Source organism: Felis catus, chromosome X, assembly GCF_018350175.1.
Source record: "Felis catus isolate Fca126 chromosome X, F.catus_Fca126_mat1.0, whole genome shotgun sequence".
NCBI lineage: Eukaryota > Metazoa > Chordata > Mammalia > Carnivora > Felidae > Felis > Felis catus.
In genome coordinates, this window is record NC_058386.1 from 91,661,999 (window position 1) to 91,734,087 (window position 72,089).

The 72,089-nt window shown below is 40.8% G+C and overlaps 1 protein-coding gene across 1 annotated transcript; it reads left to right on the plus strand.

Moving 5' to 3' along the window:
* Positions 1-16,556: 16,556 nt before the first annotated feature.
* RTL4 (retrotransposon Gag like 4) lies at positions 16,557-30,159 on the plus strand. Its single transcript, XM_023249209.2, has 2 exons — positions 16,557-16,711; positions 26,116-30,159. The coding sequence occupies exon 2, from the start codon at positions 26,372-26,374 to the stop codon at positions 27,257-27,259; it is 888 nt and encodes a 295-aa protein (XP_023104977.1). The 5' UTR covers positions 16,557-16,711; positions 26,116-26,371; the 3' UTR covers positions 27,260-30,159.
* The last annotated feature ends 41,930 nt before the right edge of the window (positions 30,160-72,089 follow it).

Below are 72,089 nucleotides of genomic sequence, written 5' to 3' on the forward strand. Positions count from 1 at the left end.
ATTTATTTGGGTCCTCTCTTTTTTTTTTTTTTTCTTGGTTAGGCTAGCTAAAGGTTTGTCGATTTTATTTTTTCAAGAAATCATTTTTTATTTTTTATTTTTTTTTTAATTTTTTTTTCAACGTTTAGTTTTTTGGGGACAGAGAGAGACAGAGCATGAACGGGGTAGGGGCAGAGAGAGAGGGATACACAGATCGGAAACAGGCTCCAGGCTCTGAGCCATCAGCCCAGAGCCCGACGCGGGGCTCGAACTCACGGACCGCGAGATCGTGACCTGGCTGAAGTCGGACGCTTAACCGACTGCGCCACCCAGGCGCCCCAAGAAATCATTTTTTAGTCGTATTAATCTTTTTCTATTGTTTTTTTCTGTTCCATTCATTTTTTCTCTAATCTTTATTTCATTCCTTCCACTCACTGGTTTTAGTTTCTTCCTTTTTTTCTAGTTCCTTAAGGTTTAAAGTTAGGTTGTTTATTTGAGATATTTTAATTTTCTTAACATATGCATTTATTGCTATAAAATTCCTTCTTAGAACTGCTTTTGCTGTATCCCATAAATTTGGATATATTTTGTTTCCATTTTTTGTTTGTTTCCAGGCATTTTTAAAATTTCCCTTTTGTTTTCTTTTATCCATTGGTGATACAAGAGTGTGTTCTTTAACTTCTATGTATTTGTAAATTTTCCTCCTGTTCTTAATTTCTAATTTTATATCACTGTGGTCAGAAAAGATAATTCATGTGATTTCAACCTTCCCTAATTTTCTAACACTTGTTATGTGGCCCCATGTGCTCTATCCTAGAAAAGGTACCCTGTGTGCTTGAAAAGATTGTGTATTCTGCTTCTGTTGAATGGAATGTTCTATATATGTTAAGTGTATTTTGTCTATCGTGTTGTTCAAATCCACTGTTTTCTTATTGATTTTGTCTGGATGACCTGCCCATTGTTGAGCAGAGCACTAAAGTCTCCAACTACTATTTTATTGCTGTTTATTTCTCCTTTTAGTTCTCTTAGTTTTTGCTCTCTTCTTTCTTGGTTAGCCTACCTAGAAGGTTATTGATTTTACTGATCTTGTCAAAGAAACAACTTTTCATTCTGTTGATTTTTTGTATTGATTTCCTGTTTTTAGTTTTATTGATTTCTGCTCTAATTCTTGCTATTTGTTTTCTTTTACTCACTTTGGATTTAATTTTCTCTTCTGTTTCTATTTGTCTAAACTAGAAGCTTAGATGATTGAGTTTAGATGTTTTTTGTGGATGTATGCATTCGATGCTGTAAGTTTTCCTCTAAGCGCTACTTTTTTTGTTTGCATTCCACAAATTTTGATAAATTGTGTTTTCATTTTCGCTCAGCTACTTTCAATTTTTAAATTCAATCTATGTGTTATTTAGAAATGTGTTGCTTAAGTTCGAAGTATTTGGAGGGGATTTTCTGACTATCTTTTAATTATTGATTTTTAGTTTAATTTCATTGTGGTCTGAAAGAAGACATTATTTGAGTTCTATTCTTTTAGATTTGTTAGTGTTTTATGGTCCAGAGTGTCGTCTGCCTTGGTGAATGTTTCATGTGCATTTGAGAATGTGTACTCAGCTGTTGTTGACTAAAGTAATCTATAGATGTCCATTATACCCAGTTAATTGATGGTGTGGTTGAGCTCACTTATGTCTTTTTGATTTTCCATCTGCTGGATCAGTCCATTTCTTATAGAGGAGTGATGAACCCTTCAAACTTTATGGTGGATTCATCTATTTCTCCTTACATTTCTATCAGTTTTTGACTCACATATTTGGATGCTCAGTTTTTAGGTGCACATATGTTAATGATTGTTATGTCTTCTTGGAGAATTGCCCTCTTTATTGTTAAATAATTATCCCTGATAATTTTCTGACCGAAATTAATATTGCTATTCCTGCATTCTTTTGATTAGGGTTAGCATGTATATCTTTCTCCGGCCATTTGCTTTTAATCTATATGAACCTTTATATTTAAATTGAGTTTCTTATAAACAACAGATAGTTGCATCTTGTTTGTTTTTTTATAAATTTTTTTAACATTTATTTATTTTTGAGAGACAGAGAGAGAGCGTGAGTGGGGGAGGGGCAGAGAGAGAGGGAGACACAGAATCTGAAGCAGGCTCCAGGCTCTGAGCTGTCAGCCCAGAGCCTGACGCGGGGCTCAAACTAACAAACCGTGAGATCATGACCTGAGCTGAAGGAGGATGCTTAACCAACTGAGCCACCCAGGCGCCCCACGTCTTGTTTTTTTTTTTTAACACACTATGACCATCTCTGTCTTTTGATTGGTACATTTAGATCATTGACCTTTAAGGTGACCATTTATATAATCCACCTCATGCCAGTCAGAGTGGCTAAAATGAACAAATCAGGAGACTATAGATGCTGGAGAGGATGTGGAGAAACGGGAACCTTCTTGCACTCTTGGTGGGAATGCAAACAGGTGCAGCCACTCTGGAAAACTGTGGAGGTTTCTCAAGAAATGAAAAATAGAGCGACCCTATGACCCAGCAATAGCACTGCTAGGAATTTACTCAAAGGATATAGGAGTGCTGATGCATAGGGGCACTTGTACCCCAATGTTTATAGCAGCACTTTCAACAATAGCCAAATTATGGAAAGAGCCCGAATGTCTATCAACTGATGAATGAATAAAGAAGATATGGTTTATATATACATTGGAATACTACTTGGCAATGAGAAAGAATGAAATCCTGCCATTTGCAACAACATGGATGGAACTGGAGGGTATTATGCTAAGTGAAATGTCAGGCAGAGAAAGACAGATACCATATGTTTTCACTCATACATGAATCTTGAGGAACTTAACAGAAGACCATGGGGGAGAGGAAGAGGAAAAAAAGTTACAAATAGAGAGGGAGGGAGGCAAACCATAACAGACTCTTGGATACAGAGAACAAATTGAGGGCTGATGGGGGGGAGGGGAAAGTGGGTGATGGGCATTGAGGAGGGCACTTGTTGGGATGAGCACTGGGTGTTGTATGGAAGCCAATGTGACAATAAATTATATTAAACTATATTAATTATATTAAACTATATTATTATATTAATCTACTGAGATTATTAGTTATCACATTTGTTATTGTTTTCTATTTGTTGTCCTTGTTCTTTGCTCTTATTTTCTTCCACACACTTTTTCTGCATTTCGTGGTTTTGAGCATTATATATGACTGCATTTTCTTTCCTTTCTTAGTATATCAATTTATCTAGAGTTTGCAATATACATTTACAATAAATCCAAGTCCACTTTCAAATAAGACTATACCACTTCATTGGTAGTGCAAGTACCTTATAATAACCAAATACTCCTAATTCCTTCCTCCCATCCCTTGTGTCATTGTTGTCATTCATTTATGTATATATATATATGCAAATGTATATGCAAATATATGTAAGCATGCAATGTTGAATACATTGTTGTTATTATTTTGAATAAGTTGTTATTTGTTAGAACAATGAAGGATCAGAAAAATTAAAAATTTCATTTTGCTCTCACATTCATTTTCTGATATTCTTTATGTAGATCTGAGTTTCTGACCTGTATCATTCTTTTTCTTCTCTTTAAATAACTTCTTTTAACATTTCTTGTAAGGCAGTTCTACTGGCAATAAATCCCCTCAGTTTTTCTTTGAGAAAGTCGTTATTTCTTCACTTTTGAAGAATAATTTCACAGGATACAAAATTCTAGGTTGATTTTTTTCTCTCAACACTTAAATATTTCACTGTATTTTCTTCTTGTCTGCATGGTTTCTGAGAAGGCAGATGTAATTCTTATCCTAGTTCCTCTATAGGTAAAGTGTTTTTTCCTCTGGCTTCTTTCAAAATTTCTTGTCTCTGACTTCTGATGTTTGAAAATGGTATGTCTAGGTGTAGAATTTTGGGGAAGGCATTGCATTCATCTTGGCTAGTGTTTGCTGAGCTTTCTGGATCTTTAGTTTGGTGTTTGACATTAATTTGGGGGAAATTCTAAGTCAGTACTGCTGCAAATACTGCTTCTTTTCCTTTTTCTCTTTCTTCTCCTGATACTCCCATTATGCATATGTTACATCTTTTGTAATTGTTGCACAGTTCTTGGACATTCTGTTCTTGGGTGTTTTTTTTTTCAGGTTTTTTTCTTTGCTTTTCAGTTTTGGAAGTTTGAAAGTTTCTATCACCATAATCTCAATCTCAATCTCAGGGATTCTCTTTCTGTAGCCCCATTTAGCCTACTAACGAGGCCATCAAAAACATACTTTATTTCTGTTACAGTGCTTTTGATCTCTAACATTTCTATTTGATTCTTAGAATTTCCATCTCTCTGCCTACACTATCCAGTTTTTTGTATGTTATCTACTTTTTTCAATTAAAGTCCTTAGCAGCTAAAGAATTTAAAATTTAAAATTTAAAATTTTTTTAATATTTATTTATTTTTGAGACAGAGAGACAGAGTGTGAGTGGGGGAGTAGCAGAGTGAGAGAGAGAGAGAGACACAGAATCAGAAGCAGGCTTCAGGCACTGAGCTGTCAGCACAGAGCCCCACGTGGGGCTGAAACCCACAAAGCACAAGATCATGACCTCAGCCAGACTGACGCTTAACTAACTGAGCCACCGGGTGCCCCTAAAAAATTTAAATGTAGAAATGAGAAGAATTAAAAATTCTTGTTCTGATAATTCTAAATTTCCTGCCATCTGACTTTAGGTATGATGCTTGTTCAATGTCTTCAAACTGTGTTTTTTTTTTTTTTTTTTTTTGCCTTTTAGTATGGTTTATAGTTTTTTGTTGAAAGTAGACGTGATGTACTCGGTAAAAGAAACTGCAGTAGATAGGATTTTAGTAATGTGGTGGTAAACTGTCAGGAGAAGGAAAGTGTTCTCTAGTCCTATGGTTTTGAAGGCCCTATGCCTCTGGACTGTGAAATTTACCACTGCTTTTCAGGTTTTTGTTTTGTTTTGTTTTTTGTTTGTTTGTTTGTTTGTTTTTCTTCTCTTAGGTGGGACAGAATGGCTGGAGGGACCTGGACTTGTGTATTTCCCTTCCTCTGTGTGGAAAACTAGAGGGGCTGACATTGGTTATTTCCCTGTTCCCAGGTAGGTTAGACTTTGATAAAACCCCCAGAGATTAGGTTCTGTAAAATAGTTCCTCCTGCGTGCAGAACTTGTTAAGAAGAATAGACTGCTCTGAAATATTTCATAATCTTTCTTTTTCCCTCCAGCTGGGAGCATAGTGGGATTTTCCTCCTTTATCCACTGTGAGAGTCAAATTGAACTCCTAGAGATAAATGTGGTCTCTCCTATGATTGGTTCCACTGGAAGTTTTACTTCTCAGTTGTATACACTGAACTCCCAGCAATTTGTCGGTTATAATCCAGGGTTGCTTTTTGTTGTTGTTGTTGTTGTTGTTGTTGTTGTTTTTACCCAGAACTGGCTCCCATGGAGGTTTTTGCTTTAGTAAATGGTGATTCTCTGCATCCTCCATGTATCTCTCCAACTTGGGATGGGGCAGTGATTTGCCCTGTGACCTCACTTCTTTGCCAGACCTAAAAAGAGGCTTTTTTTTCCCTTCAGTTTGTTCAGCTTTTTACTTGTAGTTAAAATATAGTGGGAACTTCTAAATCCCTTAAATGCCAGACCAGAAATTGGAAGTAAAGCTGGAAATTTTAGATACAAAATTATTGTTGTCTTTTGGGCCCTCCAGGTCTACCATATATCTCGTGTACCAGCTGAGTCCATAGGTAAATCCACACCAATACTCACCCCCCCCAACCTACACTACCAAGCATCCTATAATACTCATAATCCTATGTTTGAGTTCTTCTTCAGAACATACTCAGATTGAATACCAGCTGTGTATCCATTTGATTTTTTTTGTGTTTGGCACCTCTGTGTGATTGTTTATAATTTATGTACAACTTTAAGCAGTTACTATTCTGATCTCCTTGAGAGTTTTATGAAAAAGCATTACAGTCTTCGGGGAGATTTTTTTTCATTTTTGGAAAATATATTTTGTAAAGGAAACAATTTTGAAAGAAGTGATTGCTAACAAACTCTCCATGCACTCATGACACATCTCCAGTAATTGGCTTCCTTTGGATTCGAGCTCATTTTTGGTAGGAGAGATGGAGGTGGAAGGAAAGCAGAAGGTTTAGAAGGTGCCAGAGAGGAGGCTGAAGAAAACCCAATGTGAGGAGGAAGCTAGAAAGAATCCAAAATGAGCCAAACAATGTTGTCTTGAGAACTATTGACAAAGCATGAAGAAAGACTTTTAAAATTTCTTTTTTAAGCATTTATTTCTTTTTTTTCCTCCCAAGGTTTTATTTAAATTCCAGCTAGTTAACATACAGTGCAATATTAGTTTCAGGTATAGAATTTAGTGATTCATCACTTACATACAACACCCACTGCTCGCAAAAAGTGCCCTCCTTAATCCTTATCGCCTGTTTAACCTATTCCCCCACCCCCATTTATTTCTTAAGGATATGATAATCCATTAGATTATTAAATCCAAATACACACACTTTATTTCTCTCTTTTACCCCTTTAAGGAAGATAGTTATCAGATGGTCAGGTTTAACCTTTTCATGCTATTTCACCCAAATTTTGAAAATATTAGCTTGATTTCAAAAATGTATTTTCTTTGAATTATATAATAAATTTAATATCTGTGCAAAAAACATGTCATGGTTTGTATGTTATATTATTATAAATACGATACTAGAGTTTTTTTCTTCTAAATTAACTTGGCATCATTTCCTCTTTAGCAAAGCTGATTTGCTATGGATATTTCATGGGGAAAATGTGAAAGCGGGATGGAGAAGCCATAGATATTTGAAAAAAAACCTTAACCTCTGCCTCACAATGGAAAAAAAAATCTTCTCGATAATTGAAAGTGCCAACCCCTCGTCTCCTCATCTGTGAGCATGGGAGTTCAAGACTAAATCATATTATTTTAGGAAAAATCAATAGGTCTCATAAAATTACCAGTCTCCTCATGAACACAGAACAGTGTTTCTGAAAGAAAATATGATTTGTTGCTCTGTTCTATATGTATATTTATAGAGATTGATGAGAGATGTAGAATAACCAGAGAATTCCTTTGCAGTCCCTGATAAATCACTTTTCCTCCAATTGTGAAAGGAGGAATTTATTTCTCATTGTAGAACTTCCAGAGTAAATTTCCACTGGCTTCTCTAGCACCCCAGATGTAAGAAGTATAACCCAAGCTCTGTTGTTCAGTATAACTTTCAGTCTGTCCCTCTGGGCTAGACACAGAACAGGCCCCAAACACTAATTGTGCTGCATGGGTCATCTCCTCATCAATCAGAAAAAGGCAGCAGTCAATAGGAAGCCCTAATGACAGTCACAGGATATCCTATTAAATAAGAAACATTGGACTAGTGTTGAGGGTTTTGGGGCCCCATAGTAGATATTATACCCTTTGGATTCACCATCTATAAAACAGAAATGGTGTCTTTCACATATTAATTATAATATATGGAAATTATGAACAAATTCCACGGAAATCCCTCCAAACTTATGTTGGTCATTGGCTTCTGCCTGCTTTCCTAACTCAGCTATCCCAGATTTCTGTATCTTTTCTCTGGGAAAAGTGGAATGGCAGACAATGAATGGAGGGATGGAGAGGGAACAAATTAGGAACTTAAGAGTTTCCACCAATTAAAAAATTGATTCTTCCCTCAATGCCAGCATATTTGTTACTAGATCATCTCTACCAGGCAGTTCAGCACAATTAGTTTATAAAACTAGGCTTTTGTGTCAGATAGATTTAAGTTTGAATCTAGGCTCTTCCACTTACTTACTGTGGGGTCTTAGCCCAGCAATCTATTCTTTCAGGTTCAATTTATCAGTGAAATGAGGCTAAGAATGCCTTCGTTAGCTTATTTTCATGATTAAATGAAATTAATAATGTAACAGGAATGCCGCATTCATCCCCAAATAAGTACTCTGTGAGTGGTGGTGGTGGTGGTGGTGGAGTTATTGGTTGTCTTTCTTTGGAACTCATAGCCATCACGTGTTTTATTTCTTTTAACATTGTTGGGGGTGGGCCCAGTGCCCATTGTGTAAGCTGGTACAAAAGGCTATGAGTTTGCAGCAACGAAACGCCTGTTTTCATTATTTTTCAAAAATGATTTTTGTCTTTGTAAAGTTCCCACTCATCTTTATGAACACAAGTTGATTTGGAGTCATGACCCTGGATCTTATAGATTTCCCAGAGGTTTAATACATAGATTTATTTTAGGTCATGATTAGCTGGTTGTCATACTAACTACCCAGAACTTTGAGCAAAGGTTCCTTCCTGACGAATCTGCTGATAGAGCCAGAGAAGCCATTCAATTACATTGAACTGAGCTTGTGTTGCTCATCTTTCACTAAGTAGTAATACCTGTGACATGAAGTGTGGGTTCTGAACTCAGCAAAGTTCAGTTGCTTGGGAGATCATGGAAGCTATGAAGCTTTAATATAATGAACAGTGTGGGAGCCAATGTCCATATAGAATCCAGAATCAGGGAAGTAAACCCATCAGCTTTCTCCAGCTTTCCATAGCTCCATCTTCTTAGAGGCTTTATTGGTAGACCTCAACTCACACTGGTTCTTGAGCCAATACTGGTAGGGTCATGAGGGCTTTCAGCAGATTAACCCCTCATCTATACCACCAAATCAAGGGTAGACTTTTGGAGAACTGGAATGCAGTCTTGAGTTCAAAACACTATATCCGTAGTGAAGTTAGTGGCCAAGCATTCCTTTATCCTCTGCAATGATGGCCAAAGTTGACTGAGTTAAAACCATGGCTTCCCCACTATTGATATTTAGGCTTTCAGTCCTCTCTCTGGGGCCCTGGTTGGATATGGTAAGTTAAGAGTTCCATTTTTTTCTCCTAGAAACACTGAGAGTTGATCGCATTCCCTCTCTGTGTCTCAATTAGCTTCCTGGAATGACCCAGAAGAGGGAGACTTCAAATTTCAAGATGATGCTACCCACAGTATATTCTCTTTTGATTTTGAAAAATTATCTGCCAATACACTTATAAATGATATTTACATATGAGAATAATTAAAAGCCATCTGGGCAGCAGAGAAAAAAAAAGGATGGAAGGAAGAGGAACGCAAAGCGTCCTCTATACAACTGCCACTATCAATGACAAATACGCTTGAGGCCACTTACCCCAATGCCCTGCCTCCACTATAGGTCAACTCAAATCCACTTCATAGCTGGTGTTTTAGCCATCCCTGAGTATACTGATTCCATTGTTTTTGCTTACATACACAACTTCATCTTCAGTTTTAAATAAACATTTTCTTGATGCAATTTCATCCTATTTCTTTCTTGGTTTGTTTTTATGAAGAAGGGGATCCTGCAGCTTGGAGATCTGGGTTTACTGTGGTGTGGATCTTCAAAGTCTCCCTGCAGAGTGAATCCCTGAGGCCTGGTGGCAGGTCACAACCAGTTTCCTTTGTGGTGATATATCCTTACAGAAGATAGGGTGACTTGACAGTCTGACAGACACTTAAAGTGTGAAGATGAATAAAAGATACATCACTCCTGATGGGTATATATATATATATAAAAGCTGTCAGTCGATGTAAGCACTATTCTAAAAACATGCAGTACCATATCAGTGCTAGAGGGTGTTGGATATAAAAAAAGAGTTGGCAGATGGACAATTTTTGATAGGTCTATGTGGATGTGAAAACCAAGCTGAGAAGGAGTTTGTTAGTCTTCATCCATTGCCCTGCTTTGAAAATCATATTTGGAAGCATTAGCTTTCTTTCTCTTTGACTTCTCTCAAGCCCCACATTATTAGCCAGTAGGTAGACTGGATCATGATCTAGGGGTGCTATGTCTAATGTGAGTGATGACAGGCAGGAGATTCTAGCCAAAATATATTACTCACTGTTGTTACTTTGCTTGAAATTCTACCATTAGAACTTCTTGTTTGGAGAATGTACTACAACTCAGACACTGGGAAAGAAAAACCTTCAGCTAATTTGAGTGAGGATTGATTTTCAGACATTTATGATTTCAGGGCATTAAGGATTGTGGGTCAGCCAGAAGTCCAGGTAAAAAGGCAGAAAGCAGAGAGTCAGAAGTCACAAAATTTCAATATTGTCTACTTCACACTCTCATAGAAACATTTGAGGACATTCATCCAACCTTTGTCTGGTACATGAATCTGTTTCAGAACATCCCCTACAAGTAGTTTGTCCAACCACTTGAATACCTCCAGCGATAGAAAGCTTTTTTTTTTTTTTAATGAAATTGACTTCGTTGTTAGGCAGTTCTAAATTGTGGAAAGTTCTGTGCTGTAAGAATCCCAGATCTGCCTCAAGCTTCCATACTATTAATGTTTGTTCTTCACAGAATTACACTGCTTCCTTATTCCCACGAAGGCTCTTTGGAAAGGTAACAGTAGCTTTCTTGATGCCCTACCCCTAATGCAACTTCTCCCATTACAATATTTTTTAAAGGAAATAGGGATAGGGATAATAGTGAGCAGCCAACAGGAGAAAGAACAAATGGCTCATGGCCCTTCAGAATCTCCCATAAAAAACCACACAAATAAAATGTAAAACACTTGACAATGTCAAGTGTTGGCAAAAGTGCATTACTGAAATAGTCATACACTGCTGATGGGAATGTAAAATGGTATAACCACTTTAGGAAATAGTTTTCAGTATCTTGTAAAGAGTCTTACCACATGACTTACTCCTAGGTAACCCAATAAAAAGTGAAAATATATGTATGCACACAAACTTGTACACTAATGTTTACAGCAGCTTTATTTGTAATGTTCCCAATCTGGAAACAACCCAAATGTTCATCAGCAAAGTGAGACATGATGTAGTGCATTAATACAATAAAATATTTTTGGAAGTTACAGAGAGGGAGAGAGGCAAACCGTAAGACACTCTTGAATGCTGAGAACAAACTGAGGGTTGATGGGGGGTGGGGGAGAGGGGAAAGTGGGTGATGGGCACTGAGGAGGGCACCTGTTGGGATGAGCACTGGGTGTTGTATGGAAACCAATTTGACAATAAATTATATTTAATATAAAAAAGGAAATAAAAGGAAATGAAGTACTGATATATCCATGATCATGAATGAACCTCAAAACTATGCTAAGTGAAAGAAGCCAATCACAAAAGACCACTTATTGTATTATTACATTTATATGGAATACCCAGAAAAGACAAATCTATATATATTGAAACTATATATATTTCAAATGTTGTGGTGTTTACACAGATGTATGTATTTATCAAAACTCATTAGCTGTATATTTTAAATTGATGAATTTTATCATGCATGAGTTATACCCCCAATATCCCCCCAGCTTTTCTTTAAAGCCAATCAGAGGCTAGATTTCTGCAAAGTCATGTGACTTCTGGTCCCTTTACATCCCCAGTTATTCTTTGGTCAGTCCAAGTGTCAATGGCAGCAGCATCCTAGATACCGAGTTCATCAAGAACACAGAAACACAAGTGGAAAGAACTAAGACTTATTGGAAATACGACCTATTAGAAATATGAGAGAAGTAGACATGACTTTGCTGAAATCTGGGACTGAAGACAGAAGGGCTTTGCAAAGGAGGTATTTTGAGTGTATTATAAGAAGGGGCCGCACATATAATGAGAGTATGTTCTCACCTGTGATGAATGTGAAGAAGGGAATTGTTTATGTCACCTATAAACTATTTCCCTACCATATCTGTATTTAGAATGTCATCAGAGTTATCAGCCTTTCTTTTTTCTTAATTAATTTAATGTATTTAATTAAATACAAGTTAGTTAAAATACAGTGTAGTAGTGGTTTCAGAAGTAGAACTCAATGATTCATCACTTCCATAGGACACCCAGTGTCCATCCCAACTTTAATGCCCATCACCCATTTAGCCCATCCCCCCCCACCTCCCATCCAGCAACCTGCATATTTAAGAGTCTCTTATGGTTTGCCTCCCTCTCTGTTATCTTATTTCACTCAGCATAATAACCTCTCGTTCTATCCACTTTGTGGTAAATGGCAATATTTCTTTCTTTTTGATCACCAAGTAATATTTCATTGTGATATATATACATCTTCTTTATCCATTCATCCATTGATGGACATTTGGGTTCTTTCCATACTTTGGCTATTGTTGCTAATGCTGCTATCAACATTGGGCTGCATGTGCCCCTTCGAATCAGCATTTTTGTATCCTTTGGATAAATACCTAGTAGTGCAATTGCTAGGTCATAACGTAGTTCTATTTTTAATTTTTTGAGGAACCTCCTTACTGTTTTCCAGAGTGACTGCACCAGTTTGCATTCCCACCAACAGTGTAAGAAGGTTCCCTTTTCTCTGCATCGTTGCCAACATCTGTTGTTGCCTGAGTTGTTCATTTTAGCCATTCTGACAGGTGTGAGGTAGTGTCTCATTGTGGTTTGATCTGTCACTCGCTGATGATGAGTAATATTGAGCATCTTTTCATGTGTCTATTAGCCATCTGGATGTCTTCTTTGGAAAAGTGTCTATTCATGTCTTCTGCCCATTTCTTCACTGGATTATTTGTTTTTGGGTGTTGAGTTTGATAAGTTCTTTATAGATTTTGGATACTAACCCTTTATCCAATATGTCATTTGCAAATATCTTCTCCCATTCTGTTGGTTGCCTTTTAGTTTTGCTGATTGTTCCTTCACTGTGCAAGAGGTTTTTTTTTTTTATCTTTTTTTTCATGTTTATTAATTTTTGAGAAAGAGAGAGAGAAAGACAGAGCATGGGTAGGGGGAGGGGCAGAGAGAGAGGAAGACACAGAATCCAAGGCAGGCTCCAGGCTCTGAGTGGTCTGTACAGAGCCCAATGTGGGGCTCAAACCCACAAACTGTGAGATAATGACCTGAGCCAAAGTCAGATGCTTAACTGACTGAGCCATCCAGGCACCCCAGAATCTTTTTTATCTTGATGAGGTCCCAATAGTTCATTTTTGCCTTTATTTCCCTTGCCTCTGGAAGCATGTCAAATAAGAAGTTGCTGCGGCCGAGGTCAAAGAGGTTGCTGCCTGTGTTCTCCTCTAGGATTTTGATGATTTCCTGTCTCACATTTAGGTTTCATCCATTTTGAATTTATTTTTGTGTATGGTGTAAGAAAGTGGTCCAGGGTCATTTTTCTGCATGTCACTGTACCATACAGTACCATATTGTCTTGAAGATTATAGCTAAGTAATACAGTTTGAAGTCCAGAATTGTGATACCTCCAGCTTTGGCTTTGTTTTTCAACATTATTTGGCTATTTGGGATCTTTTCTGGTTCCATGCAAATTTTAGAATTGTTTGTTCTAGCTCTGTGAAGAATGTTGGTGTTATTTGGATAGGGATTTCATTGAATGTGTAGATTGCTTTCAAACAATATTTGTTCTCCCAATCTATGAGCATGGAATGTTTTTCCATTTCTTTGTGTCTTCTTCAATTTCTTTCATAAGCTTTCTATAGTTTTCAGTATACAGATGTTTTACCTCTTTTTTTTGAAAAATTTTAAATGTTTATTTATTATTTTGAGAGGCAGAGACAGAGCATGAGCAGGGGAAGGGCAGAGAGAGAGACACACACACACACACAGAGTCCAAAGCAGGCACCAGGCTCTGAGCTGTTAACACAGAGCCCAACACGGGGCTTGAACTCACGGACCACAGGATCATGACCTGAGCTGAAGTTGGGTGCGTAACCAACTGAGTCACCCAGGTGCCCCTGGGTCTTTTACCTCTTTGGTTAGATTTATTCCTAGGTATCTTATGGTTTTCGGTGCAGTTGTGAATGGCATCAATTCCTTGATTTCTCTTCCTCCCGCTTCATTATTGGTGTAGAGAAATGCAACTGATTTCTGTATGTGGATTTTATATCCTACAACTTTGCTGAATTCATATATCAGTTCTAGCAGTTTTTTGGTGGAATCTTTTGGGGTTTCCATATAGAGAATCCTGTCATCTGCGAAGAGTGAAAATATGACTTCTTCTTTGCCCATTTGGATGCCTTTTATTTTTTTGTTGTTGTCTGATTGCTGAGTCTAGGACTTCCAGTGCTGTGTTTAACAACAGTGGTGAGAGTGGGCATCCTTGTCGTGTTCCTGACCTTAGAGGGAAAGCTCTATTTTTCCCCATTGAGGATGATATTAGCTGTGGGTCTTTTATATATGGCCTTTATGCTGTTGAGGCATATTCCTTCTATCCCTACTTTCTTGAGGGATTTTATCGAGAAAGGATACTGTATTTTGTTAAATGCTTTTTCTGCACCTATTGAGAGGATCATATGGTTATCCTTTCCTTCACTAATGTGGTGTATTACATTGATTGATTTGTGACTATTGAACCAGCTCTGTAGCCCAGGAATAAATCCCACTTGATTATGGTAAATAATTCCTTTAATGTACTATTGAATTCAATTTTCTATTATCTTGTTGAGAACTTTTGCATCTAGGTTCATCCGGGATATTGGCCTGTAATTCTCCTTTTTACTGGGTCTTTGTCCGATCTTGGAACCAAGGTAATGCTAGCTTCATAAGAATGAGTTTGGAATCTTTCCTTCCATTTCTATTTTTTGGAACAGTTTGATAAGAATAGATATTAACTCTTCTTTAAATGTCTGGTGGAATTACCCTGGGAAGTCATCTGGCCCAAGACTCTTGTTTGTTGGGAGATTTTTGATAACTGATTCAATTTCCTTGCTGGTTATTGGATTGTTCAAAATTTCTGTTTCTTCCTGTTTCAGTTTTGGTAGAGTGTGAGTTTCTAGGAATTTTTCCATTTCTTCCAGATTGCCCAGTTTGTTGGCATGTAATTTTTCATAGTATTCTCTTAAAATTGTTTGTATTTCCATAGTGTTGGTTGTGATCTCTCTTCTTTTATTCACGATTTTGTCTATTTGAGTCCTTTCTCTTTTCTTTTTGATAAGTCTGGCTAGGAGGGTTATCAATTTTGTTTATTCTTTCAAAAAACCAGCTTTTAGTTTCATTGATCCGTTCTACTGTGTGTGTGTGTGTGTGTGTGTGTGTATTTTCTTTTCTTTTCTTTTCTTTTTTGGTTTCTATATCATTTATTTCTGCTCTTATCTTTATTATTTACCCTCTTTTGCTGGCTTTAGGCTTTATTTGCTGCTCCTTTTCTAGCTCCTTTGGGTGTAAAGTTAGGTTGTGTATTTGGGACCCTTATTGCTTCTTAATATAGGCCTGGATTGCAATGTACTTTCCTCCTAGAACTGCCTTTTCTGCCTCCAGAGAGTTTGGACTGTGGTGTTTCCATTTTCATTGGCTTTCATTCATTTTTTATTTCTTCTTTAATTTCCTGGTTAACCCATTCATTCTTTATTAAGATGTTCTTTAGTTTCCATGTATTTAAGGACTTTCCAAATTTTTTCTTGTGGTTGATTTCAAGTTTCATAGCATGGGGCTCTGAAAACATTCATGGTATGATCTTGATCTTTTTGTACCTATTTAGGGCTGATTTGTGATCCTGTATGTGATCTATTCTGGAGAATGTTCCATGTGCACTGAAGAAGAATGTATATTCTGCTGCTTTAGGGTGAAATGTTCTGAATGTATCTGTTAAGTCCATCTGGTCCAGTGTGTCATTCAAAGCCATTGTTTCCTTGTTGATTTTCTGCTCCGATGACCTGTCTATTGCTGTAAGTGGAATGTTGAAGTCCCCTACTATTATGGTATTATTATCAATGACTTTCTTTATGTTTGTTATTAATTGATTTATATATTTGGGTGTTCCCAAGTCAGCCCTTCTAACAATAGTTCTTCCTTTCACTTTTCTTTTTGCTCTAGACAAATTTCAGGCAGCTAAGGAGACACTCTCCTTGAAAGGCTTTTTATTTTTGATCCAAGTAGACTTGTTTAGGTCTCAAGTTATTAGTCTTGAGAGGGAAGAAGACTTGATGGATGTTTCACATTCATGTTTATTTGATCTTCCCAAGCTTATAAAACAGTTATGATCATTATTACTTATTTTACAGGTGAGAAAATTTAAGTATGTGAGGTTAAAAAACTTGCCCAAGTTCTCCTAATACGTGAAGCTAATACTCCATACTATAACTACAACCCAGGTCTGACTCCAGAGCTTGGGCTGTTAACTGCCAAACCCTTCTAACTCATATTCTTAAAACAATCGATGTCATTGATTAAATCATTGTTATGAGCCAGGTACTGCAACAAGCAGTTTGCATACCTTACTTTAGTAATTCTTGAATCCCCATGTCTACATGGGCTTACTACAGTGGAGTGTCTGGCATATAATAGACATTCAGTCAAGATTTATTATATGAATAAATGAATAGCCAATGGTGGTAGATATCATTGGCCCCATCTTATGATAAAGAAAAGGAAGCTAAAACGAAAGAAAGAAAGAAGAAAGAAAGAAAGAAAGAAAGAAAGAAAGAAAGAAAGAAAATGAAGCTCAAAGAGATTAGTACGCCTAAGGTCACACAGCTCTCAACTGGCAGAGTCCAAAACTTACCAGACTGTGTCTGTTCCAGTGTCAGAGGGTTGGAGAGTGTCAGCCAGTGAAAACAGAGCACTCTAACAGTAAGAGCACAGAATTAAGGTTGCTTATGCTGTTTGGGATGCTAAAGAATCCCATCTCTTCTTACTTTCCTTTTCCCATCCCCTAGGATCTGTCCCACTGTAGTCTGATTCCACTTGGAGCCCAACATCTGAGAGGTAAGTGATTCTCCTGTCTTCACATAAGAGTGGTTGAAAATATCATATTTTAAACAACTCCTGTTTGGATTATTTTGCATCTGTTTTCTTTCTAAGTTTGCTAGATAATTGTCTTGACCTAGGGCCTAGGCTAAACTGAAACTCTTCTAAAAAACTAAACAACCCATTCATCCAAGCAAAGTACATTCTCAAGGATCTCTCAGTCTTCTCAGTTCTCTGGCTAAGGTCATTGAAGTGCAGGACTGGGACTGAAGTATTGCCTGCAGAGCATTAGTCCCATAGACATAAATCTTTGTCTATATTTCTATCTGGTTAACTCAAGCATCTCAGCAAAAACATGCTGAGATACACTGGAGCAGGGCTGGGTTTTGCACTCACATCAGAGAAAAATAATAGAAATGATATATAGGGAGTGGGGAAAAGTAAGACTACCTTTGCTAATATCTAGTTTTAACTATGGCTGTCATAGGCAGATATTATAAATCCAACAAAGGGTTACTGAGCACCTCTATATGTAAGGAAATATGTTAGCACTTGTGGACACAGAAATGAAATTAGTTAATTCCTATCTTGATTAGCTCATAGTCTAGTAAGGAAAACAGGCATATAACAATTAATTACAAGTGATATGAGTGTTGCAAAGAAGAAACACTAAGGCAAGTTATATGTTAAGTGAGTTAGCTTTAGCTTAAGCCATTTGTTCCACACCAAGAGACTTGGGTAGAATTACCTTCCGCAGAATCCCCAGTTGGGAACTGGAACTGGTAAGAAGGATATTCGGTACCCATGTTATATCCATAACATCTAGGGGGAGTGTCTGCAGAAAATATGATATTGGGTGGCTTCTATCACCAATGTCTGCTGTATGCAAGACAACTCATCAAGCTACATTGCAATACAGGTTTTACAGATGTGGAAACTGAGGCTTAAAGAGGTAACTTGCCCAAGGTCTCACATCTTTGGCTTTGAATTCAGATTGGGATTTTAATCTAAATTTTGTCTAAATCCAGAGTGAATGATTTTTTTCTATTGGTTCAATCTATTTTCAGGACATAATGTTATGAGCAAGAGTTGAGGATTCTAGTCCAAGACCTAATACTAAACAGTTGTATGTCCTTAGACAACTCTTTCCTTATCTGTTGGAGGAGGTGTTAAATACACACCTTGCCTAATTCATAGTTTATCAAAATGACAATGAGATAGGAGAATACTTAGATCACATACAATTCTCTGCATATATGTGGGATATTCCCAATTATTATTATTTTTTTAATGTTTATTCATTCTTGAGAGACAGAGCATGAGCAGGGGAGGGCCAGAGAGATAGGGAGACACAGAATCCGAAGCAGGCTTCAGGCTCTGAGCTGTCAGCACAGAGCCTGATTTGGGGCTTCAACTCACGAACCGTGAGATCATGACCTTAGCTAAAGTCGGATGCTTAACTGAGCCACCCAGGTGCCCCTAGATGTTATGGATTATTGAATGACATTAAAAGGTTGCCTCTGCACTATATAATCCCTGTATTTCTTGTTTACTCATCGTCAAGGCTAGGAGGGAGAGAAAGCCTGACTAGGGTTTGGGATTGGAACTTAGCAATAAGACTCATAAACATGACCATGACCCAAATCATTTTCCATTTCTTGAGACTGAAATTCTTCATCTCTAAAGTTGATACTTTTCTCTAACTATTGACTATTAGGAGGCTTCTGGTAATTGAAAAACATGATATATACTAAATTGCTTATATTAAGCACCTTGAATAGGGCTGCAGGTTGCATGCACACCACAAGGACCTGGAAATGTAAAAAATGTTTAAATCTAAGTGGGCTAAACTCTGTCAGCTCATCAGTTGTAAGTGGTATTCAGCACTAAGTGAATTGCATTTAATGAATTAAAGATGAAAGAGACAGCAGGGAGCACGAATGCAGGAGAAGACCTTTCATTTCAAATTTAAAGGGCTAATTTTATGACTATTTGAGTTCTGCAGATCAGAATTTTTCCACTCTTCCCCTAATTGTTTACTCAAACGGCATGTACTATTTGAAATGACGGGGGCGTTGGGAATGGACAGAGAAACCAAGCTAATCCCTCAAGTTGATAAACAAGTCCTACCATACGTTAGCCACTGAGTCCTCTCCAGGAATAGGAGCTTGCAGATAGACAGGCAAGATGGGTTAGGTTCAGGTTGACTGTGAATCTGAGGATCAGATTCTAGATTGCAAACAACTCTTAGTGTCATTGCCCACATTTCAGCTGTGTCCTCAAGCAAGTCATAGAATCTATAGCTTTGAAAGGACTAGATCATCCTTACGATGCCTTCTTATCTTATTCTCCCCACTCTAACTCCTCAGCAGGTGGTAATCCTAACTCTGCTTACATTCCTCCAATGATGTGGAACTCATAAGTTACTTTATGGAGACACTCATCCCATCTCCACCCCCACCCTCCCAAGTGCATTTTCAGTTAGCTCCTTCCTTGTCCTTGAGGATAAGTATTCTACATGAGAGTCTTTCGGAGACAGTTATACATGTATCCCATTTCCTCCTTGCCCCTTGATTTAACTTAGTATCTTAGTGCCTTGGTTTTCTGACCTGGAAAATGGCAGAATTGCAGTCAATATTGAATGAAATAATGAATGTAAAGTGTTTTTTAAGATATTTGAATCTTTGTACACATAGAGAGTGAAGCTCAATGGGACTGGGAAGCTAATAATTCCTTTTTGGTTGCTCTTTTAATATCTTCACATATTGATTAGATGGTGCTTAGATGGGTATGATAACAGCTCAACCCAGCTTTATTGAGATTGTCCCAATTTAAAATGTTTTATCACATTGTTCTTGTAAAACATAGCAAGGTGCACATTCAGTTATGCAAAACATCCTCTCAGACTGCTTTATTTTTTTTAACTTTTATGTTATATATATTTAGCAAAATAAAATATAAAATACAATAATTACATACTTGCTGAATTTCAGTTTCAGAGCTTCAACAGTAGCTTAATTCCTACATTATGTGACAGCTGTGATATTTAATAATCCAAACCATCCTGAACACTTGTCCATGTTTTATTTTAATTCCAGCACAGTTAGAATAAAGTGTTATATTAGTTTCAGGTGTACAATACAGTGATTCAACAATTCTATACATCACCCAGCGCTCATCACAACAAGCGCCCTCCTTAATGCCCATTACCTATTTCACCTCAGACTGCTTTCTTGAACCTAGAAGTAGCAGAGAAGTCTTTATCAGGCCCCATCATTTATTTTTGATTGCAAAATAACAAGATTACCACATGTATGGGGCTTAAGGAAGACGGGAAAACAGGGGAATGAAAAGCTAAGAACTCGTGATAGCAAGGCCTGCTGGCCCTTCTCTCAAGTCCAGACCACTTCAACTGAGACTCGATGCCCCTGCTTGCTTATTCAGCCTCCTCTTGTTTTGACAAGATTTTCATGACTCGATTCGATCTTACTTTTCTTATCCTAATTTCATGTCAGACTACTCGTAGAGATTCTTTTGTCTTTCTCCTAGCCCCACCTATGAACACAGATTTATATAAGGCTCGCGGGCCCAGCCCTGTGCAAAGTGTATGGGGGTTCACTGGAAAGAGACTTCTTCCTGGAGGGCTCAAACAATGTGTCCTTCCGCAGCTCAGGGAAGGGAGGTATTAATAAGGGCCCGGGTAGTGAGAGGAAGCCGCATCAAGGAGGCTGAATGCGAGCTGGGCAGAGGAAGAAGAAAGTAATTGGCTTTCCGGTGAGGGGAGAGAGCTTGAAAGCAGAAGTGAGCAGGATCACATGTTTAGAAGTGGAAGTAGGGGCTTCATTTCCTTATGTGTAAAACGCAAATCATTATACCTACTTCACAAGACTGCTGTGAGGATTACGTGGTCTGGTAGAGAGATGGCAAATACCTGTTCAGCATGTTGCATTTATTCCTCCATTGTCTGTGGCGAACACTGGCAGTGCTTTACGGCATTCTACCAGTGAGCCCGGCCCCAGGTCCAGGACACTTTTAAATAAGGCTCCAGACGGCTAGTACCAATTAGAGTCTATAAGCTGACATAAATTAGGCACTGAAGAAACGACACGTATTATTACCGCAAATACCCACACAATGTCCGGTACGACTGGATACAAACAACTTGTCCTTTCCATTCCTATCAAGTACAAATGCAAAACCTCTGCATTCCCGGTATGTCAGGGGCCCACCATGAAGGTTTGAATGAGACTCAGAGCCAGTCCTGCTGTAGAGGTTATCTGCCATATGTTGTAACATCTCTTGTGAGCTGTAAGTTCTAAGCGCACTTGATCTTCAGGAGTTTGCAAACCTCCTACTTCCACTGAAGTCATCATTTCACCACCCGTATAATGTCAGTACCACTCAGGGGCCGAATTAAACAGGCAAGTACAATAAAGAGGCAAAATGGAGTCTCTCTTTGGGGTTTGTGACTCCATGTAATGCTCTTTTATATTTTGATAACTATTTATAATACTCTGTGACAGTGTTATGATACCTGCCCAGTGGCTCATCTTGCCCTCCACCAGCCTCCAGGTCTTTTCCTTCATATAAAAAAACTCACCCGTTCCTTCTACGTCTTCTTCTCTGCTGCACTGAGAGAAATGAATGGTGCAAATGGGTCATGCACTGCTTGGACAATCAGTTAGAGTTCTGGCCGGTGACTAAACAGGGACATTCAGCCCTGTGTTATGGCTGCCAGCAGGGACAGTAGGCAAAGCGGAGTAGGCGGGGGAAGGAGGAGACAGGGAAACATGATCTTAGGAGGAATGTTAAATAGGCTCATGGAGCTGGAAGGCTGCTGGAGCAAGTGTGGCTCCTTAAGGGAGTTATGCCCATTAGAAAGGAAAACTGGGAAACTAACAGGGGATCCTTGTAGGGAGCGTTCATGACATGTGTAATTTCATAAGCAGCTAGGCCGTGGGTCCAGCAGAGCCAGAAGAAAGGTTGAAGGTTAAAGGAAGGTATGAGGTCTGAGTCATAGCAATGGCCAGATTGACCCCAGCTGGGCTGCTGCCCTCTCTCTAATATGGGGATACGTGGATGGCTTTTCTGCCCCGCCCCCCACAGGCAGAGCAGAGCATTACAAACCTCCCAGCAGGAACCATAGAGACTGAGAGCAAGGTCAGCTCAATTGTGACCCTCTCTCTTGCCCCCAAGCCAGGTACTTTTCACCTTGCCCGAGCCAGCCCTGCACTAGCCCACTGTTTGCATGCGACCATACAGACTCAGGCAGAGCCTTGGAAGGAAGCAATCCACATATCACACACCTCAGGGGCCACTTTTGCAGCCAAATATTTTCTACCTTCAAAAGTGTAGATAGTGCTCAAGCAGAAAGGATCTTTTGAGAGTATTAAACCTAGGGTTTCTCAAGTGTTACCAGAGAAACTTCTGCATCAGCATCATCTGTGGAGCTTGATTAAAATGCAGATTATCTGGTCCCATCCCAGACCCACTTAATTACACTGTCTAGGGGTGAAGCCCAAGAAGCTGCATGTTAAACCCCCAAGAGATTTTTATGTACCCTGAAACTTGAGAACCTCTGACAAATGTCAGAGCTCTGTGTGGTCAGTCACCCAAGATTCCCAAGGTAAAATCTGAAGACCTCTTACCACAGAATCATTTGAAGTGCCTATCGAAAATTCAGATTTCTGGGTCTCTTCTTAACTCTTCTGAATCAGAATTTCTTACGTGTGATAAAATTTGAGAAACCCAATTCCTTCATTGTACAGATACAGGAACTGGCCCAGAGAGAGGAAGCAACTTGCCCAAGGTTGTCAGTCTAGATGGTGGCAGAGCTAGGGTCACATCCAAGTCTCCAGACAAGTCTAAACAGTATGTCCCTGTGGTTACCTCTTGAGGATTGTTTATGTCTCAGTTTAGCTCTCATGGCCACAAGTTCCCTTACTTATAAAGTCTGGAGTTCAAGGGTAAAAATGCAAGTGCTCTGGGTAGTTGCATGGCAATAGGTCAAAACTTCTCCAAAGTGTTGGGTAGAACAGCTTGAAAATAAGGTATTGTAAGGTCACAATGCTCTATTATAAGCAGCAAGGTACTTCAGGCTCTTCTCCAAATGGAGTTTCAAGGGACTCCAGTACGGATAGTTTCATAGGCAGGGAAACTGTCAACCGTGTCTTTGAGCCAAATGGAACACAAACACCAAAATGGCCTGCCTGTAGAAGTTTACTAGACCTATTTTTGTGTTGTTGTTTTTGTAGGTGAAATACATACCAATCAAGTAAAAGCTTAAACGTATGCAGTTTTGTGTCGGATCTGGTCCAGGCTCACTAGTCTGATTTCTGAAATCTGTGCATTTGAGGTCCCAGCTCAGTCTGCTTTATCTCCAGACTGGCATGCTTTACCCCATGATCTGCTGGGACAATCTAATAGAAGGCCACTGACCTCTAAAAGGAGAGCAATTTCCAAAATGATAAGACAAGATAGATTTTCTTAGAGGGATTAAGCAATTGCCATTGACAACAGCGCCGTTGTATAATTTGCATTGGGCAAATGCTTACAATTTTAGCAAGTGTTTCACCAATGTTACATGATTAGAAAAATTAATGCTCTGCCACCTTGAATACATACTTCTGTAAAGAAACAGGAGACCTCGACAGATAGTCTGGAACTGCTGAGGGTCAAAGGAAAGGGCAGAAAGCAGGAACAGAGAAGTTAGTCATACTTTCCAACCAACAGGGGAGCTTGGTAGAGAGAGCCATATCCCTTATCTTCAATTCTGAAATCAAAAAGCTCTGTAAAATGGAAGATATTTTTTCATTAATTTAGTGTCAAATCTGACCTAAACTGACATAAACCTAGTCTTGATCTCTTTTAGTATGACTATTTAGACATTTATTTTCCTGCAGAAATGTTAATTGCCTAATTACAGGATGTTTTCCCAGATACAACTGGGAGTGTTATATAATAAGCAGTACATATTCCGTGTTACCTTTCAAAAATTCAAAAAAAATTAAATTCTAAAACACAGATAACAGACTGCGGACCTAGAAAAATGATAGCTAACATTTATGAAGCCCGTGCCATCTGCACGAAGCTGTGCTTATCTCTTTTCATCTCATTTAATACTTACAACACTATGAGGAAGGTATTAAAATCACCTCCATTTTATTTTAGTTTTTTAATTTTTTTTAACGTTTATTTATTTTTGAGACAGAGAGAGACAGAGCATGAACAGGGGAGGGTCAGAGAGAGGGAGACACAGAATCTGAAACAGGCTCCAGGCTCTGAGCTGTCAGCACAGAGCCCAACGCGGGGCTCGAACTCACGGACCGCGAGATCATGACCTGAGCCGAAGTCGGCCGCTTAACCGACTGAGCCACCCAGGTGCCCCAAAATCACCTCCATTTTAAAGTTTGGAAATGGATTCTCAGAGAGGTTAAATAACGTTCCAGAGTCACGCAACTTTTGGCCAAGCCAGGATTTGGACCCAGGTCAGTCTAACTCTAGAACCTACATGCTAAACTCTTGTAGTCTACTGTCTGAGAGAGAGGAACAGTTGTAAAGAACAGTGTGAGCTCTATGGGCTTTATGCAGAAGTACAGTAGGTTACCACCTATTCTATGTCATTTGAATGCCTCCTACTTCCAAATGTGTCCTCTCTCCATTCTTACTCTTCTATGATGCTATAATATGGATTTATTCCTTGAGGTTCATCTGGGTGGCTTTTCTCACAGGGACTACCAACACCAGAAATCCTCTGGGCAGCTTGTTAAAGTACAGATTCCTGGTACCTACCCCAGACCTATTGAATAGAAGACCATCGAATAGGAATTGTTGGGGATTAAGACCAAGTTGATTCTTATGCACATTAAAATTTGAGGAAAAAGGGAATGCCTTGAGAAAGGCCAATCATTAACCCTCATTAATTAATTAACTAACATCTTACCTTTCAATTGACACCTAGCTAGACTGGCAGCAATAAACTCATGGATGGGCACCTGGAAAATAGAAAGACTAGATTGGTGAGTTATGGAAAGAAAGAAGGAAAGAATATGACAGTATCTCCCTACTTTTGCAATATGCGATAAAGGAAGAGCCTCACCAACGGTATTGTTACCTGCATTGAAAAAAATTGGGGGAGCATCTGTCTCTGTCTCTCTCTGTCTCTCTCTTTCTCTCTGCCACTCAGAGTACCTATCTACTGTCTCATTGATATTCACCACACCCTTCTGAAATAGACAAGATAGTCATCCTCATTAGATGAAAGAGGAAATGGAGACCCAAATGAGTTCTTCTGTGTCATCCAACTGATTAATGCTAGTCTTTGTTTAAGTTTCTGGCCACCAATCTTACACAATTTCAGTCTTCCAATAATCTCTTCCATAGATCGAGAGAGGAGAAGCCATCAAACCTAAAGAATCAAGTTTTACATTCAAGGATGCACATTTTTGCCCTCTAGTGGCCGATTTTGATACAATTAAATGGTGTGCTACACAAGGGAAGGACCGTGAGAGGAATTATGCTGCACAATAGTTCAACTGATATGCCATATGTTTGGGGTTAGTTTTTAACTTTAATGGGTTGCTTTATTCTTATTATCAATGCAAGGATAACTGCTAAACATTTTGATCTTTATACTTCTATGAATACTCTGTTCTTGTTTACTAAGTTTCCAACTTCACCTCTTCATCTTGCCTGTGGCGGCTTAATCATCTCCATGACAACCAAATGTGACCTTAGATAAGGACTAGGAATCTAGAAAAATATGGATTAACTGCCACTGCAGCAATCAGATCGCCACAGCAATGCAGGATTGGGGCGTTGAGGTTCAAGTCCAACCAGTGATTATTCCAATCAGGACTAAATCCTCTCTAGAGAAGCTTTTCTCTCAAATTTCAATGCACATTTGAATCACCTGGCAAATCGGTTTAAGTGGAATACTAATTCAGTAGGTCTGGGGTGGGGCCTAAGAGCCTGCATTTCTAACGGTCTCCCTGGTGATGCTTATGGTACTGGTTTCCAGATCACATTTTATATAGCAAGGGGCACGAGCCCTCATCATGCCCAAGTAGCTTGTACAAATGAACACATTTGTGGTCCTGGAGGAAGTGCTGTTTCACACAGCAGTACTGATGAGCATGCAGCTCTGATATTATGTACTTGTGTGACCTTGGGTAAACATCTTTACCTTTCTGGGTCTCTGTTTTCTCATTCATGAAATTCTGAGTTTGCCCTGGATAACCTCTAAGATCACTTTGGGTTGTAAAATTCTTTGATTCGCTGATAAAAAAGAGGTACTTGAGAATCAAAGGCTTAGTTTGAGGGCAAATTTACCCTATATTGTATACAAGGGGTGGGTGGGGAGAGACATCTACTGTGACTTTTGTATTCGTCTTCCTAATTCCAAATCCTCTATGTGTCTTAAGGTAATTTGTCACTTCTGAATGTGCAGAACATTGACATTCTCCGTGAGAAGAGACAACATTGAGTAGTGGACAACAATTTTGGCGTCTCTCCAGTTCAGCTCTCAGTGTCCCCTTGTGACTGCTTCATAGCCAGCAGTTTTGGCTACTTGCTTCTGATACTATCTTTCTGATAACAGAGGAAACCCTACTGTCTGCCCATTGGTTTCAAATACTGGCACTCAGTTCTCCTTAGTCTCACTTGATTCCAGAAGATACAATGGAGAAGTACACAGAAACACCACCTAGCTTGCAGGTAGAGCATTCCTCTCTTCAGGAAGAAAATCTGTTTCTGCAGCCACAAATACAGCATCTGACAGAAGAGAACCCTGAACTGAGGGGCCAAATCATGCCTGCCCTGGCCACCCCGTTGATGTCTGTACCCTGCTCACTTGAGCATCTCTCTCAGTTTCATGGTGACCCTGACAATCTCTTGACGACTGTCAAGATCCCCAATCCTGCAGATGATGTCCAAGTCAAGTTCTTTTTAAACTACCTAGCTCAGCAGATGGAAAGTTGTGGAGTCATATCTGGGCCTAACCAGAGCACTTTGCTGAAACAATATGAAAAGTTTGTTTTTGAGTTCCAGCAATCATTTGGTGAGCCTACAAAACAGGAAACAGACCCCATGAACAAAGAGGACAACTCCTCTCAGCAGAATGCTTCTACTTTCAATCTCCTTGCTCAAAATCTGAGCTGTAATGAAACCAATCAGAGTGACCACTTCCAAGAGGGACTAGCTGACCCCATCCAGGATGAAGTGAGTGACACAGATATGATGGACAATCTTCCAGACCTGATCACTCAGTGTATTCAGTTGGACAAGAAACGTAGTGACAGGCCAGAGCTCCTACAGTCAGAGACGCAGCTCCCAGTGTTGGCTTCCCTGATCCAACACCAACCCTTTTCCAGCCCCACAGATGTATCAGCCAAGGAAGAGCCTATACAGTTGCGTGGAAGCCAGCCACCTCTCACCCCAGCCAAACGAGCCCGCCAGCAAGAAGCTCAGCTGTGCCTCTACTGCAGCCAGGCTGGTCACTTCACAAGAGATTGCCTTGCCAAACGTTCTCGGGCCCCAGCAAGGATAAATAACCCAACTCGCCAGTAAGAGAGCCCAGGCAGGTCACTTTGTAAACTTATATCCCTCTCACCTCCAGCCTTATTAATTTATATCCCGCATTAACATTTCAAATACAGGTGGGGAACTGTGATACCACTTCATAGACAGTCATGAACTTATGTGATTCTGGGAGTTTAAATAATCAGATCTTGTTCATTTGGTGACCCATCACCAGACCAAACCAAACCCAACAATGATGAAAACAATTCGCAGGCACTCTCTGCATTTGGAACCAATAACCCAAGAGTACTGAAACTCTGTAGGCAAAACTGGCCAGTCTAAGCCAATGAAAATATCCCTGGAAGTACCCTGGGAACTCCATTCCCTCCAGTGAATGAGATCTGGGTTGAGTTTGTTGGCCTAAGTCTTCTGGGACTAAGATTAGGCCCAAGACTTTCACCTTCACCCTCATTGGTCTATATTCTAGTTCCCTGTTGGTTTAAGACCTTCGGTTGAATTCCTAATTACATCCCATATCCTACCAACATTTTTCTACTGGAGGCTGGAACCTGCTCCACCTATTGAAGAGAGGCCAGCTTCAACACAAACCAACCCTTATGGAAACACAGCTCTACTCCCTTTCAATACAGCTATGTATTTTGTTGCCATTTAAAGACTTCTGCTTACCCAAAAAACTGGATCTCTTGGCTATTGACTAAACAGATGGCATGGCCTTTTGAACACTCTGATTGGAACTGTTGGTCCACTTCCTTGAGAACTAGCCTTTCAGGCAGGTACATGTTTTAGTAAGGCCCTATTAATTCCAGATTCCTCCCCTCTTCCTCAATAACCTTTTTTAGGTTATAGTATGTCTAATAGCCAAGTCAAAATGATCTAGGATAATGACCTCTGGCAAATATTTAGTGAGAGTTGGGGAAGGAGTCTTATCATAATTACTATGTCTATTATACCTGGCAGGTAAGGGAACCTAGCTAAATAAATCTCCACTAAAGACATAGAGTCAGACCCTGTAGTAGTTTCTGACTCCATAGGCCTTAGTGTGGTCACCATTTGGGATCACTGCCCAAATGTTGAGTTCTATACCCTTATGGACCACCTCTGGGGAGCCTCATCTAGTTGAGAATCTTGAAAAGCAATTAATGGTAGACAATTCTCTGAACCATCCCATCTGAAAAATCCTGGGGCAAATATATTAACACCATCCATACATAAAACTTAAGAAGAAGTGAGGGTTTGATTGCTAGTGTTGTGGTTTTAGCACACAGCTGCTCTGTGTATGGATTCCTAATGCTTCTGAACAAAAGTAGTGCCATGTTGGAGAGACACAATTTTCTAAAATGTTAAGGATGTGCAGTGATAATTGATGTTTGCTGGTAATCATCAGTCCTCTGTTCCTTGCTTCTTGGTGCTGATGTATGTCCCCATAATGGATTTCATGAAGAAAAATCAGTAATTCCTAGCAACCATCAAGACCTCTCAGAATATGAAGCGTCATTGTACTTTGGCCTTGTTCCTGAAGAATGATACTAACTTTGACAGTACTTAAACCCAGCTAAGGCCTTACTGTTTTCATCCTGTAGCACTAACAAATAGATCGTTTTGTCCATCAATGCCTCGCTAACCACCGTGCCAATCCTTATTTGCATTCACAAGAGGTTTCCTTTATCAACAGTTTGCTATACATCCACCTTACTCCATATGCTCTCATAACAAGGAGACCAGTTGTGCCAAGAAATTCGCATGTGGTACTGGGCTTGTATGAAAGCCTCTGACAAATAGATCTTTTCGAACTTTAAGTGTCTTGCAATTGCCTGGAGTTATCCTGATCTAGCACCACCAGTTCTGTAATAAAGAACTAACCCAATAGCCTCCAGTCACTTTCCTTACTGACCCCAGTATGGCCCCAGAATGCTGATGGTAGCATTCAGTTGGCTTCATCACAATCTTTCTTTATATTAGGGATGCAATTTGTCATTGTGTGCTCTCTCACAAAGATGCATCACCTTATTTCTTGTTTGGACCTTCCCTCTGCAGCGACATCACCTTCTTCTCCAAAAAATCTTCAGTTTTCAGAGCCTCTCAGAACAGATTAATTCTGGGCTATAAAACCTCTAATTTCTAGAAGCCCCTTGTTGAGGAATGCTCAGACAAGAAATTCTTATGCTCTATGTGATACAATCCAACAGGCATACTGAGCATATGAATAAGATACTGGGATAATGCTTTACTGTCTACTAGCTAGCAAACATTTTATTTACCCCTTCAATATTTTGTTATAATGGCACCATTCACTTCAACTAGAATAAACTCTTTATTTAGCATAGAGTTCTACAGACGTTTGCCCCCAAACTTATACCAAAGTGAACTTCTCTGAGAGTGCAACTAATTAAAATCTACTGAGAACACATGAGCTATAACCTACTTAAAGATGTAGTCTGCAACTACAAAGGCTTGGGGAGCCCCCAGGTCCAATCAAGATTGTAGTTTTAGGGAGGCAGATCTGCTACATGATTGCCATCCAGCAAGATAAAATCTAATGATTTTATGATAAGTCTGAAGAAAGAATGGTTAACAAGAGAATGGTCTTCAGGGAGTCTAGAAAAGGGGGGGGATTAAAGAACCATAGGGCATCTGTAATCTCTCTAGACTAAGAGAGGGGATATCGACCAAGAGCTGATTTCGTAGGTCTATGTACAGTGGAGCGGAGGCATCAGGCCATTCCGATTTGTGTAATTAGCCATTAAGGTTGCCACCTAACTCCCTTTGCTGTGACCCCATGCTCTAAGAAGTAATATGATTGTAATTATGTTCCCATATAAACTTTGTTGTGGGGAGAAAATTTGCTAGCCAGCTGACATGAGTATTATAGCCTACTTAGCAGTTAATTCTCATTATAAATAAATAAATTGGTTTTGGCTTATACATCATCTTTTTTGTGGGTTTTAATGGCATCAATCCTCCAGGTCCTAATCACTACTGAGCACATTGGAAAAAAAATAAGATTCTCACTTTGCAAAGTCAGCACCACAGTGTGAACCGTATTGAGTCCACTGAAGATTGTTCTCCCTGGGAGCTTTACATCAACAATCATCCTTCCTCTTTATCTCTCTCATTTTGTCTACAGCTGTAATAAAATTCCAAAATGCCTGTGGTTTTTAATTCCTGCAGTTACCTTCACTCACACCCAGAACCACGATACCTGCTATTAAGTAATTGCTTCTTACAATAATACATGGTTCAGTCTAACCATTAGAATATATCATCATGGATGAAGACCTAACACATAACTATAGACATGAGCCCCTTACAAGCATGTACGGAGAGGCAGGAGTATATAATTGTCCTAACACTCACCATCTTTATTCTGTCCAGATGGCAACACATAGGACCCCTGCTGTCACTGCCTTTACCTCTATCCAGGATGGTAAAAGAGGTATCACCTCTTTCTGGACTCTGGAAGATCTTTTCCACCCAGCACTATCTATCCTATAACTACAATAGTCATTTTTTTTAAACAAAATGGACGGCTTAGGATATACCAGCATCTTGGCAAAAATCTAACACCACACGTCCTTGGAAGAGCTCTGGGAGCTTATGTCACATCTGTAAAACCTTCTACATTGGTGGGTATGTTTCATTGCCTCCCTATGGAGCTTCAGGTCTCACTTGGCCAAGAGAATGGAAAAGCCTTCAAGGGAGTATAGCATCATGGGTCCTCAGTATCATCTCCACGCAAGATTCACTGTGCACATTTTAAAAACAAAAGTTCCAGAGTGAGTTACACCATTTAGTAGAGTCAGTAGAAATATCTTGGTACCTAGACCATGCTGTATAGTCATTGATTGCCACTATAACTTTGAGCATTTATGCACTAAATTCTTGGTATTACTTCCTGGTCTTGGCTTTGATTCTTGGGTTTACTTGAAACTGCTTCCTGAACACTGATTTCTAGTACATATCTAACATGGTTCTAGTTCTCTTATTGGTCCAGTTCAGTGATAAGCAGGTTGTGACTGTATTCCACCAATCCCATTTGCTTCATAGTAACCTAGTGGAGAGTCATATAGAAATTCAGTTTTCCCTATGCATGGAAGACTCATCCCTTTGGGCATAAAGTCTAGCTTTGTGTACATCTGAAGAAAGGCAACTAATACTTGGTGAATGCCTACTTTATGCCAGGCTCTGTGCTGAGTGCATTAATTTGTAAATGATACTCAAGTTCACATTACTAAAAAATGAAATATCCATTTATGGCATTTAATGCTCACCACACCTTTGTAAAGTCAGTGTTATAAATTCAATTTAAATGTAGTGGACCCTCATGTGTCCACCCACGTAAACCAGTAATTTATCCAGCAGGCCCTTTCCAAATTTTCTCTAACTCTACTCTGTCTTTAGTGAAGGACAATCATTACAAGTGTATGCAGAATTCCAGGTGTGGGCACAAAATAAATTTGAACAAGATAATATTTTTTTTATTACTGATGCTTTTAAAAATGGCATCTGGAAATATACCTGGGTGGCTCAGTCAGTTAAGCCTCTGACTATTGGTTTTGGCTCAGGTCATGATCTCATGGGTTCTGTTTGTGAGTTAGAGCCCCATGTTGGGCTCTGTGCTGACAGCATGGAACCTGCTTGGGATTCTTTCTCTCCCTGTCTCTCTCTGCCCCTCCCCTGGTTGCTCTCTGTCTCTTTCTCTCTCTCAAAATACATAAATAACCTTTTAAACAAATAGCATTCAGTAATTCTGGGCATTTTTGAGTTTCATCAGAATCTTGAGAGAAGAGTCATTGTAGACCCTTCCCTGAAAGATGCAATTTGCTTTCCTGAGTTGTATTGATGATACAAACCCCACTACTCTAAAACTTTAGTTGGAATGTTTTAATAAATGTGTATCCTTAAAACAACACTGAAGCTCATCTCTCTTCTCTCTCACAATGTTTTCCTATAGTTTTTCCTTATGGACGTTCCTAATAATAATAAAAAGAGCTACCATTTACTGACTACTTACTACATACATGCATTACGCTTTTTGATTTATGTGCATTTTCTCTTTTCATTCTCTTAATGACTCACATATGTCTCTTATTATTACTTCTGCACATGAGGAAACTGAGGTTTAGAGTAGTTAAGGAAATTATCCATGGATATAGAGCTGGTAATTAAGAGGCCAGACTCAAATACACACACATCTAACAACAGAGCCCATATTCCTACATAGAACATTACTATCCATCTATAACAGGAGTCAACAAACTACCACCCGTGGGCTAAATCCAGCCTACTACCGGTTTTAAAAATAAAATTTTATTGGCATTCGGCCTAACTCATTTATTTAAATGTCGTCCATGGGTGCTTTCATGCTAGGACATGTATGGCCCGCCAGACCAAAAATGCTTACTATCTGGTCCTTTACAGAAAAAGTGTCCTGACCCCTGATCCACAATATATTGAAGTATTAAATCAGACCAGCCTTTGGGGCATCTCACTGTTTATATTTCTCCTTTCAGATGACCTATTTATCCCTATGTTTTTTTGTTTCTTGCCTCTAAATTAATCCCATATTTATGATGAAACAATGAGAGTTTGTAAAGGCTTGCTTAGGGTGATTTGAGTAGTCTAAATAAATGAATTTCATTGGTGCCTTTTATCAACATGCATACTTTCTGCATCAAACAACTCTAAGACATCGGCCAGATGCGGTTGGGGGGGCCGTTTGCTATTTGCTTCCCCAGCAAGTGTTCTACTTTTGCCAGTGGACCCTAATTTTCATACAGAGATCCAACTTCTTTCCCACTTCAGTCGACCTTCCTGGATGAAATTCCACCTCCAGCTCCAAGACCCGGGCCTAAATCAACGGTCACACAGCATTTGCCTGGTAACTGTGACTATTCCAGGTGTGGGCTTGTATCCTAAACTTATCCAATCAGAGTGAATTTTATGGCTTTTTTGGGAAATGTTGGACAAGTCCTCTCATTAATTTGTTTTCTGCTGGAATGGGATATAGAAAGGTATAGTCTGGATTTGTGCTGACAGCCATGTCTGACTACGAGAGGAGAGCCAATTTAAGAATAGAGACATCCTGAGGAAGCAGAACTGAGGGGGTAGAGAGAAACCAAATCCTTTTGATGGTTTTTGAAGCACTGAATCTAGCTATGCCTGAGCGTGTTTAGCCATGTAAACTAATAAAATCTTTTATTGAGGCACATTAGGTAGAGTTTTCTGTGTTTTGAAACCCAGAATCCTGATAAAATGATTTTCCCTACTGAAACTATACTATTTTTAGCCCAATATATCAATTTGAGTAATCAATGCCTAGTAACGGGGGGGGGGGGGTTGGATTTTCTTACATTGCCCCCTCCCAAGGGTATTAGGCAATCTTAAGCACTCTGCACCACTTTTAACCCTCTAATACAGAAACTCCCAGCTTCTATGCCAGGCAAAGCTTTGTAGATCTACTGGATTCATGAGTTTTGTTTGGCTTACCGGATGGATACTGACCATGTGCAGACTAATCACCTTCCAAAAGGATTGTAAGCTTCCGCTTGCTCTAGGTGTCACTAACTGGATAACCTTTTGCAATTTCCTTAACCTCTCTGTGCCCCAATTTCCTATTCTATATAAGGTTATTATGAATATTTTTTAAAAACTTAAAAGAGTGTCTGACATATAATAAGTGTTATAGAAGTACTTGTTAAACAACCACAAAAAAATTAATAAATGGCAAAAAGTATCACAGACATTTGAAAGATATATAAAAAGGGTCTGTTAGAATACACATGATCCTAAACCATATAACGCATGATGGAAACAACAGCACAGATATCTTTGGATGAGAAACGATATTTAACTCTATATTCAGAATCAGTTATTCTTGTCAAATTCTCAATCCTGTATCATTGATTCTTCTTTTATGCGTTGGGACTGTTGTAGAAGTGGCTTGCTTGGAGGCTGCATATGGATGAACTAAACATAACAGTCTATCCCCTTTCCAACCAAGGGTGCATTTCTACTTCTTTTTCTTTACCTAATCCCTCAAATGACATGGGTCTCAATTTCAGAGATGTGCTTTTGTTTTGTTTCGGCAACCTAGAAAGGACGAGGTTAGAGGTGCTCAAATTTCTTCTACTGTCTCCCACATTCCCTACTCTCCCTCTAGCCCACCACAAACCCCAATTCAGGTCGTAATTAAAAACTGACTATGGGGGCGCCTGGGTGGCGCAGTCGGTTAAGCGTCCGACTTCAGCCAGGTCACGATCTCGCGGTCCGTGAGTTCGAGCCCCGCGTCGGGCTCTGGGCTGATGGCTCGGAGCCTGGAGCCTGTTTCCGATTCTGTGTCTCCCTCTCTCTCTGCCCCTCCCCCGTTCATGCTCTGTCTCTCTCTGTCCCAAAAATAAATGAACGTTGAAAAAAAAAATTTAAAAAAAAAATAAAAATAAAAAAAAAAACTGACTATGCTTAGCACAATGCCATCAGCTGTGAGAGACTCAAAGAAATGGAAGGCAAGGTCTTAAGACTTCAAAATCTTAAAATATGAAGACATGAGCAGGAAACAAAACAATGCAAGTGTATATCTGATTTGGTTTTAAACTCTCACAAGCCATCAAGGTCACTTGTCAGGCCTTGCCCAGTTCCCAGGCACTGCAGCTCTTGGCCCTCTTCCTGCTGGATTCCCTCGCCCTCACATATTCAGGCTTATGCTACTCAACACCGACCAACGGAGCGGAGAGGTTTAAGGAGGTCCATCCTAACACCATAGTTCGGTCCACACCAGGGCTGGGTGTGCAATTTGTGGAGACCAGAGTGAAAGGAGGATGTGGAACCTCTGGTTTAAAAAGCAGGAGGGGAGCCTGGGTGACTCTGGCTGAGCCACCAGCTCTTGATTTAGGCTCAGGTCACCATCTCACAAACTGTGAGACTGCACCTGTGCTGACAGTATGGAACCTGTTTGGGATTCTCTCTCTCTCCTTCTCTCTCTGCCCCTCCCCCCATCAAAATAAATACATACATTTTTTTAATGTTTATTTACTTTTGAGAGATAAAGAGACAGAACGTGGTTAGGGGAGGGACAAACAGAGAGGGAGACGCAAAATCTGAGGCTTCAGTCTCTGAGCTGTCAGCACAGAGCCCGACCTGGGGCTCAAACTCATGGACTGTGACATCATGACCTGAGCTGAAGTCAGATGCTTAACTGACTGAGCCACCCAGGCGCCCCATAAAATGAACTTTAAAAAAATAAATAAAAAGTAGGAAAGAAGGGAGGTGGGGGGGAATGGGAGAAATAGGCGATGGCGATTAAGGAGTGCACTTCTCATGATGAGCACCGGATATTGTACGGAAGTATTGAATCCCTATATCGTACACCTGACACTATTATTACACTGTATGTTAACTAACTAGAAATAAAACAACTTAAAAAGTGGAAGGAAGTGCCATTAAAGGCATTAAAATATAACACATTTTGTTTCTTATATAGTTTCTCTTAACCTGTCACAGTGGTTTTTTCCTCAATTTTTTTTTTATTTTGACAAATTAAACCTACAGAAAACCTAAAAGAAAGTATGGTGGAAACCTGATGTACCCTCATATTAGCTTCCTGAGGGTGCTACAACACCTTACCACAAATGTGGTGTCTTAAAACAACAGAAACCTAATCTCTCACAGTTCTGGAGGCCAAAAACCTGAAATCAAGGTGTTGACAAGAGCCAAGCACTTCTTCTTCTTCTTCTTTTTTTTTTTTTTTACTTATTTACCAAATTTTATTTTATTTTATATTATTTTATTTTATTTATTTATTTTTCAATATATGAAGTTTATTGCCAAATTGGTTTCCATACAACACCCAGTGCTCATCCCAAAAGGTGCCCTCCTCAATACCCATCACCCACCCTCCCCTCCCTCCCACCCCCCATCAACCCTCAGTTTGTTCTCAGTTTTTAAGAGTCTCTTATGCTTTGGCTCTCTTCCACTCTAACCTCTTTTTTTTTTCCTTCCCCTCCCCAATGGGTTTCTGTTAAGTTTCTCAGGATCCACAGAAGAGTGAAACCATATGGTATCTGTCTTTCTCTGTATGGCTTATTTCACTTCGCATCACACTCTCCAGTTCCATCCACGTTGCTACAAAGGGCCATATTTCATTCTTTCTCATTGCCACGTAGTACTCCATTGTGTATATAAACCACAATTTCTTTATCCATTCATCAGTTGATGGACATTTAGGCTCTTTCCATAATTTGGCTATTGTTGAGAGTGCTGCTATAAACATTGGGGTACAAGTGCCCCTATGCATCAGTACTCCTGTATCCCTTGGGTAAATTCCTAGCAGTGCTATTGCTGGGTCCTAGGGTAGGTCTATTTTTAATTTTCTGAGGAACCTCCACACTGTTTTCCAGAGCGGCTGCACCAGTTTGCATTCCTACCAACAGTGCAAGAGGGTTCCCGTTTCTCCACATCCTCGCCAGCGTCTATAGTCTCCTGATTTGTTCATTTTGGCCACTCTGACTGGCATAAGGTGGCTATTGTTGAGAGTGCTGCTATAAACATTGGGGTACAAGTGCCCCTATGCATCAGTACTACTGTATCCCTTGGGTAAATTCCCAGCAGTGCTATTGCTGGGTCCTAGGGTAGGTCTACTTTTAATTTTTTGAGGAACCTCCACACTGTTTTCCAGAGTGGCTGCACCAATTTGCATTCCCAACAACAGTGCAAGAGGGTTCCCATTTCTCCACATCCTCTCCAGCATCTATAGTCTCCTGATTTGTTCATTTAAGAGCCAAGCACTTCTATGGAAGAATCTTTCTTTGCTGCTTTTGGATTCTGGTAGCTCCTGGTGATCCTTGTCTTGAAGTAACTCCAATCCCTGCCTCTGCACCATTGAAACAATACATTTTAATAGATTTGCCAATTTTAAACATTTTCCAGCTTTGCTTTCTCTTTCTCTCTCTCTCCCTCTCTCTCTCTCTCATCCCTCCTCCCCTCCCTCCCTCTCTATGTGTGTGAAAGTTGTAAATATCATGGCACTTCAGCTCTAAATACTTTAGCAGGCATCCCCTAAGAATAAAAATTTATTCTACATGACATTTAGGAAATTTAACATTAATTCAATAGTACCATCTACCGTCTAGTCCATAACTATTTCATTTCTCCTAAAATTGTCTTTTACAGCTTTATTTATGATTCAGGATTGAGTTAAGGTCCTCCATTTACATTTGCATTGTGAAGTCTCTTTAGTTTCTTTCAATCTTGAATAGTCGCTGGCTATTTTTGTTGCTAGCTTGTTTTCCTGACATTAATAGTGTCAAACAGTCCAGTCAGTTCTATGGTGTAGAGTATCCCACATGGAGGAATTGACTTGTAGTTTCCCTGATTATATTCAGATTTACTATTTTGAAAAAAAACACTGCATAAGTAATGCTGTGAACTTCCCACCATATCACGTAGGCCTACAACGTTGGTTTGTCCCTATAATGGTGATGCTGTGTTTGATCCCATGGTTATATGGGTGGTCCACCAGCTCTCCACATTGTAAATAATACCTTTGTTTCCTTTATAGTTAAAATTAATTGCATGGTGTTATCCTGAGACCTTTGGACTATCAGCTCCCAAAAACTTTTACCCGATGGTTTTAGCTCCCAATGATCATCTATGTTTGCGCTTGTTAATACACCAGGGGATGTAACATGGTGACTTATTCTACCTTACCTTCTACAGTTATTAGCTAGCAGTTCTATAAAGGGGACCTTCCATTCCTGCCTACTCTTCCCTCCCCCTGTTTCCCTGTTCACTGTGGACTCAAAAATTGTGGGTTTTTCTGTTTGTTTTTGTTTGTTTTCCCATCCAGTGTGATATGAGCATTCTTCCTAATTGGTGTTTCAAGATTTTTTCTTTTATCATTTCCTTTCTTTTTCAAGAACCTCTTCAGCCATCTTTTGAGGGAGGTGTGCTGGCAACGAATGTTCTTAGTTTGCCTTCATCTAAGAATTTTTTTTGATTCCTGAAGGATATTTTTCCTGGGTGTGGAACTTGTGGTTGATCTTTTCTTTCAGCACTTTAACAATCTTGTGTCGCTTCCTTCTGGCCTCCATGGTTTCTGATGAGAAATCTGCTGAAATCTGAACTATGGGTTTTTTGTTTTGTTTTGTTTTGTTTTTTTGGTCCACTCTGGGCCAGGTTTTATTTGTCCCTTTTAGTTGTCAGTATTTTCTTCTATCTTTATTTTTTAAGCATATTCATTCTGAGAGAGAGAGAGATCGGGGGAGGGGCAGAGGGAGGGAGAAAGAGAATCCCAAGTAGGCTCCGCACTCAGCGTGGAGCCTGATGTAGAGCTTGATCCCAGGACAACTGTGTTCAGTTCTCTTGGCATGAACCTCTTTAGATTTATCTACTAGTAGCGTGTCAATCCTTTATTCTGAACCCAGTAACCTCTATATAAATGCAACCCTCCCTGGGAAGAGCCTACAATAAGCTTTGTCATTAATTGAAGACTGAGTGTAAATAAATATATCACCCACTGTGGAATTGGTGTGGTAGCCAGGCAAAGGGCACAGAAAGAAGAAACAGGATCTAGGGAAAGTAAACTTCCCCATCTGAGGATTTTGTTATTGGCTTTGAGTACTCAGAGACCTGACCTTTACTCTTGGGCTGATTGCTATGGAACAGACAAGGGTTTCTATGCGGACCCACAGTGATCTCTCCCTGGCTGAGGTGTCTAGCCCATTTAGTCTCCTGAGGACAGTGTTAAGAAAATCAAGGGAAGTGGCCAAGTCCAGACATGCTGGCCTGGCAGCTTCTGTCCAGTATCATTTTATTAATACAAACAATTACATTTCCAAATCACAGGGCATTATTCCCAGGCTAACATAGCAGTCCCTGAGCCCAATTCAGTGTTGAAGCTGGAAAAATGGTTGCCAGCCTTTGAATGCCTTTTCTATATATTTTTTCCTATCAAACACTGAGGGCTTGGCCTTTTATATGTTCTCTAGATTTGCATCTAAGCACTATCTTAATAATTTGGACTTGTTGAGACAACTGTTTTGGAAATACCACCTCAGCAGCAGTTCTTTTCCCCAGGAAAAATTAATGCACTATGTATTTGTCACAGGTGGGAATTTTAATAAAGGTACTGTTCATTTGGAGAATGTGGACAAATTAATTTTTGACGGCCCCGAGGCTGGTAGAATTACCACATATGTCAGTGCCTATTTTTGATATATGGCCTTGATTAACACCCAGATGCCTAGGGATGCAGGCATTGGAAAGTGAGAGGTAAAGTGGAGCCTGATATCTGCATCCTTGTCATGAGCTTTATTTGGGGTGACCAGATACCATTCAGGCAATTAATGCATACTGAGATCCCACTATGTGCCGGGCATGACAGGGAGGCAGAAATGGCTACGACAAGGCCCCTGCCTTTAAGGGGCTTATAACATGGCAGAGTAGATGAGACCTTTGGTGGTGATGATAGGTATAATGAAGAAGGTCAGAGTGGCCTTTAACTGAGTGCTTACTGTTTACCCAGGACTCAGTGTTTTCTAGGCATTTATCTCATTTACCCCAAGAACCCTATAAGGTACGCACTACTATGCCCATTTAGCAGAATCAGAAACAGATTTAAAGCCAGTAAGTAGTGAGACCAGGGTCACACAACCAAGATTCCCACCTGGATTTGCCTGACTCCACCACAGCCTCAATTGTTTTTAAATGTTTATTTATTTTTTGAGAGAGAGAGAGGGAGAGAGAGAACAAAGGGGGGAGGGGCAGAGAGAGAGGGACAGAAGATCTGAAGTGGGCTCTAGGCTGACAGCAGCAAGCCTGGTGTGGGGCTCGAACCCACGAACTGTAAGATCATGACCTGAGCCGAAGTCAGACGCTCAACCGACTGAGCCGCCCGGGCATCCCCCCCGCCAGCCTCAGTTTTTAACCACTGTGACGTAAATAATTAAACTACAACATGACCTATAAGAGAAATCTTGAAGAGATCTCCAAAAGTCAAACAATTCAAGTGTTTCTCCAACTGGAGGAACTTGGGAGAGTTGGAAACCAATTAGAGATCGTAAAAGGAGATGGCAGTGATGAGGCCAGCGCTGTGCTCTAGGAATTGATGCAGGGAGCAAGGCAAGGTAGCTTTCATAGCTTTCTGTCTCCAGTGCTCTCTCTAGGTCAACTTCTCCCAACCGACAAGGAGACTGAAAGTCACGTGTGTCAAAATACTGGCTGATGTCAGCACTACTGTAAAAATAAACTTGAGATTTGAATTTGGAGGACAGGGCCTTCCACCTCATTTCTATCCACTCTTTGGACAACCAGTAAGCAACGATGGGCAAAACATTGTGTTAGTCATGTTCAGAAAAGGCAAAGATAAATAAGACACGGTCCCTATACTCAGATTATTTTCTAAGACGGGGTCAACAAACTTTCTGTAATGATTCAGAGAGTGAATGATTTAGACTTTGAGGGCCAGATAGTATCTGTTACAACTACTCAACTCTGCCACTGTAGTGTGAAATTAGTCACAGAAAACACATAAATGGGCCAATAGAATTTTATTTACAAAACTAGGCAGTGGGCGAGAGTTCGTGTGTGGGCCGGAGTTTTCTGAGTCTTCTTCTAAGGCATGGTTCTTAACCTGGGCTGCACATTAGAACCACCTGTAGAGCTTTAGCAAATGCTGCTGTCTGGATCTCACTCCTAGAGATGCTCATTTAAACTGGTCATTTAACTGGTAGAGATGCTCATTTATCTGGTAGGGCTTGAATCAGGACGCTTAAAGATCCCAGATGATTTTAATGTGCTGATAATATTAAGAACCTCTGCTTAAAGGACAACTTGTTATTAGCACTAGTACAAAACATGGGCCAGAATGAGGGTGTGAATAGGTACCATGGGGATGTAGAGAAAAGAAATAACTGGTTTCAACTGAGGTCATTAGGTTAGTTTTCTTGGAGGAGATGGCACGAGTTAGCACAGGGGGGGAAAGGGCAGTTCAGGCAACATCAGCACATTACTGCTATCACTACCCATACTTACATGCAAAGTTCTTGTCTAGATGCTTTAAATGCCTTAAGGCACCAAATGGTCAAAACAGCCCTCTGAGGCAGGTGTCATTTGTCATTTGTCATTTAAAAAAATATTTTTCGGGGCGCCTGGGTGGCTCAGTCAGTTAAGCGTCCAACTTCAGCTCAGGGCATGATCTCCCGGTTCGTGGGTTCGAGCCCCGTGTCGGGCTCTGTGCTGACAGCTCAGAGCCTGGAGCCTACTTCCGATTCTGTCTCTCTCTCTCTCTCTCCCTGCCCCTCCCCACTCATGCTCTGTTTCTCTCTGTCTCAAAAATAAATAAACACAAAAAATATTTTTCTAAATTTTATTTATTATTTATAATTTTGATAGAAACAGAGTGTGAGCAGGGGGGAGGGGCAGAGAGAGAGGGAGAGAGGGAGAATCTCAAGCAGGCTCTGTGCACAGAGCCCGATGTGGGGCTTGAGCTCACAAAATCGTGAGATCACGACCTGAGCTTAAATCAAGAGTCAGACGCTTAAGCGACTGAGCCACCCAGGTGCCCCTATTGTCATTTTTTTTTTTTAATTAGAGGAAACTAAGACTCAAAAACACTAAGAAATTTGCCTTTGGTCACACATTTAGGTAAATGGCTGAGTGGCCAAAATGCCAGTGTATATTTACAAATGTGATAAAATGAGATGTAAATAAACTCAGAATAGGAACAATAAACAGGAACAGGAACAATAAACACAGAAGACAGGATAACTGTTACCTCTGGTACCAACAAAAGGGACAAAGGGATACGGTAGACAAGGAGCACATAAGAAGATGTAAGTTTGTTGGTGATGTCTTAGTTTTTTTCATCGGGCAGTAGGTTCACGGGTGTTCATCATGTTGTTGTAAATACATAAATAAACAAGCAAACAAACACATAAATAAATCCATGTATAGGCCAATGATGGGAATATATCATGATATACAGCAATATATAATTTAATATATATCTGATATGATATATTGTTATATATCATATTTATATCATGTATATAAATATGTAAATAATCCAACTGTGTGTACCAAGTATAAAAAATGAAGAAGAGAGAGAGGAGGTGGAGAGGGATAGGGAGAGAGACAGAGGTAAGGTTGGAGAATTGGGAAGATTTAGGAGTAATAGTCACTTAACTTACAAAACTCCCCACTCACCTTTGGCCTCCAACAACTCTTCACTATCCTACCCACATACACAGTCACCCCGAGAGGTGGATTATCGAGCTCAGCCAGGCTTCATGTTCCTGAGATGCCCTTGTGCCTTGAGGGATTGGCATTAACTCTGGGAGGCTATGGAAGGAGTGGGTTTCTCAGGCTTGTCGAATTGGCGTGTACTTCCTCCTCACTGCCAGCATTCACAAGAGGAGGCCCGGGAGGAGTGGCTAACAACATGGCTCCCGGCGGTATCCCAGCTCTACCTTTCCTCTTCTTTTCTTCACGCTCTTGCTTTGCCCTAAATGATCACAGTTACCTGATTCCCTTGGAGAAACAAGGGAGACTTTGAGATGGATGGCAATTTGACCCAGTACCCCTTACCTACCTGTTAGCTTTCCTCACAGTTCCCTTCTTTCCTTCATTGTTCTGAGAGCAGAGCCCAAATCTAGGATCCTGAAGCAAAAACTGTGAGAAAGCAGTGGCCAGGGACAGTTATGTCTCTTATTTCTTCATTTGATCCAGTGTTCATAAAAGACACCAAATGAAATAAAGCTGCAGCAACCTTGTGATGAGGCCTCTCAGATATCTGAAAACACTCTGGAAATGGTCCCGGGTGAGTCAGCAGAGCCTTACGGAAGGTTCACAGTCTAATTTGCTTACCCTAGGGCTTGCCACAGCAGGGTTCGCCTTTCTCCTTCAGCACTATCTGGCCTTGCCTGAGCTGTTTCAGGTACGAGCCCTGCTCCCACACCCCCTTTCCCCGCCCCCCCCCCGCCCCTGCTCAGTTGCTCCGGAGTTTTCACCCCCCTACTGCTACTTCTCAGTCTGTTTCCTTCTCACAACTCTATTTGTGTTTTTCCCTTGTGTTTGTGTCCTGAAGTTTTTCCTTTTCTGGTTTGTCTTCCTTTCTTTTCTTTTTTATTTCTGTTCTCATCCCCTGTAGCATCCCCCACTCCTTTCTATTTCAGATTTCCAATCCCCTGGCATCTCTCTGTCTCTTCTTTTCCCTTCCCCTTCCCTCCTCTTCCTTTTCCTCCTCTCTCTTCTCGGCCTCTCTCGCAGCATTATTTTTAGCAGCAAAGCATCTCCATCCTCCATATTTCCATTCCTCTTCCCAATTTCTCTTATTCAAAATTAAAATGGGGGGAACCCCATCCCCTAGACTAATATGAATTCAGAGAATTGGAACACTCAGCCTAGGAGCTACCTCTACTGGAATCCTTAGAGGGTTATATTTTAACAACAGGCACAATAAGCATGTATGTAGGTGTATGCGTTGGGGCCATATTGTGGGTGGAGAGTGCTGGACTGGTAGAGCTCCCTGTGTTTGCTTCATCATCAGCCACAAAATGCTGCACCTGCAGCCCATTCCAAGGCCAAATATGGCCATTGAACAGATGTTCCTGGGGGTAGAGACAGCCAGTAAGCCAAAGCAAAGGGCAAGTTAATTCCCCAAGGAAGCAGTGCAGAGCAGATCATCTTTATGGAGAGGTTGGGGCAGGTTAGTCAGCTCAGCAAAGGAAAGCAGCTGACGGAGAGGTAGTACAGGCAGGCTCCCTTTGTCTGCTTAGCAAGTAAGGGCCAGGCCTGAAACTGGCTTGGATTTCTAAATGAAGTTTCTTTGGGCTTATAGCCATAACTCTTCCATTTAAGGAATCCGTGGCCATGTGTCCTAGTACACACAGATGCCAGGGGGTGACCAGAAGAACAAGAAGCCAAGCAGTCATGGAAGCAGGGAATCATTGAAGTGCCTTTAGGTACCTCACTTGACTCATCATCGTCCCAGCCTGCGTGGATGGATCAGTTTGTACAGAACTGCAGGAAAGGCCTAGAAATGAATTTCATACCTAAATTTGTGTATTTCAATGGCGGCGGCTGCAATTTTCATCTAATAGAATACTGAGCATGCAAAATTAGCAAACTGTTAGTCTTAAAGGTTAATGGCTATAACACATAAGCCAACCTCATAGGGACTTAACATAGTAAAAGGTTTATTTCTCACTTACTCCATGATCCAATGAAGTCTTTGGCAAGCAGCCTCCTGCAAGGTACTTCTGGGTCCCGGTCTCCTCCCGTCTTCTTCTAGGGCCTTGATGCTTTCTACTAGAGCCTCTGCATCCAACCAACATCCAAGGGGAAAGGAATAGGAGGAGGACCAGTCCAGTTTTACTGGACACCAAACGAGAGAACACAGATGGCAGTTGGTAGTAAAAAATTCACCTGTCACAGAGATATAACACAGAAGCCTGCACCTGTGTGTACGGGTGTGTATCCTGCAAGCAACGAGTTCACAATGACACAGCATGCAAGTATATTAATTCATTGACAGAACTGGGGTTTGAACTCAGCTCCACCTGATCCTAAATAATACTACTACCACTACCATCTAATATTTGCTAAGAACTTCCCATGTTCCAGACGTTATTCTAAGTACTTGCATATGCATTAAGTCATTATCCTCACAAAACCCCAATGAAGATAGATGCTACTACGACCTTCAGTTCATAGATGAAGGAACCAAGACCCAGATAAGCACAAAACTTGTCGAAGGTCACACAGTTGGTAAGTGATGAAATGGGGACGGGGACGAGAACTCATGCTCTTACGGATATTTTGTATAGTCACTAGTCTATGTGCATCTGAGGATATCCGAGAAGTAAGATAGTTCTGGCCCTAGAAGGAATTAATTGGTTTCTAGTTTGAGAAGCTAGGAATTCACAAATGCTGTATTTAAATAAAAATATGGGGGTGCCTGGGTGGCTCAGTCGGTCGAGTGTCCGACTTCGTCTAAGGTCATGATCTCGCGGTCTGTGAGTTCAAGCCCGGTGTCGGGCTCTGCACTGACAGCTTGGAGCCGGGAACCTGCTTACCATTCTGTGTCTCCCTCTCTTTCTCTTCCCCACCCCCGCTCATGCTCTGTCTCTCTCTCTGACAAAAATAAATAAACATTTTAAATAAGTAAGTAAATAAATAAATAAATAAATAAAAGATATATTATGCTTAGGGATAAGAATGCATGGAATTTTACTAATAATACAAGAGGAGGATTCATGGAATTGGTAGACTAGAGTAGTATTTAAAAGGTGGTAGGTATTGATAATCATAGTATTAATATTTCTCTAGATTGTGGCTTATAGATTTACCTCCTAAAAATGATGTTCTGGAGTGTCCCACGGGGGGGTGGGGGACAGTGGCAACTGTCTCAAAGGTGAAAGGGTGCAGAAAGTTATACAACTTCCTGACAAGTAAGACAGGAAAAATTTCCCTTAATAAAATGTCCTAACTCTTAGATAAATACCCCAAAGAATTGAAAAAAGGTATTCAAACAAAAACACGTACACGTGTTCATAGCAACACTATTCACAGTATCCCAAAAGGTGAAAACAACTCAATGGCCATCAAATGATGGATGGATAAACAAAATGGGTGTTATATCCATACAATGGAATATTATTTAACCACAAAAGAAATGCAGTTCTGACACATGCTACAACATGGATGAACGTTGAAGACATTATGCCAAGTGAAAGAAGCCAGACTCTCCAAAAGCCACATATTACAGGATTCCATTTATATGAAATACCCTGAATAGATAAATCCATACAGACAGAAAGCTGATTAGTGGTTGCCAGGGGCTAGAGTGAGGAGGAAATAAAGACTGGCTGCTTAATGGGTACGGGGTTTCTTTTGGAATGATGAGAATGTTCTGGAAATAGTGGTGATGGTTGTACTACACTGCCAATGTACAAAATGTCACTAATGGTAAATTTTATGTTTTAGGAATTTCACTATAATAAACAAAGTCACAACTCTCATTCAGACCTACAAGAAGGGCTTTCAAAAGATTTAAAAATACAATCCATATCAATCTTGAGGACGTTATGCTAAGTGAAATAAGCGAGCCACAAAAAGACAAAAACTGTATGATTCTAGTTATCTAAAGTATTTAAACTACTCAAATTAATAGAAACAAAAAGAGCTGTGCTTACCAGGGCCTGGGGGAAGGGGGAAATGGGAAGTTTATCTTTAGTGGGCATCAAGTTTCAATTTTTCAGGATGAGAAAGTTCTAGAGATTGGTTGCACAACAATGTGACTATACTTAACACTACTGGACTATACACTTAAAACGGTTGAGATGGTAAATTTTATGTCATGTTTTTTGACCACAATTAAAATAAAATATTTTAAAATATTTTAAAATTAAAAATAGGAGAAAAGGGGCACCTGGGTGGCTCAGTCGATTAAGCGTCCGACTTTGGCTCAGGTCATGATCTCATGCTCCGTGAGTTCGAGCCCCGCGTCGGGCTCTGTGCTGACAGCTTGGAGCCTGGAACCTGCTTCTGATTCTGTGTCTCCCTCTCTCTCTGTCCCTCCCCTGCTCATGCTCTTTCTCTCTCTCTCTCTCTTTCTCTCAAAAGTAAATAAACATTAAAAAATGTTTTTAAAAATAGAAAAATATATAAATAGAATCGTGGGGGGAATCTAGGGATTCTGGCTCTACTAGAGTTTTCTATAAAAAGATACTTATAGAAAACCCTGTGGCCTCATCTCTTAGAAGAGCTACTTGTCTCACCCCATATTATTGATATTACCTGGGACCAGGCAGTGCCCAGAATTTTCTATCCATGTTTATATTTTCCTATAACTAATGGGGAGCCATGGAGGAATTCATGTGTTAACCGCCTACTGGAGCTTTAATGCCTGGAAGGCCTCTTTTATTGCCCTTCCTTCCTCCCTCCTGTTTTCTGTGTTGACTGATTTGCTCAGATGTTCTGCCACTGAACCAACGAGCAAAAACTGGTCACTCTTGTTCCATGTGGTCTATCATGGTAAGAAGTTTAACTGTGAGGAGTGGAGTATGCTACTGTTATCTCGGATGACGTGTGGATTTCAATAACAGAGGCAGGTGGAATCATAAATGATTGGATACATCCTTTACAAGAAGACCCACCAGAGAACTACTAGCCTGCCTGCTGGTCACACTAATTTCTTGAGGTCTGTCCCATATTGTAGAAAATAGAAAGATGAGTATATCGCCCAAGATGAAGTGTCTGGGAAAGCATGTGTGCTGTGGAGTCAAACAGCCCTGATCTCAGCCGCTTACAATCTGTGTGAACTTGGACTTGTCACTTCATCTCCGCAGGACTCAAATTTCCCATCTGCTAGGGACTGTACTTTGCGGAGGTGTTATGAAGATGATATAATACCTATGAAGGGCTCAGCCAGATTCTAGCACATGGAAGGCAGGCAATAAATGCCAGCTCTGTGTGAGAAACTGGCCTTTACCTGCAAGGAGAGGAACTCAGAGGCAATAATACAACAGATCAGTTGAGTCCAGAGAGCCAGAGTAGTTTCCTTCTACTGTAAAATATGTGACATCCACATTTACCACCCAGCCTGAGTAGAAGAACTCCATGTGCCTCCTCTTGCATAAACACAAGTTCTTGCTTATCCACTGAATTCAAAGCTGTATGTATTGTCCTCTCAATCCTCTCGTACGCAGGCTTTCCATTTCTTCTTCTAAACCTTCTCTCAACGCTGCCAATATCAAGATTTTCTCTCACACCTGTATGTGCCATGTTTACTCCATCCTTTCTTGTTTTCCCAATGGGTCATACAGTCAAAAGTTAGTGCAACATCTCCTTGGGTGCTATCTTTCCCAACAGGTGAACCCCCTGCATCGTCACTCTCTCCAAGGCATTGATTAATGCAGAATGTCCCTTCTTTGCTTCAACGGATTTAGGCTTGCATCTGTGTGCTTTTTCCACATTTTTTTTCACCATGCAAGCGGTTATGCTATCCAGAAACAACATGACCATTTGTCTAGATGGTAGATGCCTCAAGGGCAGGAATCATGACGGATAGTTTGTCTCTTCAACAGGTGAAACAGATCCCGATATACACAGAGAATCGCCTGTGGAAAAACATCTCTGAGAGGCAGGCAGGGGATGTGCAGGTATTTTCAATGCAGACGTGGACGAGACAAGAATGGCCCATGAATGCTCAATGGCCTAAATCTTAAATCCTCATGCCTTTCACTGCCATCGCTTTGCAGACAAAATATAATCCTACTGGCAGTGGATTGAGGACTGGGAGGGAAGTTTAGCCTGTGCAGTGGTCCTCCTCCTGGGTTGAATTCAGATGCAATTAGGTAACAATCTCAATCAGTGGTCAAAGCCGGAGAAGGAATTTCTCCACATTTGGGAAGCACTTGCGTGCCCTTGGGCAAGTTCCTTAGTCTTTTAACTTCCTCCTCTGTCCGATGGGGCTGATAATAAGAGTATCTACTTTACAAGATTTGTTGTGAGGCTTAAATGACCTGTAAATCAATTAGTCCAGGGCCTGGCACATATTACCCACTTAACAAGTGTTGCTGCTGCTGCTGCTGCTGCTGATGATGATGATATTAAGATGACTTACTTTGGAGGCGCCTGAGTGGCTCAGTCGGTTAGGCATCCGACTCTTGGTTTCAGCTCAGGTCACGCTCTCAGTATTCATGGGTTCGAGCTCCGCATCGTGCAGAGCTTGCTTGGGCTTCCCTCTCTCTCCCTCTCTGTCTCCCCCTCTCCTGCTTATTCTCTCTCTCTCTCTTTCTCAAAATAAATAAGTAAATAACCTTTAAATAAAAAATGACTTGCTTTGAAGAAGATCTTTCTCAGTCTTTTCTACTGAAAATTCCCAATCAGTCCATCATTTCAGCCAGACTACCATTCTGCCAGGCGGATGAGTACATGTTAATCTTAGACTAATTTTTGGAGTGCACGTGTAGAATAAACTATCTCCCAGCGTGCCTTCCGAGGGATTATTGTCAAGAGGCATTGTGAAATGTGTATCTGATAGGATAGTCGAAACCAATAGCTTCAATAACTCCCAGATACCCCTGCTGCTTGCAGTGATATGGAGCATTGCCTTGCCAGTCTAAGATTCCAAGGCACCGTTCAGGGCAGTGGGCAAACTGACCCAAGCATGTAAGGTCATGCTCCCTTAAGCACTCACTAGATTTCTTTCCGGAAAGAACTGAGCATAATTCAAGCTCTTTTGCCATTTCGGGTAAGATTGAGTTTCCGATAATTCAGTTTAAGGTAGCAGCTCAATGAAGCATGGTCTCAGTCCTTGAGAAATGTTCTCTTAGAGGGAAAGTATTCTCTGTCACCTTGGTTTTCTCTTTTTATCTGGTACTGTCTCTACTGTTCATCACTATTTTGTACAAACAGGGTTTTAAAAAAATTTAGTGTTTATTTATTCTCGAGAGACACAGAGAAACAGGAAGTGAGTGGGGGGGGGGTGCGCGAAGAGAGAGGGAGACACAGAATTCAAACAGGCTCCAGGCTCTGAGCTATCAGCACAGAGCCTGATGCAGGGCTTGAACCCATGAACTGTGAGATCATGACCTGAGCTGAAGTCATATGTTTAACCGACTGAGCCACCCAGGTGCCCCATAGAACAGGGTTTTTTTTTCTAAATTATATACATAGGCAATAGGAAAAAGCAAAAACTTAAAATCCACAAGCCAATCTCCCTAACACAAGCACTACCACTATTTTGCTCTGTGTTCTCCCTGCAGCTTGCTTTTGCTCTGCGGTAGATTGTTTGCAGGTTGCAACCATACCGAATCAGGGTGATGTGATAGGAGGTCAACGGGCCGGGAGGTCAGATAACCTGGGTTTATGTCTTGATTTGTCACTCATGAGCTATGTCAATTTTTGGCCCACTTTCTTAATCTCTCTTGGCTTCTCTTTCCTCATCCACACAACGAAAGTGAATAATACCTACTTCATAGGGCTGTTGTAATGTTTATGGATGATAATATGTAGAAAGAGGCTCAGCACATAAAAGGAACTTATCCTATGTTAAAAAGAAAACCACAGGCCACAAATGGTGTCATTTAGCTTAAGGCCCTAAGCCAGTACATCAAGACTTAATACCTAATTGCACTTTCAGCCGCCCAGAATGTAACCTTTAACCAGTTACCATGACATTTTCTGGTCAGCACTAGGAATTTTACTGACAGACTCCTTCCATTCCTCTTAGGAAGGTAACCTTGATTAAAACAACAGATTCTTGGGGCGCCTGGGTGGCGCAGTCGGTTAAGCGTCGGACTTCAGCTAGGTCAGGATCTCACCGTCCGTGAGTTCGAGCCCCGAGTCAGGCTCTGGGCTGATGGCTCAGAGCCTGGAGCCTGTTTCCGATTCTGTGTCTCCCTCTCTCTGGCCCTCCCCCGTTCATGCTCTGTCTCTCTCTGTCCCAAAAATAAATAAAAAAAGTTGAAAAAAAAATTTAAAACAATGGATTCTTTACTAATAATTTCCTTTTGTCTATTCCCTCTCTACATTTAAATGTTTTCCTTTTCTGTAGCTCTTTGGAGCTCCCCTCTACTTGCTAGATGGAATGCTGCCTGATACATGAAACAATTCATTTTTTTAATGTTTATTGATTTTTGAGAGAGAGACAGAGACAGAGCATGAGCAGGGGAGGGGCAGAGAGAGAGGGAGACACAGAATCGGAAGCGGGCTCCAGGCTCCGAGCTGTCAGCACAGAGCCCGATGCAGGGCTCCAACTCACGAACCATGAGATCACGACTTGAGCTGAAGTCAGATGTTTAACCGACTGACCCACCCAGGTGCCTCTTTTTTAAAAACTTTTTGATGTTTTAATTTTTTAACGGATACATGAATCAATTAAGAAAGCCAGCTAGATCTTTAAAATTTACTTGGTTGAATTTTTGTTATTTAACACTACAATCTTCATGTTTTATCATGTATCTAGTAATTTTTATACAAGGACCTACTGGAGTGCTATGTACTTTTGTTGTTGTTGATTTGCTCCTTCTCTCACATACCACCATGTTTTATATCTTGTCACCTTGCAATCTGTTTTAATATCTGGTCGAGCTGGTTTCTTCTCACTCTTCTTCCCTTCCCCACCATTGCATTATTGCCTATTTATTCTTGTAAATTAATAATTAACCAATAAGATGGGTCAACAACCTAAATGAATATTTAGGCTAGTCATTTAACATTTAGTAACCTTTAATAAATGTAAAGTTCTTTACGTTTCTCTTTTAATTTGTGTGAGATTTGCGGTCAAATGGCAAAGTATTCGGCGTCAGCTCAGAATCTTTTCCAATGTTCTGCACCTTTAAATTTTTTTTTTCAACGTTTATTTATTTTTGGGACAGAGAGAGACAGAGCATGAACGGGGGAGGGGCAGAGAGAGAGGGAGACACAGAATCGGAAACAGGCTCCAGGCTCCGAGCCATCAGTCCAGAGCCTGACGCGGGGCTCGAACTCACGGACCGCGAGATCGTGACCTGGCTGAAGTCGGACGCTTAACCGACTGCGCCACCCAGGCGCCCCTGTTCTGCACCTTTAAACTGAGTCTCAGCTCTGGCCACCCAGCTAAAATCCTGGCCTAGTTGGTGGTAGTGGCTGAGCAGGAATATCAGGCTGTTACAGGACATAATCACCCGCCAAGAGTGGCATCCCTATGCTACTACTTACTATTTGATTTTGAACAGTTGTCGCGTCTGTAAACTCAGGATAGTAATCCCTCACTCATGAGTTGCCATGAGGGTTAAATGAGATAATTCAGGTAAAGCTCATGGCACCTACTAAGCGCGCGATAAAAAGATAGCTGATTAAAGACAATGTGTTTTTGTATGTAACTCAGACAGGTAAGGTAACTGAGCCATAGTCACGCAGCTAGCAAAAACAGATCCGGAACCCAAACCTAGATTTGTCTGACGCCACAGCCCGTGTTCTTCTTATGCATTACACCGTCTCAGTATGATAGGCAAACAATCCATTACATTGCAAAATAAAACTGCCTACTAGGGGCCCAATTAAAAGGTGGCCGATTATAACCAGTGTGATAGTATTTAGGATGGAATGTTCCACACTGTCCAAGTCTAAATCCACGGGCTGTCATTCACCATCTGTGTGACCTTAGGCAAGGTCCCTGCCTCAATTTCCTCATCTTTAAAACTGGGACAAAACTGGGCCGCACTCGATAGAGTTGTTGAGAAGATTAAAGAAGTTGATGCTTTTGAGTACTTAGAAAACATCTGCCCCATATTCAGTGCTCAATAAGCATAAGTCTGATTGTTATTACTAATATTATTTCTTTCTTTGTTCTGACTTTCCAGAGAACCTTTTATGTACCAGATTACATGTAGTTTTTTTTTACATAATTATGAAGTGTTTTCTACTAAACTGTTAAGTGTGTACCATGCCTTCTCAATTAGATTGAAAACTCCTGGGGGCAGAGGCCGTTTCTTGGGCCTTGACCTTCTCATAACATCTAACACAGTGCTGAGCACAGCGTACTTGCTGAACAAATTCTCAGTGCAAAGGACCATCAGAAGGAATCTTTGGTGTCTTTTAAAATAATGTAGTGTCGCAGCGCCTGGGTGGCTCAGTCGGTTGAGCGGCTGACTTTGGCTCAGGTTGTGATCCCACACTCTGTGAGTTCGAGCCCCGTGTCGGGCTCTGTGCTGACAGCTCAGAGCCTGGAGCCTGTTTCGGATTCTGTGTCTCCTTCTCTCTCTGACCCTCCCCCGTTCATGCTCTGTCTCTCTCGGTCTCAAAAAAGTAAATAAAGGTTTAAAAAAAATTTTAAAAATAAGAAAATAAAATGAAATAACGTAGTGTCCTCACCAACTCCCATTGCTCTACAGAGAGCCACATTAAAGCTTTCAGCCCTGACAACTAATGACCAAATCCCTAGGCACTTTGTGGTTTGTTTCATGGGCTGTGCTTCACGATTCTCCAGGATGCAGGGCACAGAAGCAGAGAGAATGTAATTGAGAATTCAACCTTCTGCGCACAAAACCTGCAGGGACAGACTCCAACGGCCCTTAACCCGGTACCTGGTACTGGTTCCCTGCCATGTAATTTCAGAAGAGGTCTAAAAAATGATGGAAACACCTCAGGATTTAGGTAAACAGGGTGGGGAAGAGTGGAGTTTGTGGGGAGTGGGTAATACAGAATGGCCTATTTTGGGAAAATAACCTGCAGGGTTTCCTTTTTACAAAGTTTGAGTGGAGGTTTGCAAAATGGTGGAGGCTGCTGCTTCCCAGCAAGCAGAAATTGTGCCATCATCTAAATTCGGGCTCTGGAACTGGGCAGCCTGTGTGTGAATCCTGGCTCTTCCCCTTGATAGTTATGTGGCCTTTCCTTTGGAAACAAGAAGCCAAGAATCGGAAAGCAGATGCTGAAGTTAGGAACATAGAGGGTTTTGGCTCAATAGCCCCTATTGCTATGGCCAATGGTTATCTGAGATATGGCAATGTCACCTGCTGTTCTCACTGGAAGCTGCTGGGGAGCCAAGACCTTGAGAAAGCCAAAACAAGTGAGTTCCCCATCACACTTTGTAGCTATGTAGAATGCAGCATTGCCTAATTAAGAAGATTGCCTATCGCTATCAGCATAACAGCAAACCCTGAAGCCTCAGCCAAAAGCAATTTTATCCCTTAGGCCCATCCATGGCCAATACATCTCAGATCAAGCCTCACTTCTTCTCCAGGATCATTCATTGCCACTGTTCTCCAGAGCCTTTTGCTTTCTCATTTACCTATTAATGTTGCACTATATATAATAGTGCTTTTGAAAATTTTGTGGGGGGTGCACACAAAGGAGGGATGGGTTACACACACACACACACACACACACAGCCTCAAAGTGGACTATTTTTGTGAGTTATTTAAATTGGTCACCCACATAAGTCTAAGGAAGCAGACTCATCACTTATCCATCTCACTCTGTACTCATGAGACATATCCAATATTTGAAGTAGGGAAGAAAAGTGTGTTGTTTTAGAACATCATATTTTTATAAAAGTAATTCCATTGACTCTAATGCCAATAAAAACCCTTGGTGGCTCCCTTATTATCTGTTCTCATGGTTGTCAGAGCCACCCATCAAGAGAGTTATTAATACAGAACATGTGTCCACGTGTTGGTTTCTCCATTAACTGAGACAGATTTAATTTTTTTTAACGTTTATTTATTTTTGAGAGATACAGAGACAGAGTGCGAGCAAGGGAGGGGCAGAGAGAGAGGGAGACACAGAATCCGAGGCAGACTCTAGGCTCAGCACAAAGCCCGATGCTGGGCTCAAACTCAAGACCCACAAGATCATGACCTGAGCCAAAGTCGGATGCTTAACAGACTGAGCCACCCAGGCGCCCGGAGAGATTTAAATGGTACAGCCAGAAATAGACTTCAAACTTTCCTTCAGATGGACTCTTCCAGATTATGGCACTTCTGCCAGCTCCATGGGCCTCTTGGTCTAAAGTTAAGAGTTAAAGGAATTAGAAATTATGGGCGCTGACCATCAGCCTAGACCATACCCCAAGAAAGTCATGGCATCTGGCCTGGTCTTTTCCATTTCCCCTCCAATTTAAACAGAGTTCGTGGAAGTCTTTCCATTATGGCAATAATTCATTTTGTATTTGTATGACACTTCAAAGTTTATTAAGTGCTTCTGCCGGAGTCCGGCTCCAGCAGGTCCCGGGGTTCCCGAAGGATGAACGGCGTCGGCGAAAAAGTGAAAATAAAACAAAACCAAAATAAAAAACTAAAATAAAACCAAAAAATAAAAATGGACACAGACAACAGCAGTGTGTTGAACTGGCCGATTTATTGCAGTAAACGTGGCATTATATATGCTAGTGATTTCCTTGTAACATACATCATCTATGTTTTTCTAACATTATCTAATTTTGAAAATGTTCCTATGTATAAACAACTTTTAAGAAATAACATGGTGATTTTCCCCTAACTTTCCCGCATACCCTTTGATTACAGATTAATTTCTTACATTATTCCATTATGCATCTGCCTTTATCTATAATCTACAAAGCATTTGCTTTGCTGTTCTTGTGAAAGGCCCTCCATTTCTCAACACCTCAAGTGGAACAGTTACAAGGACATGACCTCCTAACCACATGAGGCCAGAATAATAATGTGTTTGCCTCGGTCCGAGGTGCCAGAAAGGGGCTGAAAAAGCCTTAGAAACCCATGCCTCATATATTCTCAGAGAGACAATGCACCTAGGAACCAATGGACTGACTAGGTTCAGTCATCATCTGGAATGCCTCCGGGGGGCCAGGTGGGCCTAGGGGTTGAAGTCACCTGTGCCCAGAGATACACTCCTTAGTTGCCGGAGTGGGGCTTTCAAATCCATGTCTCTCCTTTACAGGCCCTCTTTGCTGGCAAAGGTATGAGGCTATCCTTCCTGTAAGTAGAGGAGTCTCCTTAGGGGATGGCAAGGGCTAAACGTAAGGCTGCACAATTTCTTGCGAACCTTATTTTCTTCCCTACTGGTTCTTTTCCCAGGGGGTCTGCCGAGGGCAATTCCCCAACGGACAATACCCCAGGTACTTCATTAAGGCCAAATTACCTAAAAGCGGGAGGACGAGAAGCTTCACTATCGGCGGGCCACCCTGCAGTCACCAATCTGTCCACGGCCTGGGCCCTGCCACTCAGACGGGGATAGCTCTGCTTCCAGCATGCTTCCAAATGTATTACTTCATTTTAGACCTTAAAATTCCATGAAGTTGGCAAAGAAACTATTATCAACCCTATTTTATGGATAAGGAAGGTAATACTAAGAGAGGCAAAGCATAGGTCCTAAATGACAGAGCTGAAAGTCAAATTCAGGTTTTCAGATCCTAAGTCCCAGGTTCTTTTCACCTCTTCATCAGCAAGACTCCTCTAAGAGTTTTCCTCTCCTCAGAGGGTTATCCTCAATTAGGTGCAAACCTCAATCATCACTCAAATGCTTTCTGGCTTGGCCATTCTCAAGGGGCTGAGTATAGGTACCTCAACCATATTTTATAATTGATTTGACGGTAACTCCTTTACTGTCTCATTTTGCACCACCCGCAATATCATCTCAGCTTTCTAGGACTAGTATTTGTACCATTTCAAGAGAATATTTATGTCCCATATAATGACTCACCAAAAAAATCACCACTCTGGAGAAACCTCTCAATGATCAAATGAACAAAATGTCTCTGTCGTGGATGTCAGCCTCTTTTCCCAATTCCCCCAGGGGTACTCAATGAGCATACACACAAAATGTCCTTGGTGGGTAGAGACAGAGGTTGATGCATGGCATCAGTCACATGGAATCCCCCTTCCCAAGGCTGATTTGGCTACTGTCTCTGCTGAGTGCCCACATGCCAACACCAGAGGCCGATGCTAAGCCCCCAGTAGGGCCATATTTTCCAGAGCGAACAGGTAGCAGGTTGATTACTTTGGATGCCCTCCACTATAGAGGAGGATCCAATTTGTTCTCACTGGAAATGATATTTACTCTGATACAGATTTGCTCTTCCAGCCTGCAAAGCTTCTGCCAGAACCACAACCCATAGACTTAATGAATGTTCTTTTCACAGCCTTGTATCCTTCATAAGCAACGTGTTTTGCAGAGAAAGAAGGAAGGTGATGAACTAATACAAAACTCGCTGATCTTACCACAGACATCATAAACCAGTTATGCTGGATTTATCCAGCTAACCAGTTATCCAGCAGTTACCCTGACAGAGCAGTGCAATTGTTTACTAAAACCCAACAATGGAATCTCCAGGAATCAAGATCTGAAAATTGGAGGTGATATCCTATAGGACATGGAATATGCTCTGAACTAGTGGCCAATAGACAGTGCTGTTTCTGTTATAACCAGTAGTTTTGTAACCAAGGGGGAAAAGTTGGAGTGTCTCTTCTCAATATTAGATCTAATATCCCACTCAAAAAAGTATATGGTTCTCCTGGTTTAGAAGTTTCAGTACTCAAGGGAGATATACCTCTTCTGGACAGACACAGCAACGTATCTGCTACCTAGAAGAAAAGACAGCTACCTGGCTATTTTGAGCCATTCAAGTCACCAGAACAACAGCCAAAGTGGGAATTTCCATGCCAGAATATGTGACACAGGGTTGTCACCATAGAGTGAAGGTGGGGAAGAGTATGTCTGGGACACAGAGGATCCTTCAAGGCACCTCTTTCTGCTGCCTTTCTTGTGGTAAATGTTAAAAGGGAATATTTGGACATTCACAAATAGGCAAGAACACCAAGGACCATGATACTTCAGGAATGAAGGGTTAGGTCGTGTCTGGGGTAAAGAAATATGAATATGAAGAAGGTACAAAGGAAATACTGACTAATAGAGGGAAAATTGCAGAACAAACCATAATATCTACGCATAGTTTCTTCCTTGTTGTGACATATTCCACTTCCTCCTCCCATTCTTCTCTTTTATATTAGTTAATTTTACATATAGCTTCTAGTTTACAGAATTTCAAGATAGAATTGTGATGGGACCAGATGATAAATGCACATCATCCAAAGATCCTGGACTGAGAGTTGGATGTAGTAATTTATCAGAATTTGAGATGCCACCACTTTGCATGTTTTCATTTATATCAGGAAAAGTTGCATTATATTATATGGAGGCTTTTGTTGTTGTGAAGTATGGGGAAAGGATACTTGTTGATAATAGTCAGCCAAAGGGCATTAGACATTGTCTTAGAATTAGTTCCCTAGAATGGATTCTTGTGCAAGTGACTTATTAGGAGAATGTTCTCTGGAGAACTCTGTGAGGAAAACAAGATAGGGAAGTGGAGGAAGCCAAACAAGGATGTGTTTTCAGATGAAATCTACTCTTAACCTGTTCCTCCAGGTAGTTCTTGGTGTATATAAATGGCTCTGAAGGGTCTATCCTATCTTGAGACAGAACAGTGGGGATTTGGTGCTGCTGCCCCAGTCAGTCATTGGCTGTGATCAGCCTTGGAGGGCAGATATAATCCCCAGGTACCTTCAGATGGGATGGCTTCAGTTGCTCAAAGGCAGTCCTATAGAGAAGGGTATAGATGTGAGCCTTTAGCAGCAGTACCCACAGCCGCTGGGGGATGAGCTGAGCAAAGCAGACCAGTAAAAGGGATCCCTGGGGATCTGGGATCTACAACTAGTCTGCTCTTTTGAACATCCTTCCTATGTTTTGTGAATTCCTCACCTTAGAAGTCCCAGACTCCTTAAAGAAACCAGCATTTGCTTTTGAAGCCTCCTTGTTGCTAGAGTATAGGCACGTGACCTATGCTCTTTCAATCACATGCACCTACTTGGACCTGGAATTGGAATCTAGTGATACAGAAGAGCAGATACTATATGGACTCCATTCTAGCAAATTCAGAGTAAGTTCCATTTAAGTTTTAGAGGCAAGAGTTGCAAAAGTTCTAGGGGCAATGTCTGATGCCCACAGTAAGTGGCACTGACAGTTGTCAATGCCCTCTAGCCAAAGACCACCAGGAAAATACCTTGTAGATGAACAATTTGGGCTTATCACTCATTGCTACAAGGGAAAATGAACACCACAAGGAGGATATTAGACAGGACTTATTATAGAATTTGCAATTGCTAGGTGATTTGGGAGAAAGTTTAAGGAAGTGGGGCTTCATTCTGGATTGGATGTTGTCAGGAAGCAGGGGTAATTCCATGATTGGATATCTCAACGAATCTTACCTGGAGAGGGGCAGCTAAACCAAAGCTAAAGTTTTAATTGGTAAAGAAAGAGCATTCATTCATATTAACCAGGATAAAGGGATGTCTGGTCTCCTTTATGATGTAGGCGATGTTTACATATATGTCTTAATCTATCACATTACAGAGTGAACCTGACTGATGTTGCTGTTTTGTGAAATTGTTTATCTTCAACAGAAGAACACCTAAGGCCTAGCCATGAGGGCCAGACCATCTAGCAACACCAAGTCTTGGGTGATAGCACCAGGCCAGCTCCCTCATGTCCGGCTCTGCCTTTCTCTTTCTCATAGCTCAAGTTGTGGCCTTGTGTCCAGCAATAGTGTCAGTCATGTTTCTACTTTTGCCTTGCGATTTTGAGTATTATTTTTTATTGCATTGCCTCCAAGTTGGTTCTTTGGCTTTCTCATGGATTGTATAAGCTCCTAACAAGCATTGTATAATTTTCTTTCTGCCTAAACTAGGCAGATTTGGGTTTTGATTCTTTACAACTAAAAATCTTAACTGATATGCAGAGCCTCTACCCATATAACCCAGACCCCAAACCTACATAGATTAGCACGTCCCATTTGCTTCTAAAAGAAACATGACTGGTTAAGGAATTCCTGAATCATTTGAAAGAGTGAATTATCTTCATGACTCCTTTTATATTGATGCAGTGTCGTATTTGAGGTTTAGATCGTATTTGCTAGCATCTGCAGGGAATCTGACAGCCAGATCGTGAGGGATCCTGTATTTCTGTGGGGAAGACTCAGACTCATCCTTTATTCTATCAGTTACAGACCCCCTCACTTACCCTTATGACCAACAAGACATAAAAATGGCTAGGAAATGAGACCCTGCATAATCAAGTGCAAGACTACAGACTTAGATAACAAGAGAAGGAGATTTTATTATGAGCAATGGTTGGAAAGGCTTTATGAAGGGTGGAACAGAAGGGAGACCTTGAATAACAAGTAGGCTTTGACTGAGAAGCAATAAAGGAGGGCACCCAAATGGTAACGCTTAGCTCTGCCTTCTAGTTTTGACCTTTGACTGCTAGTGACCCCAGGCTCATTGCTTGTAGTGACCTCAATGGGACAATGGGACGTGGTCTTGATCCATGTCATTGACTCAAAATCACAGAATTCTGTACTGGATCTTTCCTTCCTAGAACATAGGTTTCATAAAAGCTAGAACTTTTTTCCTTTTCATGTTTTGTATCAATAGCTCCTTAAATAGTGGTTGACACAGAGGAGACCCACATTAAATGTTGAATAAATGGCTGAATGAATGAGTGGATGAAAAAATAAATGAATCATTCCCAGCACTCTCTCTTTATGGTAAGACACACACACACACACACACACACACACACACACACACACACCTCCCTAGCTAGCTTCACCAATTTATTTTTTTGTTGTTCTGTCTCTTCCAAAAACATTCTACTGTTCCTCAACCTTTTATGAATAGCTTCATTTCTTAGGGTCTCAGCTTGCTGCTGACAAGTTTTTCTGTATCTTCAGTTGAACTCTTATTGTGCAACTAGCCCAAGAGACACTGAATACAGCTCTGTATTCTAGGCCAATTACACTCAGCTGGACTGAGGTATTAATTAGGACACAGACAGGAAGTATTCTATCCGGAGTTCTGCAGCTAAAGAGGCAGGTTTCATCTGAGTTAGGGACTGTTTCCAGGTACAAGAGAGGAGATACATATAGTTCAGTTTAATAGAATCAAGCTTGATTCTATAGTCAATAGACAATCTTACCTCCAGTTTTTGAGAAGAAAAATCCTCCTGTTTACTTTCAAGAACTGTCAGGCATAATTTACTCTTACAGTAATAACTGATCATTAGTTTTCATTGAAGCTGCCTACATTTATCTAGAAAGTTTTACATGAGTACACTTACTTGGGTGCCTCTCATCCTGTCCAGAACATAGACACCCAGGCTCTCCCCCTTATATCTCTAACTCTCCAGATCTCTTGCAAGGTCTTGTTGAAATAGTTTTGAAAGCAAAAAGGGCATTATTCGTAATTGTGCCCTGGGGTTTTAGTGATGCTTAGAGAACCCAGAGAACTGATTATGTTACAGGACACAAGGAAGAAATTAGAAAATATAGAAAAATGATTAGGGGCTGGAAAGAAGGTTACCAGAAGAAAGATGGGGAAAAGAAAAACAAACTTCCTACCTCACAATTTTGTTTAGGGCCATTACTGGACCTTGCCCTCCAAGGATTTGGAGGAAAATCCAAACTGGAAAAAGATAAAAGTTCCTGGCTCTGCTGTGTGACCTTAGTCATGTCACTTAAAATCTCTGTACTTTAGTTTCTTCATCTTAAAACGAGAATAATAAAAGTACCTACTTTTATTAAAGTTAACATATGTAAAAGCACACAATAGTGTATGGCCCAAACTAAGTGCTATATAAGTGATAGAATTGTTGTTTTTATTTTTCTAATTATTATTATCAATTGAGTGTATTTTGAATCTTTCACACCATTCCTCTCTACTCCTTAGAGCTATGAGCTTTGAGAAGCATTTCTATACTGATTTGCTTCTTTGCATAGACACACAAGTGCTGGGAATTTGAGAATCTGGAATTGGAGAAGAGGTAAGGTACAGGACTAAAGTTCTAGGGAAGGACTCCAGGCTCCAGAAGTACTAGGGAACAGTGGCTATAAATTGTCTATAATATTATGTGATGGTTTCATAAAGTATATTTTTTTAGATAAATACCTGTCTCCATTTATCTGTTAAAAATTCCCTAACTCAGATAAGTCAAATTAGAATTCTGGGAGTGGGACCTATAAATTTACATTAAAAAAATCTGTTTTTAGAGAAAGAGAGAGAGACTGCAAGTGGGGAAGGGGAAGAGAGAGAGAGGGAGAGAGAACCCCAAAGAGGCTCTGCACTTACAGTGCAAAGCACAAGGCAGGGCGCAATCTCACAAACCCTGAGATCATGACCTGAGCTTAAATCAAGAGTGGGATGCTTAACCAACTGAGCCACCCAGGCACCCCCAGAAATCTACATATTTAACAAAGTTCCCAGATTGGTTTGCCAGATTTAAAAAAATAAAAATATAGGGTAGTAGGAGGACCTTATGCTTGCCTCATCCCTTCAACACAGCTAGATAAATATCAAATCATTCTGAACACCCAGGAAATCGATCTGAAGACTGAGAGAACTTACTGAACAACCAGAGGGAAAAAATAGGCCATATCATGGAAGGTAGGAAATGCAGAGATGTGATTTGGGGGAGAAAAGAATCACTGGTGTTGTGGTGGGGAGGGACCCCTGGTCAGCAAGACAGGAGAGAAGAGAGAGAGAGAGAGAGAGAGAGAGAGAGAGAGAGAGAGAGAGAAAGGACAAGGTGCAGGGCATTGCACAAGAAAAGAAAAACACTTCCTCCAAACCATTGATAGGTAAAATGAGAGGGGCTGATAATCTCAAGTTTTTAGAATGAGTGGAGTTCAAAGTCTAAAGTATTAGAAGTCCTCACCATCGCTGGAGTGAAGCCTGGCAGATGTAGATGTGCTCCTGTGGAGAAGGAGGACAGAGACCTAGGAGTCGATAATGTGGTCTGAGGATCCCTTGGGTTGCACTGGGAAAGAGAGTTCCCCTTCTTGGAGTGCATTTGAGAGAGATGGAACTGCCTCACAGGGGACAAAAGAGCTAGTGGGCACCATTGAGCTGCCCCATTCATTAGCATAAGAGCAGAGGCACGTGCTGAAGGCAGCTAACTTGGATGCTGGCTTTTTGCTGCACTTTACCATAAACCCCAAACCCTTACATAATCATGCATCTGCCCTCCTGGGACAAACTGGCACCAGCCAAAGTGCTGTGAGACCCTCCACAAGAGGATCAGTGAAGGTTGGTGCCATGCCAGGTCCTTAAAATTTGGAGCTCTGGAATCAGGCCGGTGCACCTGAGATAAAATACAGGAACACTGTGCCACTGGGTGGCAAAAGACAGCTCGGATACAGTCAGGGTCAATGCAGGTTTCTGAGGGAAGCCTGGGATAAATGAGTGAAGATTGTTTGCTTTTCCATGAGGGCTTCCTAAACAGTGGTGGGCACAAATTCTCCTCTTCAGGGATGAGAGAGCCTGCTGATGCAATTTTTACCCCTGCCATCAGCACTGGCGGATTTCAGAGAGCAGCATACTGCCCACAGTGGAGGCTTGAGTTGCTTGCACAAAGCTCCACCTCCCTGTGCTCTACAGGTGCATTTTTACTAGGGCAAGTGTGCCTGAGAGTCAGAGCAGCAGCAGGCCCCTCCCCTTGAACACCAGCACAAACCCTTCACACCTTCCAAGTCTACTGACCACAAAGTACTGCAAAGCTTCAGTTCTAAGGGAAATAGGAACTAGCCTCTTTTAACAAGCAGATCAAAATACACCTAGTTAAAACTTGCCACACTCTGGACAAGGTCCAAACACTCCCCACTGGAGACAAGGAAAAACTCTTCGGAGGACTGACTTGAGGGACAGAGCAGCCAAAACACAACAGCAGAGTGCACACAGCACATGCCAGAAACATGTCCTGAAGCACCAGGCCTTAGACAGTGTATAACTTCTTCTCAATATAGCCATTACTCTCAAGAGCAAGAAACATAACAGGTTTTCCTACCATACAGAAGTCAGAGACTTAGACAAAATGCCAAGAAGGAGGAATACATCCCAAAAGACAGAAAAAGAGATCATAGCCAGGAATCTAGTCAAAAAAGATGCAAGTAATATGCCTGACTCAGAATTTAAAACAACAATCATAAGGATATTAGCTGGGATAGAGGAAAGCATAGAAGACACCAGGGAGTCACTTACCACAAAGATAAAAGACCTAAACATAAGTCAGACCAAAATGAAAAAAATGCTATAACTGAGAGGCAGTGTCAACCAGATGTAATGATCACAAAGATGGAAGAAGGAGAAGAATGAATAAATGATATAGAATGTAAAATTATGGAAAATAATGAAGGTGAGAAGAGGAAGGAAAGAAAAATATTGGATCACGAATGTGGACTTAGGGAATTCGGCAACCCTATAAAGCATAATAGCATTGGTATCATAGGAGTCCCAGGAGAAGAACAGAAGGAAAAGGTTTATTTAGCAAATTATATCAGAAAACGTACCTAATCTTGGGAAGGAAACAGACATCCAAATCCAAGACGCACAGAGAATTCCCATCAAAATCAACAAAATCAGGCCAACACCAAGATATATGGTAGTAAAATTTGCAAAATACAGAGATAAGGAAAGAATACTGAAATCAGCAATGGAAAAGAAATCTCTAACCTATGAGGGAAGACAAGGTACGCAGCAGATCTCTGAACAGAAACTTGGCAGGCCAGAAGGGAGTGGCATTATATATTCAACACACTGAATGAGAAAGATATGCAGCCAAGAGTACTCTATCCAGCAAGGCTGTTATTCAGAATAGAAGTAGAGATCAAGAGTTTCCCAGATAAAAACTAAAGGAGTTCATGACCACTAAACCAGCCCTGCAAGAAATATTAAAGGGGACTCTTTGAATGGGAAAGAAAGACCAAAAGCAACAAAGACTAGAAAGGAACAGAGAAAATCTCCAGAAACACTGACTATACAGGTAACATAATGGCACTAAATTCATATCTATCAATAATCACTCTGAATGTAAATGGATTAAATGTTCCAATAAAAAGACATAGGGTATCAGAATGTATAAAAAAAATCAAGACCCAACCACATGCTGTCTACAAGAGACTCATGTTAGACTAAAGACACCTGCAGATTGAAAGTGAGGTGATGGAGAACCATTTATCATGGTAATGGACATCAAAAGAAGGCTGGAGTAGCCATACTTATATCGTAAAAACTAGATTTTAAAACAAAGACTGTAACAAGAGATAAGGAAGGGCACTATACCATTAGAAAAGGGTCTAACACAAAGATCTAACAATTATAAATATTTATGCCCCCGACTTGGCGAAACCCAAATATGTAGATCAATTAATAACAAAATAAAGAAACTCATTGATAACAATACAATAATAGTAGGGGACTTAAACGCCCTGCATATAGCAATGGACAGATCATCTAAGCAGAAAATCAATGAGGAAACAATGGCTTTGAATGACACACTGGACCAGATGGAATTAACAGATATATTCAGAACATTTAATCCTAAAACAACAAGAATGCTTTTTGAGTATACATGGCACATTCACCAGAATAGATCACACACTGGGTCACAAATCAAGCCTCAAGAAGTACAGAAAAGATTGAGATCATACCATGCATATTTTCATCTTTTTTAATATGAAATTTATTGTCAAATTGGTTGCCATACAACACCCATTGCTCAGCCCAACAGATGCCCTCCTCAATGCCCATCAACCACTTCCCCCCCCCACCCCCCATCAACCCTCAGTTTATTCTCAGTATTTAATAGTCTCTTATGGTTTGCCTCCTTCATGCTCTGTAACTTTTTTTACCCCTTCCCTACCCCCATGGTCTTCTATTAAGTTTCTTAGGATCCACATATGAGTGAAAACATGTGGTATTTGTCTTTCTCTGCCTGACTTATTTCACTTAGCATAACACTCTCCAGTTCCAACCACGTTGCTACAAAAAGTCAGATTTCATTCTTTCTCATTGCCAAGCAGTATTCCATTGTATATATAAACCACATCTTCCTTATCCATTCATCAGTTGATGGACACTTAGGCCCTTTCCATGATTTGGCTATTGTTGAGAGTGCTGCTATAAACATTGGGGTACACGTGCCCCTATGCATCAGCACTCCTGTATCCCTTGGGTCAATTCCTAGCAGTGCTATTGCTGGGTCACAGGGTAGATCTATTTTTAATTTTGTGAGAAACCTCCACACTGTTTTCCAGAGTGGCTGCACCAGTTTGCATTCCCACCAACAGTGCAAGACGGTTCGTTTCTCTATATACTCTTTAGCATCTATAGTCTCCTGATTTGTTCATTTTAGCCACTCTGACCGGCATGAGGTGGTATCTCAGTGTGGTTTTGATTTGTATTTCCCTGATGAGGAGTAACGTTGAGCATCTTTTCATGTGCCTGTTGGCCATCTGGATGTCTTCTTTAGAGAAGTGTCTATTCATGTCTTCTGCCCATTTCTTCATTGGATTATTTGTTTTTTGGGTGTGGAGTTTGGTGAGTTCTTTATAGGTTTTGGATACTAGCCCTTTATCTGATATGTCATGTCTTTCTCCATTCTGTTGGTTGCCTTTTAGTTTTGTTGATTGTTTCCTTTGCAGTGCAGAACCTTTTTATCTTGATGAGGTCCCAATAGTTCATTTTCGCTTTTAATTCCCTTGCCTTTGGAGATGCGTCAAGTAAGAATATGTTGCAGCTGAGGTCAGAGAGGTTTTTCCCTGCTTTCTCCTCTAGGGTTTTGATGGTTTCCTGTCTCACATTCAGGTCCTTCATCCATTTTGAGTTTATTTTTGTGAATGGTGTAAGTGGTCAAGTTTCCTTCTTCTGCATGTTGCTGTCCAATTCTCCCAGCACCATTTGTTAAAGAGACTGTCTTTTTTCCATTGGATATTATTTCCTGCTTTGTCAAAGATTAGTTGGCCATACTTTTGTGGGTCCAATTCTGGGTTCTCTATTCTATTCCATTGGTCTATGTGTCTGTTTTTGTGCCAATACCATGCTGTCTTGATGATTACAGCTTTGTAGTAGAGGCTAAAGTCTGAGATTGTGATGCCTCCTGCTTTGGTTTCCTTCTTCAATCTTACTTTGGCTATTTGGGGCCTTTTGTGGTTCTGTACAAATTTTAGGATTGCTTGATGTAGCTTCGAGAAGAATGCTGGTGCAATTTTTATTGGGATTGCATTGAATGTGTAGATAGCTTTGGGGAGTATTGACATTTTAACAATATGTATTCTTCCAATCCATGAGCATGGAATATTTTTTTCATTTCTTTGTATCTTCTTCAATTTCCTTCATAAGCTTTCTATAGTTTTCAGCATACAGACCTTTTTCATCTTTGGTTAGGTTTATTCCTAGGTATTTTATGACTCTTGGTGCAGTTGTGAATGGGATCAGTTTCTTTATTTGTCTTTCTGTAGCCTCATTATTAGTGTATAAGAATGCAACTGATTTCTGCACATTAATTTTGTATCCTGCGACTTTGCTGAATTCATGTATCAGTTTTTTGGTGGAGTCTGTTGGGTCTTCCATGTATAATATCATGTCATCTGCAAAAGGTAAAAGCTTGACTTCGTCTTTGCCAATTTTGATGCTTTTGATTTCCTTTGTTGTCTGACTGCTGATGCTAGAAATTCCAACACTATGTTAAACAATAGCGGTGAGAGTGGACATCCCTGTCATGTTCCTGATCTCAGGGGGAAAGCTCTCAGTTTTTCCCCATTGAGAATGATATTACCTGTGGCGTTTTCATAAATGGCTTTTATGATGTTTAAGTATGTTCCTTCTATCCCGACTTTCTCGAGGGTTTTTATTAAGAAAGGATGCTGAATTTTGTCAAATGCTTTTTCTGCATTGATTGACAGGATCATATGGTTCTTATCTTTTCTTTTCTTAATGTGATGTATCACATTGATTCATTTGCGAATATTGAACCAGCCCTGCAGCCCAGGAATGAATCCCACTTGATCATGATGAGTAATTCTTTTTATATGCTATTGAGGTCTATTTGCTAGTATCTTGCTGAGAATTTGTGCATCCATATTCATCAGGGATATTGGCCTGTATTTCTTTTTTTTTTGCTGGGTCTCTATCCCATTTGGGAATCAAAGTAATACCGGCTTCATAGAATGAGTCTGGAAGTTTTCCTTCCCTTTCTATTTTTTGGAACAGCTTGAGAAGGATAGGTATTACCTATGCTTTAAATGTCTGGTAGAATTTCCCAGGGAAGCCATCTGGTCCTGGACTCTTATGTGTTGGGAGATTTTTGATAACTGATTCAATTTCTTCACTGGTTATGGGTCTGTTCAAATTTTCTCTTTCTTCCTGTTTGAGTTTTGGAAGTGTGTGGGTCCTCAGGAATTTGTCCGTTTCTTCCAGGTTGTCCAGTCTATTGGCATATAATTTTTCATAGTATTCCCTGATAATTGCTTGTATTTCTGAGGGATTGGTTGTAATAATTCTATTTTCATTCATGATTTTATCTATTTGGGTCCTCTCTCTTTTCTTTTTGAGAAGCATGGCTAGAGGTTTATCAATTTTGTTTATTTTTTCAAAAAAACAACTTTGGTTTTGGTTTCATTGATCTTCTCTACAGTTTTTTTAGATTCTATATTGTTTATTTCTGCTCTAAACTTTATTATTTCTCTTCTTCTGCTGGGTTTGGGGTGTCTTTGGTGCTCTGCTTCTATTTCCTTTAGGTGTGCTGTTAGATTTTGTATTTGGGATTTTTCTTGTTTCTTGAGATAGGCCTGGATTGCAATGTATTTTCCTCTCAGGACTGCCTTCACAGCATCCCAAAGCATTTGGATTGTTGTATTTTCATTTTCGTTTGTTTCCATATATTTTTTAAATTTATTCTCTAAATGCTGGTTGACCCATTCATTCATTAGTAGGGTGTTCTTTAACCTCCATGCTTTTGGAGGTTTTCTAGACTTTTTCCTGTGGTTGATTTCAAGTTCATAGCATTGTGGTCTGAAAGTGTTCATGGTATGATCTCAATTCTTGTATACTTATGAAGGGCTGTTTTGTGACCCAGTATGTGATCTATCTTGGAGAATGTTCCATGTGCACTCGAGAAGTATATTCTGTTGCTTTGGGATGCAGAGTTCATTAGAGTCATTGGGATGTCTGTAGGTTTCATGCTTGTAGTGATGTCTCTGGTACTTTGTGGTCCTTGCAACATTTCACTCACAGAATCCGCCTTAGGATCTCTTGTAGGGCTGGTTTAGTGGTGATGAATTCCTTCAGTTTTTATTTGTTTGGGAAAACCTTTATCTCCTATTCTGAATGACAGACTTGCTGGGTTAAAGATTCTTGGCTGCGTATTTTTTTCTGTTCATCACATTGAAGATTTCCTGCCATTCCTTTCTGGCCTGCCAAGTTTCAGTAGATAGGTCTGCTACTACCCTTATGTGTCTACCTTTGTATGTTAAGGCCCGTTTATGCCTATCTGCTTTCAGAATTCTCTCTTTATCCTTGTATTTTGCCAGTTTAACTATATGTCATGCATAAAATCGATTCAAGTTACGTCTGAGGGGAGTTCTCTGTGCCTCTTGAATTTCAATGCCTGTTTCCTTCCCCAGATCAGGGAATTTCTCAGCTATGATTTGTTCAAGTATGCCTTCAGCCCCTTTCTCTCTCTCTTCTTCCTCTGGATTTCCTATGATATGGATATTGTTCTGTTTGATTGAATCACTTAGTTCTCTAATTCTCCCCTCATACTCCTGGATTTTTAAAAAAAAAATTTTTTTTCAACGTTTATTTATTTTTGGGACAGAGAGAGACAGAGCATGAACGGGGGAGGGGCAGAGAGAGAGGGAGACACAGAATCGGAAACAGGCTCCAGGCTCTGAGCCATCAGCCCAGAGCCTGACGCGGGGCTCGAACTCACGGACCGCGAGATCGTGACCTGGCTGAAGTCGGACGCTTAACCGACTGCGCCACCCAGGCGCCCCAACCCTGGATTTTTTTATGTCTCTTTTTCTCAGCTTCCTCTTGTTCCATAATTTTATCTTCTAATTCACCTATCCTCTCCTCTGCCTCTTCAATCCGAGCTGTGGTCGCCTTCATTTTATTTTGCAGCTCATTTATAGCATTTTTTAGCTCCTCCTGACTGTTTCTTAGTCCCTTGATCTCTGTAGCAACAGATTCTCTGCTGTCCTCTATGCTTTCTCCAAGCCCAGTGATTAATTTCATGACTATTATTCAATTATTGTTCCATTATATTGCTTAAAGCGGTTTTGATCAATTCGTTCGCTGTCGCTACTTCCTGAAATTTCTTTTGAGAATTCTTCCGTTTCATCATTTTGGCTAGTTTTCTGTCCCTTATGCGTTTTAAAAGCTTGTGTGCTCTGCACCTGGGAGCACTGCTTTATTAAAGGAGGGACGTACACTGTCCAGGGCCTGGCATTTCAGGAGGTGTCTTCTCAGGGATTGTTACTTGCTCTCTGTTGTTATGACTTCGGTTATTTTATTACCCTACTCATAGTAATATTTTGGACCCTCCACTAGGTGTGCTTTGATTTGTTCCTTGGAGTAGCCCTGTAAAGGAAAACAGGTAGGCTAAAAACAAAAAACCCAAAAACACGGACTACAAGTAAAAAGAGGGTGGAGGCGGTGCTGATGGAAGAGCACTTACAAAGAGAGAAATGACAGGAGCGGGGGGAGGGGGATAAATAAACGTTGATTAGGCAGAAAGACTAAAAGGCTTAATCCAGAGAGAAAGAAAGGAAAATAGAGAAGGAGGTGGGGAAAAAGAAACCAAGAGAAAATTACCCAGAGAAACTATATGGCTTGATTATTCTGAGAGAGGAAGGAGTGTAAAGAAGGAGGTGTAGAACATGTATCAAGACAATGGACGAAATATGACTGCTTAGACAGACCAATAACCAGAGTAACCAGCCTAGGGGAGGGAAGAGATAAGGAGGAGAAATGGGGGGTGGGGGGAGAATATATCTATCTATCCAGAATTGACCTAGAGTTAATCTAGGCAAAGCTGCATCGCTTGTAGGTAGTAGCTGTCTGCAGGGTATGTGCCACTCCAGGGGATGAGCAGTTACCAGTACAAAGGGGCATGGTTTGGTATAATGTGAGCCCACCTCCACTATGGGCCCCTGGAGTGATCCTTGAGGCTCCATCTTGGTGGTGGTGGTCGTGGTGGTGGTGATGGCAGCAGGGGTTGGGGGGTGGGGGGGGGTGGGAAGTGGTGATCCCCAGTCTCTTCTCCACCGCGCCAGATGGGTGAACTCAGTTTGAGTCGTCCTCATTGTGCTGCGGGCCCAGACGGGGTGATCCTTCTCGCTCCACCAACTCCCCTGACCCTGCGCTTGGCTAGGATTTGAAGTGCAGCTCCGTGCACTTTGGTGCTGGGGAAGTGCCTCTGCGGGCGGCGATTTGTGGTCCAGGCTGGCTTTGTGCCTCCGCACTTCAGGGAGGACCGGCTTCTACTGTGAACTGAGCCGGCCGCCCTCGCGGGGGCAAGCCCCCTGGGGTGGCGGACGCAGGCAGGCTTTGTCTTTTCCCACAGCACTCCAGGGAAACGGCTGCCTTTTCCTCCTGCAGATTGCACCCTCAGCCCAGGCATTGTGCCCCAAGGGTGGTGGACGCAGGCAGGTTCTGTGTATCACGCAGCCCTCCAAGGAGGGAACCACTTTCTCCAGCTGCGGACTGAGCCTCTGACCTACCACCGCATGGAGGGCTGGCTCCCCTCCTCCCCAGGTGTGCAAACAGGGAGCTGGCCCCAGTCTGAAGAGAGCCCCGCAGTTAGAGATCGGATCCCTCTCAGTCTCAGTCGGAGGTCTTTCTCCCATACCCATACAGTCCAGTCCTGCACTTCTCTAGCTGCTCTCTCTCTTCCCTTTGTCTCTCCACAGAAGCGGGTCCCTCCCTTCTGTGCCCACGTGGCTTTTTTTTTTTTATCTCCTCCACTTTGCAGTTACCCACCTATCTTTTTTCCAGCTTTTCTTCCTAGTAGATTCAGTCTCTTTTCCTCCCAGGCTCTGGTGTTCAAAGTCCTCTGGCTTCTACACTTCTTTGTTTGAGAGACACGGGAGGTATGCATCCCCTCCCCCCCCCCCCCCCCCCGCTTGTCTGCCATGTTGTCCACCTCAAACCCTACCATGCATATTTTCAGACCACAATGTTAGGAAACTTGAAGTTAACCACAAGAAAAAAATTGGAAAGACCACAAATACATGGAGGTGAAAGACCATCTTAATAAAGAATGAATGGGTTGGCAGGGAAATTAAAGCAGAAATTAAAAAAAAAATACACGGAATCAACTGAAAATGACAACACAATAGTCAAAAACCTTTGGGATGCCGCAAAAGCAGTCATAAGATGGACATCTATTGCAGTAATTTCATGCTTCAGGAAGTAAGAAGAATCTGAAATACACAACCTAGCCTCACACGTGAAGAATTTATGAAAGGACCATTGAATAAAGCCTAAAGGCAACAGAAGAAGAGAAATAATAA

Coding starts and splice junctions, on each gene's coding strand:
- RTL4 (XM_023249209.2), top strand. CDS start 26,372: ATGGAGAAGTACACAGAAACACCACCTAGCTTGCAGGTAGAGCATTCC.